Source organism: Passer montanus, unplaced genomic scaffold (assembly GCF_014805655.1).
Source record: "Passer montanus isolate IOZ18808 unplaced genomic scaffold, ASM1480565v1 scaffold29, whole genome shotgun sequence".
Classification (NCBI taxonomy): Eukaryota; Metazoa; Chordata; class Aves; order Passeriformes; family Passeridae; genus Passer; species Passer montanus.
Genome location: NW_024367596.1, coordinates 4,641,256 through 4,713,344, shown reverse-complemented (window position 1 = coordinate 4,713,344; position 72,089 = coordinate 4,641,256). Strand labels below are relative to the sequence as shown.

Genomic DNA, 72,089 nt, shown 5'->3' with positions numbered 1-72,089 from the left:
GAAGATCAGTTTGTTCTTAAGACATCTCACTGGTGTCCAGATTATCTCAGTGCAGCTTCTGACCAGTTTGTGGATTTCCCATGTCCCATTGCATCATGACTGAAGCAACTTGTTAAAATTAAATTAATAACATCCTGTCAGGACAGAATGGGCCCCTTCCCCTGTGTGCCATTTCAGGGATTCAGATCAGTCTGCCTTTGGAACACACTCTTTGTAAGACATAACTCTCAGCTGCAGAAAATCAGCATCATTCTGCTCTCAGGTACGGTAGTAAAAATATGGAGTAATTGAAAACTGGATTGAGAAGGCAAATAAAATAACATAACAGAGTTTCTATCATATTGATACTGATTTGGGAGCTTTTCACTGCTGCTGTTACTGCTGATATTTCCATTTCAGAAACAATTCTATGTGCACAAAACGAAGGAATTGAACCGTTTTCTTGCATCCTTTCTTCTTTAATAATATCTACTTCCACATATTTTCTCCCTACTTCTATTTTTCTGGTACTAAATCATTAATGATGGAATAAATACTGCTTGAATCATAATGCTAAGAGAAGATATTAGTTTAAATGTCACAACTATTAAAGCAGATGGATTAATTGTCTCTGATTTGAGGAGAGATGGATTTATTTAACACTAGCTGAATGAAATAGGAAACTCATACCTTGCTGTAGTTGCTAGCTGTTGAAATCCCAATATTAAACAAATTATCAACCCAATTAGGGTTGTAACTGTTAACAGGGACCTATAAATCATGTCTTAAGGATTCTCAACAGGAACAACCTGGTCAGCAAAACTCTAGACCATTTAAAAAACCCACAGGGCAGCTCAAAAGTAATGTTCATATTTCAAAAGCAGAATTTCCCATTAATTCTGGTTTTTACTGGTTGCAAAGCAGAGCTTTAAGATTTACAAAGGAAAGCTGAAAAACCAGTGTAAAACCCCACCCATTTTGTGCTGTTCTCAGGCCCTCATTGTTCCCTTGAATTGCAAAGGTCCTTAAGAAGTTGCACATCCATTATCCTCTTCCCTTTCTTTGTATACCTGCCCCTTTCTTTGGGAAATGAAGCTGCAGGCAGGAACGTGTGCTGCTCCTGGGATCATTACTGGCGATGTGGCTCTGCCTGCACACCTGCTCTTGAAGAACTGCAGAGCACACCATGCAAAAATAGACAGAGTCACTTTTCAGAAACATCTCTATATACAGTCAGCTCGGCTTCTACTAAATTAACAGCCATTCAGGCACATGAAGTAGTTTGCTATTGCAACGACTCAGGCATGATTTTCCACTGACCCTCTGAGCAGTGCTGTCCATTTGACAGGCTAACCACATCAGTCACCATCTCAGGCTGTCTGATTCATCTCTTCACATTTAAGTTCCCAAAAGACATTGAGCTCCATGCTGGGAAGCATTGACATCTCCTTCAGTTAGTTTCTGTATTCTAGCTTCCTTTTCTTCTTTTCTCCCTTTTTTTCTCCTCCTCAGGCTAAAAGCCCTGAAAACCCCTTACAGCAAATATCCCATCTTTCTCCCAGGAGTATTATCTTGCCAGGCTCACTCCCTGTCTCTCAAGCACTTGCCTGAACCTCCTGATGGATGCAGCATCCAGATGTTGGCCAGGGGATGCTGACTACATCTCCCTAAATCACTCAGTGCTGCTCAACCTTTGGCTCTGCCTGTCTGAGTTCAGATATCTGAGCCCAGGCTGCCAAAGCTGCTCAGCTGAGCACAGTTTATAATTGATTTTTTTTTTCCACAAAAACAACATGCTGTTTAAGCTGTGACCTCCCTAGCAGGAGCCCTGCAGAGCTGTCCCAACACCTGCTGAGGACTTGGGATGGCAAAAGGCTTCTTCCAGCACTGGAGGGGAGCCCAGAGCAGCCACAGGGATTGCCTCACTGGAATTGGGATATTCCTCACTACAAAAATATCTTTTAAAAGGGGACATCGTTAACAAAAGTGGTTAAAAGCTCTGATTTTGGACACTGGCTTCATGTGGAAGATAATTGCCCTGTTCACAGACACCACAGGCAAGGAGTCTCCAGAGCAGCCTCCAGCCTTCCCATATGCTGAGCATTCCAGGATTTTTCTTTAATGACTCATGATCTCTTTGAAAGGATATAAAACATGGATTTTCTTTCTTCCCAAACATAAAGAGATCCTTTATTAGAGTATCAAGCAGGCCTTGAAGCCTTAGGTAACCCATCTGCAGCACCTCTGCCTTTGGGAAGACACGGATCTGCTCCACAAATCCCCTTTCAAAACACACTGCATCCAAACTAACTCACAGAGACTTAAATACCTTAATAACTTAAAACCCCAAATAAGCTGATATTTGATGTGACCTACATTAATGGGGAGGCATTACAAGGCAGATAAGCAGAAGGGTCTCATCTATTGTGCAATACATGATTTATTCATACCATAAACATATTGAGAAAGGGATGTGCTCTGGCATTCTGTCTGCTTATTTTTTCCCCACAGAAAAAAAAACATAAAATAAAAGTTCTGTAAGAGGATCATGCTGGTGAGAAGATATTCATATCACAACAGCCACAGACTTAGTGGCAAGACTGCCAGAGACTTTTTTATGGTTGGAAAGATATAGAGAAAAGCACATAGGTTGCACTGCAGTGCACCCATAATTCTAACTACCAGCCTAGGAGTAGAAGCAGTTCATAGAAGAGGCTAATGGCTTTACCCTGTCTGATACCATTGCATTAATAAAAATCATCAATAAAAGCATCAGTTCCTGCTGTACTGTAAATGAGACAGGGACTGAGTGTGCACTGCAGCTGCAAGATAAGGCACTAGAAAGATATCTAAATTTTTGGCTAATTCTAGATGTCAAGATAATTGGATTTTCCAAATTAAACCTTTCTGTAGTTAAAGAGGATTAAGGTTAGAAACTGTGGCAGGGAAAGCTACTCTCACTGTTATGAAGATTTTTCACTACAGTGCCATTTTTCTTCTATGTCTGCTCTAATGCAAAATGGCAAGAGCTTCATAAAAATATTGAAGCAGTTACATCATTTGCCATCAGAAGCTGGCATAGGGAAGGTTCCTTTCTTGTGCATCTACCTATTCATTTTATGAGTTCCTAACTGAATTTTAGTGAGTGTTGAATCACAGAATTATAGACTGGTTTGGGTTGGAAAAGACCTTAAATCCAATCTCATTCCATCCCCTTCCACTATCCCAGGTGGCTCCAAGCCCTGTCCAACCTGGCCTGGGACAATTGCAGAGATGGGGCACCCTGTGCCAGGACCTCACCACCGTCACAGGGAAGAAAACCTTGGATATTGCATAGCCAAGAGGCTCAGAGAAGAGTATGAGACAGTTCTGGGTCAAATATGGGTTTAAAAACTCGATCAAAACAAAGTTTGTTGTTTAAGAATGTCTTCTGGCTTTTTATTTTTCACTATAGCAAAGTACATGCCTCAAACCTGTAACTGAGGCATCCCTCAAGCTTGTGCTTCGTGAAGGAATTAATTGGTATTTTAATAGAAGTGCTGACAATATAAATACCCCTTGAGACACTTTGTCTCCATATGGTTTCTCTGCAGAATTTCTCTGATTCCCCACACTTCCAAAACAGGGATATAAACCTCCTGACACAGCAGAGCATGAGTCAGTCCCATAACTACAAAAAGAAATCTTCCACATCACCAGGTTACTCTGCAGACTCTTTTAAAGCAAGTTTTTGCATCTTTGCTGGAGAAATAGATTCTGTCCAGTGCTGAAGTAAACCATATTCAGTGGCCTCTTGTCAGTCACAGCCCTTACATTCACTATTGTACCTTGCTAGAGGAGCTCTTTCTTATATTTTAAGATCACCTCAAGGACTTCATATTTTCTAACTTTTCTGGAATTAAGGGCTGGAGTGTAGCTCCATGTGATGAGACTTGCTGCAGAGCTCAGTTGCAAGATATGCAAAAAAAAAAATCATCTTTCTTTATCATTTTGTCAGCTTAGCAGCTGCCCCCACACTCACGAGAGCCTCACACTCCTTCCACTGTGAGGCCAGAAAAGCAACATCCTCCTTCTTGCACCTGACAGGACAGTGTAGAAAGGCCTGTTCTGATGCAAGCACATCAAAACACGTGCAAATGGGGAAAAACCAGCTGCCCAACCCTCTCTGCAAGGAATTCCTGAAGTCCACTGAGCCCTTCCAATCCTCTCCTCGGTGTGTCTGTATCTTGAGTGACATGTGCACAGCACAACAAATGTTCTGGAGGCATCTCTGCTTCCTGGACACGCTGCCAGATATTCATCCACAGTGACAGATTTCAGTACATAAAGGCGTGAGCAGAAAAATCCTCTGGGATTTCCTCATATAAAGTTTTCTCCTCCAAAGTTTTTATGGGCTGAAGTTTTATATCTTTAAAGACTTTACCCTATAAAAGTCCAAGAAGATAATAAAACAAATAGTGGCTATGTCCAGAGTCAGTAGCCTGGGGACAAAATGCTCTTGGGTAATAATAAGAATACCTTCAGTAACAGTATTGACCAGAAATGATTAATCTGTTCTTTTCCTCATTGGCTGACATTTCACCATAATTGCCCTCAGAGCTACTCACTGTTTGCTGTGCAGAGTAGCCACAGGTACCAGGCAGAGATCCCAAAAGTGTGACTTTGAAGTGTTCTTGAGGATGCTAAACCCAAAAGTGAACTTTGCAGGCTGCAGAGCTTGCCTGGTCCAGCCACTTGCTTTTTCACCTCGCTCCCTCGCTCCACCTATTTTAAACCTGAAATGTGTGGATACACCCAAACCCACACTCACATGCTCACATCAATCCGGATTAGGAAAGGGCTGACAACCTACAGAGAATAAGCAGAATACCCAACATCTCACACAAAATCAGGCTGACCTAATTCCATGTCTATATTTACACGTGAAATTCAGAAAAACTTGAAAAAGTTTTTGTTATAATGTATCTTAGAAAGTTAGATTGGTAGCATTGCTACACGATCCTCTAAAGGCCCTGAACAACAAGATAATTAAAGCCACAGAAATAAGAAAACCTAAAATCATTTTCCTGTAAATCAGTGCAGACTGGTAAATTCACCACAGGAAGGAATGGGCACAGATCCCCTCGTGTGTCCCCCAAGCTCTTGGCAAGAGGACACACTTGTTATTTTCTGGTCTGATACCTCCAGATCTGCGGCATTAACCATGGATAACATGGTTCTGCCCATGGAAAGCTGGATCTTCTCCTCACCTGGGTGGAATGTTATTATTGCCACGGGTGGCCATGATACTATTACACATTTGAGGCTTGTTAATGCTCCAGGGCTAAACTGGCCACTCCAGACTGCTTCCATTCCAATATATGCAGGATAATGTGCTGGCTAAATATAGAAATCCAAAATATAAACAAATCCCCAGTGATACCCTCGAGATCCAGGCAGAGCAATCAGTGTAAGAGCACTCAGGGTGCACGTGTGGCAGCCTGTCCTAAAATCTACTCAAACCAACTGTAACAGTACTTCTGCACGCCCCATATCAATCAACAGGATGGAAATAAACTGGCATAAAACCTTATCAGAGTCCTGTTGTCTAAAGCCATTAGAGAGAAGGACATGGACACTTGACTAATTGGCACCCTCAGCCTCCCATCCTGGGGTGGTGGGAGCAGCCATCAGCTGAAGGGATGACTCACGGAGCCACACTGTGCCTTGGATCACTTCACCCAGGTCAGGGATAGACTGGAGAGCAAAAATCAGGGCTTGACAATAACACACAGAGCTGGTCCCACAGTGACACCCCCTGTGAATCACCTCAGGGGACCTGGGAGATTCACACCCCCTGCTGAAATGCAGATACCCTTTCCTCCCATGCCTTTCTGACTATCCCTGTTAACTCTGTGATAGTGCTGAGATGTGGGAATAGGAACAACAGTCCTTTACCAGGAAAATTAAAAATATAAATGCAATAGTACTGGAGGGAGGATTGGCTGTGGGAGAGATAAAGAAAAAACTGCCCCGTGAACAGCAGGACTGCCCCAGCTCTGACAGATGGAACAGAATTCACACCCCCATTTCCATGCTAAGACAGCAGGAGATGCAGCCAAGGCAGAGCTGAATGTGGTCTGACCCAGACCCCAGCCCAGGAGGAGCTGCAGCTCAGCCTCCCTTGCTCTGGTGGATAAAAATGCCAAGTAAGGCAGTTCCCAGGCTGGCAGCTCCTCCTGGCAGCTCCAGCACCACTGGGGTCCACCAAGTGTGAAATCCACCTCTCTGCACCAGGCCAGCACAATGCATCATTTGAGTCATTTCTAAGGGATGAAAAGGTTCATAAGCTCCGTGTTGCCCTCTGCACAGGAGTGAATTTTGCTCTTAATGCAAACGGTGCTTAAATGCAATATTTTACGACTAATATTCCGTATAGGCACAGTGTCTGATTCGTGCCAACCCAAGGGGTAATATGAATGCTTAGTGTTTTTTAACCAGCTCCCAAGGACTGAATAAAACCATCAGATGAAAGCTGTGACCTTCAAAGAGCACGGAATCACTCTTTCTTTTCATCTAGGAGATAATTTAGCTAATACTTTTCTCCTCATTGAAGACAGAGGCTCGCTGCACTGAAAACTGTTTACAAATGTTCTTTCCCCATTAAATTGATTTTCTGAGTATAGATAGGCAGTGTTTTCTGGAACTAATTTAAATTCCTCTCTAATTAATATTCAGGACAAAAATATGTTATCTTTGCATGACTGTGCAATTATTGAAGGGAAAATATCATCAGAAAATGTAGGGGGGTTTTTGGTGGTATTTTTTTTTAACTAGCCATTACCCAAATGTATCATTTCTTTGCCTTTTTAGGCTGCAGCTCAAGAAGCCTTCAAGAGAGAAGTATCTTTTTCAGTTATGTACACACCATTTGTGAAAGGAGACAAGGCTGACAAAATAAAGGAGGCAAATAAAAACTTTGCTAAAGAGCACCCTGATTACATGCAGCACATATTCACAGGTAACAGCAAATGTCTTGAGCACTGTGTACTCTTTGTTTGTGATTGTGTCTTAAAAGGAGGCTGAGAGAGTCTGAAGCCTGAGCTTCAGACATTTCTACGATTCTGGGGGGAAAACTGTCATCTGAGATTTGCTCTGTGATTGTCCATGATTTAGGTAATCAAATGAATTCTGAGGCAAAGTACAGACTTCACACTGCAAGTCCCCATAAATACATTTTTTACCCATGAAGTGCCACATTTCTGTGATTGAATTTCATTATTGCAACCAGTCTTTTGTTCAAAGGCAGCTTTGCAGTGTGCTGTGGTGGCAGGGAGACCCAGTCTCACTCCCAGCTCCATGGATTTCCGTGACCACTGATGGTCACCCCTGCAGCAGGGCCTTCACCTTTCCCTTCCCTTCACCTTTCCCTTCCCTTCACCTTTCCCTTCCCTTCACCTTTCCCTTCCTTTCACCTTTCCCTTCTGAGAGCACTGCTGGCCTGACCACCACCTTTGAGAGCACCTCAGCTGCAGGGATGGGAGCAGAGAGCCAGGCTTCCTTTAGCCTGTTGAAGACAAGCAGGATCCAGAGTGAGCAAGGGCTTTATCTTGTTGTCACCTCCTGGCACAGTGAGCTCCAACGTTCTGCCCAAATTCTGGTGACCGTGGCCTTGCTTCAAGAGGAATGGGCATGACCTTTTGGCAGGGGGATAAAAGACATTTCTTCTTGTCGTTAACATGCTGACCTGGGACATAGCTGTCCCTGATAACATTTGGCTCTGAGTTGGTGATTGAGAAACATGAAGGGAAAAGTACATTTTCCACGTCAGATTGTGGAAAGCCTCTACCTTTGCCAGACAAACTGAGTGTAGCTGACCTCTCACTGCCACCTCCAACACAATCATCCAAAAGGCTGAGGGGCTGCAAACCCCAGGTCAGATGGCCCTAACCCTGCCCAGCTTCCAAAAGGAGACAGCCTGATTCTTTGGAGAAAACAATAAAATAAAATCTCCTTCTTAAACACAAATATTAATTAGGAAGCCTAGTGTTCACCATAAAACTGTGCAAACTTTTTTGTTCATTCTTGTTTAGCTTTTGAAAACCAGTACAAATCTAGATCATGTTTTGCAAGTTGCAGGCCACCCATGTGCTGGATTTCTGACAGGACCTTTGGGCTTGTTCAAAGAGAGAAAATGAGGATTTATCTATCATGAAAGTTGTAAAATCCCTGTCTTCCATTTACTTGCTGATGGGACTGTGGAGAATTTCCTGGGACAAAAGTACTGGCATTAAAAGGAGCATAAAATAAAACTCCCTCAATTTACAGCAAGGGTGAGACTTTCAGGAGCACATAAGCAGCAAAAGTGTGCAAGTGTTGCACTGAAACTCAGTTTGTGTTCATAAATCACTGAATGATTCTGAAAGTGTCACCAGTCACTTTCTTACTCCTCCTTTTGCAATAACAAAAAGGAAGAAGGTAAAAAAAAAGGGGAGATAAAAGATCCCAGTCCTATAGAGGTTTAGTCAATTCTAAAGCAGACAGACTAGAGCCAGTTCTGCTTTCAAATATTTATTTTTTTTTTACAAAAATCTATCAGTTAAAAGAATTGCTTCAATTTTATTTTTTTCTGAGTGCAGGTTCTGAAATTTCTGGGATTTAAATGGTACCAAAGGCAAAGAAAAAAACATATGTAAACATATCAGGCCTGTCCTGAGAACCCTGTCAGGCAGAGCAGATACAGCTCCTTTTCCTTCACTTGATGCTGAGATAACTCAGAACAGTTTTAGGTGAAGTCAGCCAAGTCTGTAGTGTTTACCCAACTTATCTATTCAGATCTAATAAAAATCTAAAATCTAAAATCATAGTGCCCACCAAAAAAAATAACATCACAAGCCACAAGTTTAATTCTTTGTCAGTGTGGTACTACTGAGCATTCAAACTGCAGGTCTGAATCTCTCATAGGTGAAATTAAAAATAGGAGTTAAATCCTATTCTATCAGTGGGTGTGAAATACCAAGCATCTCACGAACATGTTATTTTAAATACCCTTCCCATTCTGCAACAAATATCTGTCCAATTTTAGTCCAAGTTCTGCTGGAGTGTAAGGTCTGAATTGGTTTCAAAGTTTTCCTATTGCCAAGGAAAAGGAGCAGATTCACATCGAAATCCAAGTGTACAATGCAGTTTGTCACGAAATTGGGAATCCATCAGCAGCAGAATATGCTGCAAGGGAAATATCAGGTCCACTTGCTTTGATTTATGTCAGGGTAAGTCTGGAGAGCGCTGAGTGGGGTTCTCCATTTGTCACTGTGACCACACAGCCTGGCATCTTAAAAGCAGAGCTCCCTGCAAACAGAGCACTCCTTTGTGAGAAGTGACACTGACATTCAATCTAGGTTTATTTTCTGCAGGGGAAGGGAAGGGAGGGTAGAGCTGGTCCAGCTCCCTACACAAAGGTGCTTTGTGCAAGTGCTCTGAGCATCTGTCCTTGCTGGGGCCAGACCCATCAGTGACACACAGGGGTGACAGCAGCACTCACACGCTCTGGACACAGCTGACACGTGCCAGCTAGGCAGATCCCACAGGACATGCAGGAAACGTGGGATTGTGGTGGTGGTGCTGATGGCAAAAGCACAAATCTGTAGGAAATTAAACCTCACAAATTCAGGGAACAACAAAACAGCTCCTTTTTCAGCTGAAAGATCCGGATGATGTGTTCTGGAGGGTTGAGTTCTTAATGCTTTGGATGATCAGCACTGAAAAGTGCATTGATGGGAAGAACATGTTTTATCTTATGCATCAGCAAAACTTAAGCTGTTGATGCAAAAGGTTGCAAAGTCTGGATTTTCAAAACTCTGTTAGAGCTGGGTGGGTTGGTTTGGTCTCTTTAGTTCTGGCAAGATTTCTCGAACCCTTTCCAGTCCCTTCTTTTTTTCCCCCCAAAACCAAGTAGCTTCTCTTACAGCTGAAATGTGACACTGGAAATTATCTTCATTTTGCTATTCCAGATCCTCATGGAATTCACACATGGCCAGACATGGTTGAATCTCTGCCTGCCTGCCCAGCAGTGCTCACTGACTGCGGGTTTCAGAAACAAAAAAACTTGGAAAGGTCTGTAACTAGAAAACTGCCAATATTTTCAGGTGCACCAACTTGCTTAAAGGCTGGAATAGCTCAAGGATGATCAATCTCCACAATCCTTGCTGGATGAGGAGGGCTGGGGAGTTTCTCAGGGCTCTTTTCTCTTTGGCCAGAGTCTCCCCATCCTCCTGACTCCTCCAGTTCATCCTCACCCTGACCTTCCTCTACAGAAAATGAATATGAAAAAAAACCACAGTCTATGGTATTTTTATTTCATTTTCTAAATCAGAAGGCATCTTTCAGTCCTACCATGGAAGAAGAAACAAAGCAATTTGGGGAAAGAACTGGGGAAAAATATTGTCATGGATTTTATAAGAAGCACCACTATAAAAACTTCTTTTTGGTGTGTGATGTGTGGTGGCAGAATCCTCTGTGTAGGAATGATGTTGTGCTTTTAGGCAGCTACTTCATGCTGCACATATGCTCCTCCCATGTCCAGAAACACCCCGTGAACTGCACCAGGAGCTGAGATCAAATCGGCTTTAGATACTTTTTTTAAGTAGTCCTAATTATTTAACAGTACCCAGTTTATTTTAAATCATTTAACATGCAATTTTCTCAAATTTTTATGGCCTAATGTATCATATCCCTTGTCCATATAGCCGCAAAACTACCCACTATATTTAATATTGATAATATACTACACATTCCACCAAGATGGAATGTGTAGTATATTATCTTGATCTCCATCAAGAGTTAATAATTGATCCTTGAAGCATTCCTGATGATTTAGATCCTGATCCCTGTGTGGGGAAGTATGTGAAATAACCTTCAAATCTGCTACAGCCACATTCAATGTATATTAGTTAATTCCACTCCATACTTGCTGCAATAATGTACACAGCTTTTTAGCAGCATGGCTGTTGATTAGCACAAAAGGTCAAAAATCAAATTTGCATGTAGACTAGACTGTTTTAATGCAATTCTTAAATTATTCTCCTGAAAATATGAGGAAGAAGCCTCTCCTCCTCCCCAGATTGTGAATGCTAATGTTAATGCTTTTTCCCCAGCAATAACCGGGTTGGAGTTTTCTGAGCTCAGGGAATCGGAGCCATTTTCTCGTCAGGAGTGTCTTAGCAAATCACAGGATTTATATTCTTAGATAGGAGGTTGACAAAAACTGCTACTTAGCAACCCCTAGCTAGGAAGAAACATTAGCTGGATATTTGAGGAAGCTCTGTCTCCTTCAGCTCCAGAGAGCAGCTGCTGGAACAGCGCGAAGTGCCTGAACTCGCAGGGCTGGTGGGAGGTGAAGGTGCTCAGTGCTTTTCCAAAATGGGAACTCACAAAGTGCCTGCATGGCTGGAAGGCAGGAGAAGGGTCAGACATCCCCAAGGAAACACAGCTGCTTCTCTCCAGTTCTCTCCTGGAGCCTTGTGCTGTTGGCTTTGGGTGACCAAAAGCCCGGGTTATTGATGTGTGGGCTGGTGGAAGTGGCATCTTTGGGAAAGTGAAATATCTGTTACTGCTGTGGGCACTGCACTTCAGTGCACTTCAGGAAGCTACAAGTGCAAACACACAGTGGGTTGGGTGCTGGCTACAGAATAAACCCCTGGCCTTTCTAAAAGCCCCAGTAAAACTGCAATTTGAAAAGAATAATTGAGTCCACAATTCTCTCTGTGGGTATGACACAGAGCTTTTAGAGGTAAGGTTCTGTCACAGTTGTACATCTTTATAAATATCAGGAAGAGAAAAACTTTGAAATAGGGTATCTTTTGTATTTTGCAAAATTATCCTACTCTGTAAATGAATTTGGAGGAACAGGACTCCATGGTTCAAGCAGAGCCAAAGAGCAGAAGACAAAGGGAATTACACAGACACAGAGCCAGAGCTGCTCTGCTGCTGAGGATACCATCTCTGTGGTGCTGACAGACTGGGCCAATTTTGCTTCTTTAAAACTATTTTAAAATTTTCTTTAAGCTAGAAATATGACTCCATCTTACTTCTGTCACTCACAAACTAAATTAAAAACTTCTGCAAGACGAACTTCAGCTACAGACTTGGGCTTTACAACTTACTTTAAGAAGATAAAAGAATATCTTTGGGTTTTTTAATAGAACCAACATTCCTTTCTGTCGTCTTTTTCATCTGAAGATGCAAATGTGCAATCCAAATTCTTGTCCTGATCAGATATTATTTTGACAAAAACATTTCAGGGCTAAAGAAGATCTTACTAAGCCATGGCAGCACTTAATATTCAAGGCAATTCTGCCACCTCAGTTGTGCAGCCACCCAACTTAGAGTTAATTATGTGCTTTATACACAAGCCCCAGTGTTGGTATGATGTGAAGTTAGAGGTTTAAAAAGCAGAGAATTTTCTCTTCCCCCACCTTTCTCATAAAGAACAGTCAGTTCCATGTAAATCAAGGGGAGATTTAGGTATTGTGAAGCAATTTGAGAAAGAATGTCACAGTCTGCCCCTCATCTGCAGCTGGTGGGCAAATGCCATAAACCTCATCTACCCAGAAATACCCTGGCACAAGGGTTATTTTATTTGCCTTAAAAGATGTCTGCTGGTCAGACCTGCAGCCACTCACACCCCACCAAGACTGCCAGCACTGACAAGCAGTTATTCTATTAAGTGATTTCACTGGGGTAATTTCTGCTGCTTTATACACACCAAGTTTGCCTTTCTCTTGCTGCAGTCCCATGCTGATGCCACATGATGCTACTTAAGAGGAGAAAGAGTGGCCAGAGGGGTTTGTTAGACTCCCCATACCATAAAGGTGAGCAAAACCTACCACACGGTTCGCAGCATGATGCCTGCATTTACAGATCTCACTCTTTTGTTGTCTATTTTTTAAGTGGAGGGAAAGTATTTGCTACAGACAGCTTTCAGCACACACACTTCCTGAAGGGTACCAGGGGCATTAAAGAAACATTGTGATGGTTTTTTCCTGCTTGTTATTGCAATGCACTACAGAGCTGCTTGCGAGGCATAACTTCATTCAGATTTTTGAGCTCAAAAATAGTTGAAAGGTCTTCACAATAGACAAGAACTACTGGGGGGCATTGCAGACTTTTGCAAAGTGGTGCTCTTTAAGCTGAAAATCAAACATGCCCTGAGTGTTGGGTATGACACGTCCCGCTTTAAATCCAGGCTGACCAAACTTTGCTTTCCTTTTAATTTTTTTTTTTAGCACTCAGCAATTTAACTTTATTTATAAATAGAAGTGGCAGAAGGGATGACTCCTTTCCTGCATGCAGAGAAAAGGAAAAGGTGGGGGTATCACGCCGAAGTTCTCAATAGATGAAAGGACACATGATTCACTCCTCTCACATGCTCTGCAGCTCCTTTCTGCAAGGAAAGCTTTGTTCTGGCTCTTAGCGCTGGGTGTTTAGCAGGAGCCAAGGTAAGCTCCATCCAGCAGAGGCTGATCTGCTTTGTGTGGGTGCTTTTTTCATCCCAAGGTCAGAGGAAGGAGGATGTCACAGGGATGATCCTCGGGCAGCAGGATCTCATTCTCTCCTTTCTTCCCAGAGAGGAAGGCCTTCAAAGATGCCTCCAGGAATAAACACCTTTTTTGGTTTTAGTTTAAAGGGAATTTGTGCAGCAAAAAGTTTTCTAGGGAATGCTCCCTCTTGTGAGGCTGCCCATTATGAATTAAGTCCTCAACAGAAAATCCATCAATTGCTTGTTTTTTCTTTATTTTAAATTCTCCTTGAAATACTAGTCAGTAGGGGTGAGATACATCCAAAAAGTAACAGCATCATCATTTACCTGTTTCTTATCTGAATATGTTACTGAATTCTGTTACTGAAGTCTGTACTGCAACCAGAATACAACTCTTGCTCTAGGTACTGCATTTTGGGCTCCTTTGCTACCCAATTCCTCTTTTCCACTGAGTCTCCATTTAAGTTTGCTGCTTGCTTGACCTTCACTGTGGCTATCTGGGCTGGTTTCACTTTCATCTGATTGCCAGGTCACTTTATTATGTTTTTTACTGCAGCTTAGTCGCCCCTTGAATTCTGCTACAGTTCATGTAATTCTCATCATGCGGATCAGCTCCCTGTGGAAATTTTCTTCCTGCCAGCACAGTTATTTACTTTCTCTTTCTGCATTTCTCATTGTCACCGAAACACCACCTCTGACAATGTTCAACCTCTTCTAATCCCTTAAAAAAAAAAAAAACAAAAAAAAACAGAAAAAAACCCCACTTGTCAGTAATTTATTTATTTATTTCCAACCTACTCTAAATTTAAAACAGCATTGCTGTGTCCACAGAGTGAGTGCTGGCTCAGATGCCAAATTTGTTTCCTGGAGCTACGTGGCCTGCCCTTATATTTTTCTGAAGAGTCAAGCAGAGAAAAAATTGTTTTCTTTTAGCCTTTACTTTCTTAATCACCGGAGAAGCCCCCAACAGACACAGCATGATGAGAGAGGATTGTTACCTGCTTTCTGAGCTGATGACTCAACACTCTCATTTCTTAGTGCTTGCACAAAAAGGGTTTGGGCGGATTTCAAGAATAGCAGGGAAAAACCATTTGCTGCATCTCAAATGTCGTGAGACTATTTGGTGTTGATAAGAGCTCTCTTTCTTCCTCATTAACTGATTGCTTCTCCTGTTTTTAATGCACGCAGCTCTGCCTGGGGCTTTCAGAGACCAAGGATTGGGTGGAGGCTGAGCTCCATTTTCTCCCTTGCTTCAGCACCACGTTAACTAGATAGGCTCAGAGTTATAATTTCACATATTAGAGAGCACAGAAAACTTTTTCCCTGCTGGTATCTCCTAGTAATACTAGGTCAGGTCCTCAGAAAAGGACTCTTCAAGTGATAAATGTAGTTTGTAAGGAGGTTGTGCCAGTCTTCTCTCTTAGAGTTGGGTTAACAGTTCATAAGATGGGTGTGGAAGGACTCTCCAGGATCCTCAAGTCACCTATTTTGGCTCTTGTACACCTTTGTTTCACCAAATATCTCACTGACACATTCAGTAAAATCCACCTTAGTCTTTTCTGCTCTGAGTGAAACACACCACAGACCTTCCACCTGAATTATCACAAGCTTAACTATCTTATTTGTACTATTTTTACATAATGGTCCTTTTGCTATCATTGTCTTTTATCTCTCCTTTCATTTTCAGTTGTTTGCTCTCTTTGGAATTCAGCCCTGCATTATGTTTATTGAGAAGAATAATAAGCTCTTGGCATTTTCATTAATAGACTAATCAAAGCACACTTCTCTCAAAAGAGGTATCTCCTACCGTGCTGGCTTCTCTGCTCTGTGATGCTTGGGTTTCAATTAACCTCTCCAAACACAGCTGATGGAGCTATCTGCAGTCCTCCAGAGAACTGCTGACCAGAGCTCCTTTTCCCTGTGCACTGCCTGATTCTCTCCTTCAGCTAATGGAAATACCAGTCCACTGCCTCAGCTCTTTCTTTTCCAGTTGCTCTCACATCTGGAGCTCCCAGATTACAGCTCCATCACCCTGCTGGTCTCCAGCACATAGTCTTTTATTTCACACTGTTTCACAATTATCTTAGGTATTAGATTAAAAGGTGCAAAATGTACCAGGATTATTTGTGTTTTTTTTAAGTTAAAGAAAATTGAGGTTTTTTTCCATTATTGTTCCTGTAAGAGGTATAGAAAGCAAGATCAGAATTGTTATTAAATTCTTAGCCTTGATAAAAGAACAGTGTTCACACTTGATGGTTGCCCAGTGCAAATTTCTGCAAAACCAAGATCAAGACTAAATCAAATGATGAAGATTCTTTGTGAAGAGAGGTTCAATTTAAAAACAGGACAGAGTTTGTTGAAAAAAATAAATGTCATTCCAAACTTTCCTTTCACTGTGTTCAATTCATGATTGGACCTAGAATCACCTACCTGAAGTGCATGGAAATGGCAGCATCAGGGTGCCACCATATGGAGCTGCCAGAACAAAGGTCTGCTAAAAATACTGGAAGTGGTTTTGAAAATTGATGCCAATTCTTGGAATTTCAGGCACTTAAGTGCATTCAAAACCCTGATTAGATGAATGGAAATTTCACTCTGAAGGGCTGAGCATTCAGATATGCAATGGCTCCATCTCGTCGGGAATCTAGGCCAAATTGCTTTTGAAAATCTCAGTAGGGTGCTTATTTGCATTTTTGGCATCAGAATACTTCTGAAAATATGGTGGCAAGGCTGCCATCCATCAAACACTTCAGCAGGTGCTGAGATTTTATGCAAGCACTTGGCTGAGTTTCTGTATTCACACACTTAAAATTTACCATGTGCCTGGCTGCCTGGAGGATCAGAGACCACCTCTGCAGGTTTTAGGCCCTCAAGGTTATATATTTGAAAACTCTGGATTTGCCTAGTCTGCAAACAAACCGTAAGCTGACACACTGCACGCTTTCCTCAACCTCTTCACTGAAACTTTAAAGCAATCCATATAAGTTAGGTAATATTTAATAGAGGGGATTATGGAAAAGCCATTTCCAAATGAGAAAATTGCATTCAAGTTTGTTATCTGCTGTCCCCCCTTCACATATGTTATGACTGCATTTTTATTTTTCTACTACTACTACTACTACTAGAGAGAGTGTGGCAAGAAAATCTATCCTTTTTTCCCCTCTTCAGAGATTGTCAGCAGCATTGCCTTTAAGGTGCTGGATATCATATTGCTAATAGCATATTGCTTATAACATTACCAGCACAAATACAGGGGCTGATGAGCCTCCAGGTGCAGGGCTTAAAGGACAAGATTTTTTTTCCTGTGACTGTCCTCTAACCTCCCTTCTTTTGCTGGGAAAACAGGGCAGGCACAGCTCGTGTCCAGTGTGATGGAGAGGTTCCATTTCACCAACCTCCCTGGCCTCTGGCAGAGGGAGGAGGAACAGCCCCAAGTGATGAATCAAGTGATGGCTGAGCTGGTGACCATCCCTGCCTGCAGGAAGCCACTTGGGAGGGTGCAGAACTCATCAGGTTTTATTTCCAACACCTATTTTGGCCTTTAGAAGAAGGGAGCCAGGGAAGGAAGGGCTGGGCCAGAGCTCTGCACTGCAATGTGCTCCGTAACTCATTTTTGCAGCCCTGAAGTAGTTTTTAAATCGTCCTTCAGTGCTTTATCAGAGGAGGTGCTGATCACCTGCAAGGATGACTTTTATAGAACCAGCATGACTCATCTGTGGGCATATTTTTAAAACCTCTTCTTTTCCCCCAAACCTCCCCAAATCAGTCTGGGAAAATGATTGCAATTATTCAGATTGTGCTACTTTAAGTTATCTAACCCCAGAAGCCACCTGCTGCAGAACAGGCCCAATCCAGCTACAGCTGGGCAGAGGAGGGAAGGAAAGGTTTCCTTCCTGCTTCCATGCATGGCTCCTTGTCTCTGAATAATCCTGTGTGCCTGCCATGCTTTGTTTTCCCTTTGTGAGAGGAGGGCAGTGATGCCAGCAGGGCTGGGACTGGAGTCATTAAAGGCCTGCTAGCACATCAATAAGCTGCAATCAGAAAGTACCATATGATTATTCTTCCTCGAGGCTGTCAGGTTTTATGAAGGGGGAAACAGGGAGCTCAGGTACATGCAAATTTTAAGCATTTCATTCTAGGGGAAAAAAAGAAGAAAAAGTCCCTCCACAGCTCTTGCATTTAAATACAGTCCAATTTTGATGATCCAACTAAAAACTCTTGGTTTTCCCAAAGCCAGTCCCTTGCCATTTGTTTGCAGTCCCGCAAAGCTCCTAAGCTCTGCAGAATTAAAGCTTCACAGCAGCTTGCTTTAGGGAAGAGAAGCAGCAGCCTGCAACTGCAGGAGGTGGTTGCCAGACTTTGAAGTCTGGGCTCGAGATAAGGGGAAACGACACTGCAAAGAAACTGTGTTATTAAAAGACATTCTCCTTTTGATTCAAGTTCTCTGGTATTAAACTTCAGCAGGCCCACATTTCAAGGCAGACTAAAGGGTCTTGAGTTATTGGTACATATTTCAGTGATAGGTTTTTCTCCAGGGCACAATATTTTCAGTACACTGCACGTTGGGCACAGGCTCTCACTCTCTTGTCTGTATCTTGTCATGTAGTAATCATAAACCTGACCTCCCTGGAAAGCTTTTTGGAGAGGCTTTAGGCCACCCAAGACAGGTTTTCAGTCTCTTAAGGGTAGGACTGGGCAGAACAAAGGTCCATGCTGGGGCATTTAAGTGACAAGCTTTAAATCTTTCAATGAAACACGTATTTTTTGTTTACTGAGCACAAGGTAAAAATGCTTTTTTACAAGCATAAAGACAGAAAATTTCTACCAGCTACACTCACTGCACTAATTCAGAATTCATTTATTTTTCTTTGTTCTGCCACCCAGCTGTAAAATATATCTGTATTCTGTCTGTGCAAATGGAGGCTCGTTTGCCTTATAACTGGAATATTTCAGTAAAGTTAAGGCACCACAGTGTGAAGGCACAAGACTGCAGGCAAGAACTTGCAGAATAACTTCACCAGGGAGTGATTAATGGGCTTTATCTTCCCTGGTGACGCCAGCCCACATGGCACAGGCTTCTCCTGTGCCAGCAGGGACTGGTTCCCCAGCACATCCCAGCTGCACCGGGCTCAGAGCATCGCTGCCCATGGCTGGGTCTGCACTCCTGAGTCATCCAGGGAAGGGGCAGAGAGAAATCCTCGCCTGCCCATCCTCCTGTCCCCTGCTCACCTCCCTGGGGTCCACACAGGATGAACCATCTGCAGGACTGGTGTGATTCACACTGCCCTGGTGTGATTCAGCATCTCCCAGTGGCCACTCCAGGGGCACCCCCGTGTCCCTGGGGGCAGAGCCACAGCACCCACGCTGGCCCCATGTGATTTTCACTCTTCACTAACATTTCTGAGAGAAATCTCATTTCCTTTCCTTGAAGGAAACTGAGCTGGCCAAGTTCTAATCGAGCACTGGACTAATAAAAATTTAAAATAATTCCTCTGAGGTCATTCTGACTTTACACTGGAAAAACTGAGATAAGACTTTATGACCAAGGAAGGCAGTTAAATTGTGTGAGTTAGAAAGGGCTAAAGATGCCAAATGTTTATTATCACATACTGAATAACTTGTATAAAGTTTAAAAGACACTGAATTTATAATAGTACAACTCACAAGGATCCCAAAGGCATTTCAGTTATAAACTCTTCTGTGTAAATGTCTTCCTGTAACTAAATAAATAAAGTCTTAAGATATGGCACAGGAAACCTCAACTGAGGCCTTTTTAAGTCAGTATTTTTTCACAGACCCTGGGAAAACAAAGATGCTGTGATATCAGTTAGCCTGAACAATTAATATAAGTGGAGAAAAAACCCTGAAGAAAATCTTCCCAAGGTTTATGATTTCGATGTCACCATATTTGTACATCATAAATCAAGATGAAAGGCTGTTAAAAAAATAAAAAAATCTATTTTAATTTAAAATCAAATTAAGACTTTTTTTTTTAAAGACGCGTTTCTCTTTGGGGGGATTTTCCAAAAAAGATCAGCTTTGGGAGAATTACTGTGGTTTGCCAACTGCCCATTTTGTAGCTGCACATTTTATCTGCCAGTAGAGCTGGTGAAACACTTTGGGTGATAAAAATTAAAACCACAGCACACAATGGACACTTTTCACTGGCATGTACCAATATCAGTGAAACTAATTGGAAAGACTTCTTGTTTTCCCTTGTTTTCCAAAGCAGTGAAATTTGCAGCCTGGTTGGGCTGTCAGAGCAGCCCCTTGGGGTGACAGGCCAGTGTCCTGTCAAATACCTGAATGTGTAGGGTAACTTGAGGAAATGCAGATGTGCTTCTTGAATCTCAGGGCAGCATTTTTTTTCTCTTGTAAAGAGGAACCTAAATGCTGATGTTTTGGGTTTTACCACCTATGTTCTCATATTAGACTGCTGCCTGTCTAGGTACAGATGGAAGAGGCAATTTCTTGAGGGAAAATACAACTTCTCCATAAATTCTAATGCTTATATTGTCCAACTCCTTGTAATGAGTAATGGATTTGGGAAGAGATTCCAATGGTTTGCATTCTCTTCAAGCACTCAACTCTTTGGAATAGACCTACTAGTGCACAGCAATGTGACAGGAATCAAATACCAGTTTCTCCCAGTTTGTCCCTAAATACTGATGGCTGCTCACAGGAGTCTGCTCAAGGATCTGAGCCTTGTGTCTCTTATTGAGCTAAGAGCTGCTGAAACATTTCCAGGTGTTTAGGAAAGGTGCAGGGTGAGGCAATGCTGTGACTCACCTGGAAGGGTACACAGTGAGGCAGTGCTGCAGCTACCTGGAATTTTAGCCTCCCTTCTAGCACTAAGGACAGATTACCAAGTATTTTCCCTCAGCTTCTTTTTATGGTTTACACTAGAAATTGTCAGCCTTGGTTTTATGCTCTGTTATGCTGAATGATGGGGAGAAGGAAGGGTTTGCCAAAGGAAAAGGATAGTAAAAGCAGGGAAAATGAGCTAGATACTTCCAGCTACAGTAAAAGCATCTCAGCTTTATTGTTGTCCTCTTGTAAGGTTTTACATGCTGCTTTAAATGATGATACATTAGCCTTGGGAGAAAATACTAAAAAGCATTCATGTATGACACAGAATATCTCAGACAGCTAAAGAATAAAATATGGAGCCTTTATTCTTTACAGCCTAAGCCTTCCTTTACTAAATATAAACATTTACTGCATTAAAATGTATAGGCTTAAGTACAAATTTTCCAGAGGATTTTTTCTCATTGTGAAGTATTTTATATCCCCAATAATACAGTGTAATGGCTGAAGCAAAGTTGAGGTGGCAGTGCTCATTGTGTGAAAGATGAGTAATAAAATCATCAGCGTACAAATGATTTTTTAATTAGGTTTTAATCTGTGTATTTAGAGAAGTTATTTCTGTGTGAATTCCACACTGATAATTTTTATCTCGGTACCACAGCTGCAGTTACTAATGGCTGATGCCATGGACATCCTTGAAGGAAGAAGTGAAGAACATGTGTGGACTAAAATTGAGAAGGTAAAAAGCAGCAGCAAAGGGCAGGAGAGTATATTGCTCCTTGGGGAGTAAAATTCCACCTGAGTCCTATCTATTTGAAAGGTTAAAATAAATGTAAGTGCTATTTGAAACCTGACTGCACCCCTTGAACTCTGTAAGTGCTCAGGCACTGGCCACAAATACATGTTTATTGCTTGATTTAGCCCCTATGGCTGAACTTTGTCCATGCTAATAGTCTCATGGGGTTGTCTAACTCATGAAAACAAAAAGACAAAAAACCCAACCTGAATAGCTTCTTTCTGGCTGATAATTAGAATTCTCTTCTATCTTTGTCACAAGTGGTACTGTGCTAATTGGATGTGGGGGGGGAAGTTGTTAGGGAATGAAATTCAGTCCAACAAATTAGGTCTCTTAGTGGAGCTCAAATGAGGCTTTGGTGATGTGAGAGGTAAAAGACATGTAAATGCTTCTCTGGAGTCTGTGCACAGCAACTGGTCAATTTAATTCTGAAAGGATTTGTGAAATGCAGAGAGCCTTGTGCTGCTTCTCAGTACAGATGAGTCTGACCTGGCAGAATGAGCAATAGGTGGGGCTGGGGTGTAAGAGGAGTGTCTCACATTTTCACAAAGTCTCTCAAACCAGAGCAAATCAGAGCTCTGGGCATTCAGCACCACAGACATTCAGCCCCTCGTGAGGAAAAGGACAGCAACACATCACCAGAGAGGCAAAATGTGATTAATGGTTCTTGCAGCTCCCTCAGGTCCCAGAGGGATGCACTCTCACTCTGCACTGTGGATGCAGTGACAGGCTGGGGAACAGAGGGTTTGGATTTCTGCACTGGCAGGACTTGGAATTGCCCTTCCCTGGGGCTTGGGGTTTACAGACAGATCTCAGGTGAGACACTGAAAACCCCAGACCCTGCCTGCACAGTCTGTACCCAGGACAAGCCAACGGGACAGAGATGTCTGAAAGACACCACAGGGGTGGAGGGTCAAGGTGTTTTCAACGTGGTTATATTCATTATATTCCTCAGTTATTTCAATTACAATTTGAGAAGGCATCTATCTCTCCCTAGAGAAAGTCTGAGTAGGTGTGTATTGCCTCAGTTAGCTGTCAGATCAGTGGCTTTTAATAAAGTTTTCCAAGAACAGAGTGTTTTCAGAAACTAATCAAATCTTAAATGCCCTGAATTATAGACAGACTGGGTTCCATCTCTTTCAAAAGCTTGTGAGGTAAAACAAAGGACAAATATTCCTATTTTTTTGACATTGCACCAGGATAGTCTCTAAATTTCTCACACCTGCCTACAGATCATGAGAACCTTTTGCAACACGAATGCTGCACATGATATAAATGATATATGCTTATACAATTACATATATTTTCCTGCCTTATATAATAAACATTGTTCTCTGGATGAGTGTAAATGACACAGCTACAAATAGCCTATTCCCTGTACTTCTCTAATACTCAACCTTCCCATTTTACACAGTAGACTTAAATATCAAAGACAGATTTCCAAAGTTTTTCCAAAAGTCAGCATTTTAACCCACAGTCAGGTGTTTGAATAACCAGCCTGATTTTCACAACTCTGAAAGACCACAGGTCAGAGGCTGCTGGGAGTGAATTGAACAGAGATAACTAAATATTTGGAAGGATAATTAAGGAATTAAAGGTTCCTTAATTGTTTATTCCTATATTTTTTAAAACAGAGTGACTAATATCTCACTGCAAATTCAGTAAAACAAAGTATTTTCTTTGGTGTATTGTCTGTACATATGTACATCCTTTATATATCTCTGGATACTTTTCTGTATAATTTTAGCAAAAATCAAGGTAACATCTACAAATGGACTGGTATCCCATATTATGCCACACAAGTCTGTGCATAACTCAATATTTGGGATTGAAATTTACTGAATGCATTAAAACCTGCTCCCTGCCATTACAAAATTTGGTGCTTCAAAATTCGTTTGCATTCTGAGCATATGTTTGCATTTAATTTCTGACAACTCACATAACTATTTGATTTGAGGCATCTTGTTCCAGGCAGAACTCACTGTTTGTTTCATAATACTAAAATATTTTTCTGCATTATGTCAGAACAAAGAAATGAAAAGCATCATCAACTTTACTTTTTTCCAAAAAAAATGCATTTCAGCATATTCAGCATGTTCTTAGGAAAAAAAATCTGTTTAAATAGAAGAGACAGGAGAACACTCAGGGAGTCGGGGGAGAGGGGTTTGTTGGATTTTTTGCTGGTTTGTGGTTGTTGTTTTTTAAATCGGCTCTAATTAAGAATTTTACATTAGGTTAAAGGTCTCTAACACATTACCAAGGAGGAGGATTAAATCTGGTGATTAAAATTTTCTGTGGTGTGGATTACCACATCACTTGAGCTAGAACCATTTCCAAGAGTTCAGGATTCCTCAGCTCCCTCATCACATGACACCGATTGCAGGAGCCTACAAAGAACCTTCACACACGTCTAGTTTCAAGGTAGTTATTTGTATTTTTGCTATTGAATGAATTTACATATATTGGAAAGCAAAAAACAGAACATAAAGGAGTTTATACAATCAGCTATAAATGCAAAGCTCTGGAAAGCTGACAGCTATGCTGCCACCAGTGAAGTTTGGCTTTTGCAATAGAAACAGCTGTTGCACCTAATGAAAGCACTCAACAGTTTTCTCTAATGCAGCAGGGTTATAGCAGTGCCTATTTTCCAAATGGTTAAAGGGTCTGTCAGAATTGCCATTACAAACCATTGTTTTCAGGGTTTTATAGTCCAGAGTCAGCCATAAAAAATTCATTCAGGCTGAAATCTGACATCAAAGGGCACAAAGCCTGACACCCAAACACTTTTTCTCTTGTCATAGTGGAGGGTTTATGAAATTAGCTCAGAATTAATCTGAACAATTTTGAATTTACAGGACTGACAAAGTAGCAATAGATCTGTAGCTTCAAGTGGTTTGGGTGCTACACTGCTCATCCAATTCACTGACAGATTTACGTTTTTAAGCCAACTAATTTATCAAATGGGCTAATTATTTTGTGAGCTTAAACACCAGGAAATGAAAAATTACTTCATAATTAGCTGGAAAAAAGAGAACATCAGAGCATGGAAGGTTCTTCTCTCAGTACTATCAGGCTGTGCCTGCAGCCACGAGGAGAACTGACCAGGAAAGCCCAAATTGCCTTGGGAGAGTGAGAAACATCCTCCCACAGAGCCTTTACCCATGTCCTAGGTGTCCTGAGCAGTGCCTCAGAGTCAGGGAAAATGGGTCTGGTCAGTCTCCCAATGTTCCTATTCTGCAGAATTTTACTCACACTTCTGCTCACAGTCCCCTGGATAAGATTTGGCAGCAATTGAGGGAAACAGGCACCCTCAAAGCTTTCCAGCAATTAATGGAGGGACTGAGTCCCAGCCTACTTCAGGAATATGGACACTCCTAAGACAAATTTGCCCACTTCCTTCTTTTTATAGCTGCCAGAAATTCCCAAACTCAACTTGCTTGTGGCGAGACCACTGGGCTCACAGAGGATTTGAGGCAACATACTAAGGCTTAGGATTACTTTTTTGGTTACTGGCTCTGTCCAAAATGTGTTATAAATTGAGCCTTGAAGGAATTTAAATATCACAACTTCAGCATTGCATGAGAATGAACCTCTCTGAAGATCCCTCTTATGCATGGGAATCCCACCTAAAATTGTCAATAGGAAACATGAAGGAAAAGAGAATCAAACTTCTTTCTAAAAGGGGCTTAAGTCTTCACAGTAGACAGGTAGAAATGTATTTTTGCTTACTGGATTTCAAAGTGTAAATTCTCTTTTTAATTCAAATTATAGTTGAATTTATTATTTTAGCAATAATTATTTAGCCCAGTGGTTTAAGCAATGATCTCTGCTGCACAAGGCTCAGCAGTAATGAACAGGAAACTCCAAGAGATTTTGAGAGAAATTAGGATGGTAACTCAGCTCTGTCTCACAAAACTCCAGACACTGAGATTTAGACAGAGAAGGACACTCCCCAAACAGCCAGATCTGGCTGTTATTGATGAGCTTCTTTGGTGACATCTGCCATGCACATCAGTGCTGGGACTGGCAGTAAAGCTGAATAACTCAAGGAATCAGGACCCTGCATGGTCAGTGAAGGGCTTTACAGCAGTCACAGGGAGGCAGAGGGGGTTAGAGTATCGCAGATAAATAAAAGAGCACCTCTTTCCTCTACAGAGCCTTTGCCCCTCTTCAGTGTTGTAAGAGAAAAAAAAAAAGAAAAAAGAGATTACTTTCCTATCTCATAACCATAAATTCATTAATAAAGCCTCACAATATTGTTACAGTGAGAGGCATTTCATTAAATAAATAGATACTTCAGAGCCTGCCAACCAGAAACTTTTGACATCCAAGGAGGGAAGAGCTGTGTAAGTGGAAGTGCCAGGATGGCTCTGCTTTCTCTACCAAGATAATAATGCAGCTCTACTTCTCCCCTCCATTTAGCCCCCAGGCTTTTGTAGCAGTTTCACAGGATCCTCTTAACATCATTTGAACAGCCAAAGGAGAGACAGGAGTTGGCAAATAAACACTTTCCTCCACTTCCACATGTGAGACACTTCATAAAACCTTCACAACTGAGTTTACCTCAAGGGCATCACATACTTTGCAATTTAGATAAGTTATTATGCCCATCATTTGCTGAGCTCAGTGGAATGCCTGTTTCATAAATCTGAAAGCAGAGCAAACATGGATGAGTGAATAAAAGAACAGATGTAACTTACATAAGGATAAGAATATAACAAAAGCTGCACTAATATATGTGAATATAAAATGAAGTAAAATTAGCCAACATATTATACAATATTTTAGCCAGGCGTGTAGATTTTGAGCAGTTGACCTCTGCTCACCACATCTCTGCCTTCTGCAACAACAATGTCTGATGAACTGTGCTCTTCCACTGACATTATCTCTTAATTGAAAATCAAGCCATGGAAAAGGGCCACAGACTTGCTGGGCTCTCAGTCAGCCAAAGGAGCAAGGAGGGAGATTCATGGCATGTTGATGGGAAGTGGACATGCTGCTGAATAGCATTTGCTGGCTCCTCCAGCAGCTTTTGATGGATATGACTTTGTTACACCTGATAAAGTCGTCCAAGCCCACGCCACAGCCACTGGGAGCTGCACACAGGCTTCAAAAGCCACTGAGTTCTAGTGCACTTTCTTGGCTCAAACTTGGCCATTCCCAAATTTAGAGAAGGAAACCAGTTCCTGGTTTATTCCCTTTTAGGGAATATGTGTCTTTTATGAATGTGTGGACTCGCTGTGAAAAGGGAAAGCAAAGGGTGGGAAAGGGTAGGAAAAGAATATTTTTTAAAAAGGAGTAGAAGTCTAATGGGCAATGAAGTCAGAAAAGTGCAAATGCAAAAGAAAAACAATGTTAGTGGCACCCTTTCAGGCAGACTAGGAGTGGAGGAAACCAAGAGCAGAGCAACCAGGTAAAAAATGCAAGAATTTTCCTTGGAGTTGACTGAAGAGCGGCTTCATATCAAGAGTACAGAAAACATTGAGACATTCTGGAAAGGATTAACTCTGAATCAGCAACAGCCTCGAGAGAGAAAAAAAAACACTGTGGCAGAGGTTCTAACCTCACGCTTTGTGAAGTTTTTAGATCAAGCAGAGGGAGTGGGGATAGTACATGAACAGAAAATTATATTTGCCCCACAGAAGCTCAGTGATATTAAAGAGTTGCAGGCTATCCAAGAGTCCCATTAATAAATTCAGTCCCAGCACAGGGAAAATTAAAGCACAACAGCATTCACAGAACTTTTGGAGTAAGAGAGAGGTGACAGTGGGATTTCAGCTGCTATCCATACTCTTGTTCCCCAAAGTCAATTTCTGCCCCAGTGAGTCTCTGGTTTTTTATGCTTTGCATGCAAGAGAAGAAAAGAGGCCCCAGCAAGATGCCTACATGGCTCTTGGCTACTCTGGAAGAAGGAATTGCATCCCGCCCATTTCCCACCCTCCAGACACCAGTGTCCCATAAAGCTGAGCTGTTGGGTGGTCAGACACAGACCATCACTGCCATGTATAAACAGCAGCTGTGGCTACTAACAGGAACAAGGTTTTATTCAGGTCTGAAGGAGACATGGCAAGTTTTAAGTTTTCTGCTCCACACCAGAAGGAAATGAAATTTTTGTACATAAAAGCACTGTTTTTTCCCAGCTAAATCAATCAGTCTATAACAGATATCATCCATATCCATGACAGCTCCAACAGAACACTGCTAATGCTGTCAGGAAGGAGTTTTGTGCTGGGAAGGCCTTTGGTCCATTCCACCAAGCTATAAAGTGTGATAAGTCACCGGAATAATTTTAAATAGCAGCAAATCTGGCAACTAAGCAGTAAGTGTCCTAAAATAGGAATAATGTAGGTGCTTGTAGCTGCCTGGCAGTTAAATCACAGGCAGTTCTGGGCATTGCCAGTCCTAACTGAGGATTTAGGTAAACATTTCCCCAGCCCTTGCTAATGGTGCTGTCAGTTATGAACGGGCAGCGTGCTCACCTGCTGCCCTCGACCACAGAAGGTCTCCAGCCCTATAAACACTTGTTACCAGGAATTGCTACTGCTCTGAGAAATGGTGTGAATCAACCAGGCTGCTGATAGCAAACACTCAGCTGGACAGGGGTTTCAGGAGAGCTTGTGAAGTACTAAAGGATTGTCCGAGTTCTAAGGTAGTTATTAAGCATTATTCATTAGCAGCATCACTGTTACTTTTTTTCCTTTCCTCATCAACAGAGACTCTTCCCACCATCTGCTTTTAGCGCTGGGGCTTTGCTGCTGTGCTGAGGACCTCCAGGCAAACACTGGTTTCCATGTTTCACTGAGCTCATCCCTGCACACGGGAGCTGCCTGTCAGAATTCCCTCTTTAGGGCAAGGCTGTGCATGCAAACCAGGCGTGGGGAAGCACAGGAATGGAGCATGAGGGACAGCAGATCTTTGGGATCTGCATCTCAGCTATGAGCACTTCCAGCAGCAGGTCCAAGTGACACCTGGGTGCTCAAACAAGCACAGGGTAGAGGCTTTGCCCTGCCCAGGGCAGCTCAGATCCTGGGCAGAACTCCTCCCTTGCCTTCACTTAGCACACAAACAGTAAAACCAGGAGTTTATTTCCCCCCCAGTACCTAGCAACCTCTGTTCTAATTGACTTTAATGGGAGGTATAGATTGGGATTTAATCTTTATTAAAAGATCAGTAGCTTTTCTCAAGCTGTTCCTCCACACCCTGTACAGCCATCCCTACTTACTCACAGACCTTCCAAGTACTGCTCCTTTGGTTATACTCCAAGGAGTGGTTTAGCAAGCACCTATGGGAGACAAAGGAAAACACTGAGGGGTGTTTCATGTTTGGAGGCAGCTCATTTGCCTTCTATTAGTTAAAGCTCCCAAGCAATAAAAATAGAGTCGGTATGCCAGAAGATCCTTTTCACCATTACCTGTTTTTTATAGCTCCTACAGACATCTCCAAAAACACCTGTCTCTTCCTTGAGCATGGCTCCTCAGAGTTGTATTGGGATTTGGGAAGTCTGGATGTTTAGGCACCACGCCACAGAGGATGCACACACACGCAGCCATGCGAGACACACTTTAATGATATAACAATTTACAGGGTCTGCTTGCTGCTTATCCAAGTAAATTTTGTTCTAAACGAAGTTATTTCCCTAGAGGAGTTTTTCCTTATTGGATTCTGCCTCTTTCTCATTTTATTCCAAACTCTTTAGCAGACTCCATAACTGATATTATGCATTTGTACTCAAATAAATTCACGTTGGTCTGTTAAAAGTTGTATGTGCTTTCAAGCCAGCTTGTGATGAGAACAGCTCTCCCATTTTTGGATGAAATCTTCCTTTGGACAGTCAGTAACACAGACATCTGCTCCTTGGAAGGGCCCCTCACAGCAAAGGTTGACAAGTTCTGTGACATCTGTGGCCCATCAGGACTTGGACAAAAGCAGTGGGATGATGGATGGTCTCCCAGCATTCCCCTGTTGCAGTCAGTGCCTGTTAGGAGCCATCTGTGGGATGTCTTATCCCAAGGAATGCCCAGGAAGAGCAAGGATATACTGGCATTGGGGTGTTTCAGGGCACACCACAAGCACTCAGGAAATTTCAGACAGGGGCATCACCAGAAATTCAGTAAGCTTTTGGGGTTTTTTTTCAGAAATGGAGAATGAAGTCCCCCACAAAGCCCTTCTTTGAAGAGGAGGCTGCTCCAGGTGACCTCCAGAGTCCCTCACAGTGAAATCTTGCCATGATTGTAATTCAGCTGCAGCCAGCAAGTGCAGCTTCCACCTCCCTGCACGGCACAAGCAAATCAATCAGGATGGCATCCAGAGAGCAGGGCTCAGCACTCACAGCAGCCAGGCACTCCCCTTTATCCATCACTGGCCAGCAGGTACAAAAGGGCAGGATCAGAAATATTTTTATATGCTCCAAACAAGGCCTGTGTGATCCTTATCTGTGTGTGAATCTACAGGATGTCATTTTCAAGAACTCCTGCAGGTTCAAATCAAACCCTAAGGCAAAGGGACACCACGTTTTGTCTCAGCTGATAAGGCCCTCTGCAGTTCATCCCTCCAGCTAATCCTGTTGCAGTATTACCCAAAGAGCCCCTGTTTTCACTGCAGACAGAAACTGCCTTAGACATCTACCAAAACCAGCAGTATTTACAGATTGTGCCCAGCCTTAGAGACCAATGGAAAACCATTTCAGTAAAGAATGAACTGATCAGCTGGGTATTCACACAGAACACTGATCATTTTCTTCTCCCAGCAACTCAGAACTGAGATTCAGAGCAGACTAATTGACTTACAGTCCATCCAGCTACTTGTGGTGCACTAATTATGCTTTTCACCTTCTCACTCCATGTCGGAATAGAAACGCCTTGATGTGTGGCACTGAGGAGAGGCAGACACAACCCTGCTCATTCAGCTGATTTTCCCCAGGAATAAAAGAGCAGAAACACCTCTGAGACATGACTTGTCAGTGCTGCAGGTCTGTGCTGATGGCTGTGCCACTGCTGCAGCAGCTTCTGGCTCCAAGGGCACACGCAGAGCCCTTGTCCTTCCCCACTTTCCTCTGGCATAAAAAAGTAGTGTAATTTCCTTCAGGTGGGCCAGACAAGTTGGCTCTTCTTGTCCTGTTTCACGTTTTCACTCAGCCACCAGCCTGGAGATCTGTCTCTCCTAATTCCCCAAAGCCTTAGGCCCCCAAATAACTCATGGGTGTAAACTGAAGGCAGAAAGTTGAAAACACCAACACCACCTCTTGCAGAGGCCCAGGTGCTTTAATTTTTAATTCCTTTGCTTTTTGTTCTGCCTCTCCCCACATCAACAATTTCCAATGTTGGTATTTTCCATGACATATGACTGGTGCAAGAATTTGAAATACAAATAATTTGGGGGCAAAGTAAAATAAATTACAATATTAACATGAAGAGTACAAAATGAACCCTGGTTCATTTTCAGATTTCTGTCCCTAAAACCCAACATTTCTCTTCTTGCCTTGATCCCAAAGCACCTATAGGATGTGCTGTGGACCCAGCATGTAATTAGCTTAAAAGGCATCTTTTCTTTTTATTTCTTCCCTCTTTCCATTTGATCTTCATTCTGTTCATTTCCTTTTCCTGCTCCCTCTAGCTGATCACAGAGGCCAGACTAAAGACAGAGAGAAAAATCCAGTGAGAGGAATAGGGTCAGGAGCAGCCTGAAATCAGGAGGTAATGAGGAAGAAATGTGAAGAACCTGAGTAGATGGAGCAGTTGTGCACTGAGGAGCCTCCAGATGGACCACAGCTGCAGACACTGATCCAAAGCAGAAACGCTGTGAGTAACTGGGGTGGGGGGAATACTCAGAATATCTTGAAAGCAAGATGTTAATCCTCTGTAGCAGCAGAGGATTAAAAATGGGTGAAGCCCAGTTTGTCTTCAGAAGTTCTCAGGTCACCAGGCACTTGAGGAAAAGACCACAAAGAAGAAGAGCAGATGGAAAAAGTGTGATTTTGTACATTCAGGACAGGATTGAAGGGACTTCACTGTAAGGATGTCAGGGAGCAAGTTCAGCTACAGGGAGCTGAGCACAGCCCTGCAGATGAGCTGTGGAGCCTCTGCCCCCTGCCCAGCCCAGCCTGTGGCACACGTGGGTACTCCTGGGATCAGGGCACGCCAGGTGAGCACCATAATCCAAATCCAAAGTGTGCAAAGGACTGACCTGGTGTTATTGATCTCTGTGTGGGCTGGGATCATGCCCAAAATGAGCCTCATGTGAATCACTGCTAACACCAGCAGTGAGTGCTCTGCTGTGAGCCAAGCCCAGCAGAGTCTTCACCTGGGTTCAGTGCTTCTTTGGCCTGAAGGCAGCTGCAGGATTCAGCCATATATCCCTGGGATTCTGTCTCAGTCTGGAGCCAGTTATTGCTCTACTTAGGAATAAATCTTTTCCAAAATCCATTTTCCTTCAGCTGTTGTTCTAACACTCATCATGTTTGGGCTGGCTACAAACGGTGTCCTACCTACTCCCACCCACATGCATTCTTATTTAAACTTCTACTGGAAGGGGGGAAGAAAAAATAAAAGGAAAAGAAAAGAAGAAAGTGAAGCTACTGATTCAAGAAATTTGCATTTCCCAGGGAGAGCCCCAAAGGTGCCTCACCACAGCCAGGCAGCAGAGGAGCGGGCACGGGCAGGTTTTAAATCAAGGCAAAAAGGCAGAACATAATGCTTCCAATTTACTTTCTTAAAATGAAATGTGCAAGGTAAAAAGCCATGAATTAGCACTAGCGAACACCGCAGCCACCAAAAAGAGATTTTTAAGCCATTCTCCACCGCTCCCCCCCCCTTAATCTTGTCAAGAGACTGTATTTTCATTGTGCTCCCCTGGTAATTTAAATCCTGCTCGGGCTCAGCGCGCACCGTGTAATTGTGAGTCGGCAAGGGTTTGAATGTCATCACTGCTGTGCAAATAACATCATCAGCTCATCAGCTGTGTCAGTAACATTGCAATTATGTAAGCCACTATTATTTCCACCCCTGATATGCCATATTAGAACTTATTTTGGGGGCTGGAGCTGACAGGTATTCTGTCAATATGAAAAGAACACAACAGCAGCTGAGCTACAGCTCCAGGTAGGAGCATCATTCCCCTGGGAATTTCTGGTGACATCACCAGCAGTGCCCGAGCTCATGGATGGTCCTAAAGGAGCTGCTGTGAAGCCTGTTGCTGTTCTGGTGCCACCATTGCCCACATCCTATCCATCAGTAAGAACTGTTTTTGTTTCCTCTCACTCTTTGTGCTCACCCAAACACAGAAACTACCCTCAAAATAGAAGCAGTGACTTTTAACTGCAGAAGAAAGTTAGGTAGATATTTTCATTTGGTCTGTTGGAGAGGAGCCTTGGGAGCTTAGTGGTTGTTTATAATATGGCTAAGCCCCTGGACTGCAGCTCAGCACTAAGTGGTTAGTCTTTCTGAGGTTGCCCATGTGCTTTTGGCCAGATCAGCGATTTCCTAAGCTTTTATTTCCAGCTTCTTAAAAATGAGTCTGGCATAATGATTCCTTCCTCTAATCCTCCACACGATTATACAGTGAGCACGCCCAGCAGAGCCAGCCCCTGAGGCTCCTCAGAGAGCCCCAACCTCTCTGTGCTCCTGTTCCAATGGACCTGTTGGCAACAATGGAGCAGAAGCCCAGGCACAAGTGCCCAGCAAGGTTCACCTGCACAACAGAAGCTCTTCTCTTTAGCATCATGCTCGGTGCTGAGCACAGTGGACCCCTGGAAATGCTCCATGGAGCAGGCAGAGCTCCTCTCCCAGAGCCATTCCCTGTGCCCTCAGCAGCCCAGGGGCAGGTCCATGAACATTCCTGCTCACCTTGACCCCTCTCTCACACACTCACAGCCCTCACCAGCACCAAGCACGGCCAGAGCACAGGCACAGCTCCGAGCTCAGGCTGAGGAGCCCTTTGGTAACAGCTCAACACATGAATAACCACAATGGGAAACCGTGCTCAGATTAATTCCCACTCAGCTGCTCTGGGTTGTGCCTAAGGAAACAACGCTCCACTGGACGTCTGTCAGGATGATCCATTCAGACTTTTTCTTTTTCCCCTCCAAGATTATTTCAGCTTAAAATGCAATTGGAAGATTGATTATTTAGATCCTCACATTATATAGGGTCTGGGTCTAGAGTATAACTCAGTGTGAAGGGAGATGATTCTCATCTTCTCCTTCCAGAAATACTGCGTGTTGCCAAAGCTGGAAAATGGAATGAATAAAGGTAAGGGAGGGGGAGAGAGACAGAGAGAGACAGAAAATTATGAACGCTTGGTATTTACAGAATATCTGTACACAGCACTATTATTCCTCTCTTTTTTTTTTTCTTCCTGCAAGGAAGATGAATACCTGAATATGCTCTTTATTAGGTTAATTACTGTTTTATTTGGGGGGAATACTGAGGTCATTATTCTTTTACTGTATTCTCTAGTGTATTAGATTCATGGGAAAACATATTTATTCAGAACTTCATTTTGATTTAATAGAAAAATGGTTCTTGCCACAGCAATGTGGAATACTCATTTTTCTCCATGTGTTGATTTTTGGCATATAAATGCCAGAAGCCTCTGTTCTCTTTCCTTATCAAGAAAAACTTGCCTGAGATTAATTTCCTCATCATCCCTTCCTTTTAAAGTGGCTGTTTTTCAATGCCATTTAAAGACAGAGTTGTGATAAATTCCTGGTTTCAATGAACAGATTTCAATGAAAGAATCTATTCCACAGCAGTAAAGTCATTGAATCCAAATAGAAAGAGAGAAAAAAATAAAATTATGAAGTTGCATACTGCTACAGCAGCCAAGTGTATGAGAGGCACCCTTATGTGTTTTACTTTCTAATGACAATTAGTTTTGAAATAAAGTGATCACAAAAGTTTTTAAGATTTTTTATAGAGAGAAAGGGGCATTCTTCTGACACAACTTCTTTGTAATTACATATTGGACTAATCGAAAACTACTTAAACACAGCAGAAGATAATTTCTTAAGGAACAAAAGGATGAGAACAGCTGAGATGGAAAACATGAATTTGACTGCAAACCTGTCCACTTCTGACCCTAACATTTAGCTACAGAGCCAAAGAGAAGATCTACAGATTTTATAGGTATTGGGTTGATAGGCCAACAAAAGTCATCTTTCTACTTAATGATCCTTCTCTTTTCTATAGATTATCTTTAGCAAGACTTTATCCTGTAGTTCATTAGTCTGAGCTGTCTGTGAAAGTCTTATTTTAAACTAAATTAACTTTAAAATTTAAATTGCATTAATTTTTATTAAACTTAAATTGCATTCAATTGTATTGCATTTTAAATTGTAAGTAACACCCAGGCAAAAATTTCCTGCTGTTGGAATATTCTGCATCCAAACTATAAACCCCTGCTTGCTTCTCAGCCAAGCAGCATGGAAAACAGGGATCCTCAGCCAGCAACACAGCAGAGATCACCTGAGCAGGTGATGCTTGCCCAGCTGAAGTTCACAGGCTCTGCTAAGGCTGGCAGTGCACTCTGTTTACTCTACAAGAAAATAGCCTCACCTTTATAAAACCAGCATTCAGTTCACTGCTTTTTCTTATTTAAGGGTGATTTTAAAGCCAAAGCACAGAAAGAAAGAAAACATCCAGCCCTAAAATTTAATTAAAAGTCCACGACCTCAAAAGGTATTTAGCCATTTAATTCCCATTATCTTTATCAGAGACAGCAGTCTAAGGTCTACAAGTTTTTAGCTGCTAGAGATCACCTTCCCAAGGCTCTCAAAAAAGACTTCTGAAAAATAAGAAACACGGGCAAAAGCTTTGATGGTCCTTTGTTCATTGTTAACAGAATAAAGAAATCTTTTTGAGAAAAATCAGAGCTCCTTAAATATGTAGGACAGAGAAACAAAGAGTTATTGCCCTTTGGAGACAGCATTATTTTGCCATGGAGTTGGTTTTGTCAGATGAAGTTTTATGACACATAGTGGCAATCATCCATCTTTGATGAGCAGACATGCACTAAATCAGAGAGACTGCTCTCCACAGATCACCGAGTCACAGCACACACTTTGGTAACTCACGAGGCTCTTAAATAAATACTCTTAATGTGTTTCAAGCTGGCTTAGAATTCTGGAACATTTAATGAAAATCGGGTATTTTTACCTGGAATGTTGAAAAAAAAAATAACAAAACCAAAGTGCACTGAAAGCAGGTGATCCTTGGGAAGAAAAAAGCAGCATTGCCAAGGAAAAACAGTTGTGTGTGCAACGTGACCCAGTGGAGATGAGCACACTGAGGGAAACGTTCCAGTCTCATGGCAGAGCTTTGTGAGGGACCCAGATCCGAGGCAAGATGTGACATTTCACTTCTCGGATATCAAGTAGGGCGGAAAGCCTGTCTTACACAGCAGATCAATACATCACTTAGAGAGGGAGAGAGAGGCCACAGCCCAAATCAATCTGCCAGGTGTCAGAAACATCGAGGCCGACACCTGGCTACCCTGCCCTTCAGCCCCCAGAGAGCCTCAGACGAGAGCAGTTGTCAGGAGATGAGGTCAGCCAGGAAACAGCACAAAGCAAACATGAAAGAAGCCTCTTGTCATGGAGAAGGGCAGTGCTGTTTTCCAAAAATACCCATCTGTAATGCACAGATCCCCAGGCCCTAAGGTGCACAGCATTTCGCTCAGGACTATTCAAGTTGTGAAGAAAAAAAGGCAATTATTTATTCCATGGATATAGTACATTTTGGCTGGACAGTGAGGAAGCTGAAGGAGGGGGAAGTAGATGAACTTCCTTTTTAATAAACTGCAGACTGGGTTATAACAATTCTCTGGCCACTTAGCTGGCAATTTCTATGGCAATTTCCTCATTTTTTTGCTAAGGGCACATTAAAAGCCTGGTCCATGGTTTCTCTGTCTATTTTAGTCCCATGCACAAGGACACATCTGAGACCACTCCCCACGAGCTCCACTTTCAGGTCACTTCTCTTTCAAAGACCTATTCCCACATGAATGATGGGGGCTTGTTTCCCTCCATCACAGAAATTTTTTTGTCACAGAAATGATTTATCTGTTGACAGCCAGGTTCACTGCCCCCAGGCAACTGATAGCAGTTGAAACCACTCAATGAAAAGCAAAGAACACTATTAGCAGTTTTAAGAAAGGGAAGGAAAAGAAAAGGTATAAGCAGTCCTTTCCTCTAAGACTACCTTGTAACTCTTCCCTGCAAGAGACACAAGCAAAGTCAACTCCTCCAGGTGCTAGGTATGGTCTATTCTTGGGTTACAACACTAATTATGACTTGGAGAAGGTAGACCAGGCAGTGGTTGCTCTTTAAAAAGATATTCCACTATTTGGGAAGTCTCTCCTGTCAAAGGGGTGTGGTAAAAACACTTGCAAAATAGAAGATTATGGTCCAAGTGGGTATACACCTAAAGTATTGATGAAACACATCACCAGAGGAACAAGATGAGGTGAACTCATGACATCCAATTGTAGGGACTAAACAAGGACAAGCAGTAATGAGATCCACTGGCAGGGATTAAAGCAGTGATCTGCTTGTGGCTGAGCTCTGTGGGGTCACTGAGAGGGACTGCACTCAATTTGAATCACCTCAGACACAGTGCAAGTATCTCCTTCTATTTCACATTGAAGATGAAGGAAAATATAATGGTTACATCAAGTTTTCCTTCAAATTTGACTCTACAGATGGCAAATTCAAGAGAATAAGGACTGGCTAATGGTCCACTCCTCAGGGCCTCCTGGGAGTTAACACACTAATACTTCAAAACAAAATAACACATAACAGAAAAAGAGTCTGATATTAAGATATCTATTAGCTAGTCATGAGTTATAGACACAGAAGATACAAGAGGAATATCAGGCATCACACAGTACTTCCAAAACAAAGTCCATGGCTGAAATGAGAAGAATCAGGACACATGGCATTAAACTTACAGCCCAGCTGAGAGGCCATACCAATGTAACCTGCTGCTCACACCGTGTCTAGATGTGATCACAACCCCTCAATCTCAAAAACCAGAACAGCAGCAGGCCCCAGTTTTACATTTCTCCATTTGAACTCCAATTATTGTCACAAGAGCCAATTTCACGTGGGGCCGTTTCTTGTTCTCGTTGTAATTCATCATGAGAAGACGAGAGATCTGAGATACCTCGGCAAGGCATAGTCCATGAATAATACAGCACATGGCTTTGACCTTTTCAGTTTGCTTTGTGGTGTGATTGGCCAACTGTTCCTGTCCTCCCCTGTTAACCACCCCATTAACCTGGGATGAAAAGGTGAAAAGGACAATTAGCCAGCAGAATGCTAAAAAGGTTAATGCTGGAGCTCACAGCCTTGGCTTTCTTGAGCTTCAATGGGTATTAGGATTCTGCAATCTCTTTCCTCTTTCAAAGTCTCTGCAGGGAAGAAACAAGAATTCACTCAAGATGGACTTTGTTCTCCTTTCAGATCATAATCATGTAGCTCCTCTCAGACATCACACTCGGATGATTCCAGCGTATGCGGGAATAAACCGAGAAGAATGTTTATTTTTACTCCTCTCAATATGGAGGATATTCAATTAAAGTGGTGAACCTTTTCTCTGAAGCTGGCCATTCTTGAGTAAAGGAAAACTGGGGAGAGTAGTGGCAGAGCAGCTCCATATGACAGCCTTCTTCCAAAGGTCACCCTATTGCTACGCTAACTACTCGAGCTGAGTCATTCCAGTGATTTCCTACTCAAAGAGAGCAAATGCTGGAATTTTTACGTCCTGTGGGCTGTCAGCTGCAGAAAACTTCATCTCAGTACTCACCAAGACTACGAGGAATGCAGAGCTCACATGTTCAGGCACATGGAGAACATGAGGCACAGTAGGTCTCGGTGAAAATCCCTGTTGAAAGCACCTGCCCCATTTCTCTGGATATCTACACATTTTAAAATCTCCCAATATCTTGTTTTGAAAGATAAAACCATTATGAACAACACAGAGTTATAGATAAGTTTCAAACACTGTCTTCTGAAGCCTTGCAGTCAAAAGTCCTAATTTCACAATTTCACATGGGCTCCTTTTGCTTGTAAAGGTTTTCTAACCAACACACCAGTGGTTTGTTTATGATGACCTGGGATAGTTTGTTTTTCAGACACAGTTCGTTTTTTCTTTTTTTGTTTTTTGCCATATTCTTGTCTTTGTAGAAATGTGTTACTCTGAGTTACTATTGCTAGCAATGCTATGAAATACTTTAGATGGAAACAAAGAGAAAAGGACTTTTTTGACACCCTTTGCAGCACCAAATTTTACATTTATTATGGGTAGTGACCGCAATAACACAGAGTCCTTTTTATTACCTTCCACTAATAATATATTCTCTATTTTGCTTAAGGTGAACAATGATATTCAGACAGGAAGAATTACTAACAAGGAAAAGATAAAGCTTTAAATTATAAAAATGACTTGATAGTTTCTCTCTGTAATACATTTTAAGTCCAGAAGGGACCATTAAGATCACCTATATGCCAAGGATTTTTACACTGTGCTTTTTGATATATGGGATCTCAAGTATCATACCATTTCTTTTGACCCTTGCTCTTGAGCACTATCTCTGATGGATTTTTATAAACTGCATATTGAAATATTCACATGCTTAGGGGCCTGCTCACAAACTGAAAGATATAATAAGAGAAGCATAATTTCTTTTCAGAAGAGCAGACTTTTTTTTTAGGATAAAAGTTTTGCTGTGTTTCTGTAAAAGGTGAAAGAAAAGTTTATCAGGCTGCCATGACTTTGATTTGAAAAGATTGGTGGCAATTTTGAAAAGACTGGTGGCAATTTTAATGAGTTCTAATTCTATGTCTGGGATAAAACTGAATATTTCTGGGCATTCAGAAAGAGTTATAGCAGTTATGCCATTCACAGGCTCTCCATTACTCTACCCACTGCCATTCAGCAGCAGACAGACACCACCATGAGAAGAACTGCCAACCTCAACAGCTGATCTCTACAGATCACTATCACAAATTAAAACATATCACAAACTAGGAGAGTACTGATCTTGTCAGGAATCAGATTAAATTCTGGGTATGTTAAATAGAAAAGGCAAATAAAGAAAAAGGAAGTCAATCCATTTGGTTCAACTGTCTGGGTGAGCTGGGGAGTCCCTGTGGCAGGGAATGAATTGTCCCCCCCGCAGATGAAGGATTAAAATTCTCTGTTCTGTGGGCTCATTTAGGGAGGGCTGAGCTGATCCATAAGGGAACGGGAGTGGCAGGAATCACGGAGTCCTTGTGCTGCAGTCGTGGTTGAACTCAGCCCCACGCAGCCGCTCGCTCTCCCAGGTGGGAGGGAGAGAGAATCAGAAGAGCAAAAGTGAGAAAACTTGTGGGCTGAGATGAAGACAGTTTAGTAAGGGAAGGAAAAGCCATGCACACAAGCAAAGCCAAACAAGGAATTCAATCCCCATTTCCCATGGGCAGGCAGGTGCTCAGCCATCCCCAGGAAAGCCGTAACGGTGACTTCCCATCACACACAACCATGACTTGGGAAGACAAAAGCCATCACTCTGAACATTCCCACTTTCCTCTTCCTCAGTTTTATGCTGAGCACGACATCAGACAGTCTGGAATATCCCTTGGGTCACTGGGGTCAGCTGGCCTGGCTCTGTCCCCTCCCAAATCCTTGTGCATCCCCCTCGCTGGTGGGGTTGAGGTGAGGAGCAGGAAAGGCCGTGGCTCTGTAAGCCCTGCTCAGCCATAACCAAAACATCCCTGAGTTATCCACAGTGCTCCCAGCACAAATCCAAAGCACAGCCACACATCAGCTACTGCGAAAAGAATTAACCCCAGCCAAAACCAGCACAGCTGCCTTGAAACACTTCCTCCCCAAAGCCTCATTTATAGCAGCGTAGCAACAACTTTACTTTTGAAATGTATTTATCAACTGCTATTGTTAAATGTGCCCAAAGAACTTTTCTTTTCCAAAGGGAGGATAACATCAGCTTTTACACATCAACAAACAAGCAGAGAAAAAGCTTTTTTTGTTAAGATGTGGAATGTCACTTTTTGTGGGGGTAATAGCTGGAGGTGCATTAAACCAAATTCTGCCATTTAATTAGTAATCAGCAGTGATCTGTTAGTCAGAGTTACTGTAATTCATGAACTGTTAAGTCAAAGCAAAAATGGCAAGTAATTAGACTGTATCCATTAGAGCTTCCCTAGCACACACTCATACAGCCAGGGTTTCAATTGGAGGCAGAAGTGGAAGTGTGAAATTCCTTAATATATTCCACTTTTTAATTAGCAATCAGTGCTGATTTGTCAGCCATACCAACTCTAATGCATGAGCCATTGAAACACAGAAAAAAAGGCACACTTTCAAAACCATTTATGCTTATATTTACATTCCCTCCAGGCTGAAACATTGGAGAAACCACTGAAATGCCATCAGAGAGCAGCACAAAGTGTGTAGGAGTTCACAATCCAACACAACCACTGCACCACTGATGGTTTGGGTGCAGACACAAGCTGAGTATTTACAAGAGGCAGTTGGCATATCCAGACACTGACAAATAAACATTAATAAGCATTACCTTTGTTAACTGTACACAACTCAAAATCTCCAAGAGCTCAGGCAGTACTGTCTATATTCCACTCAACTCCATTTTAAAGAATCCATTAATAAATTGATAGTGGACTTACCAGGTTGTTGCATTTTGGATGGAGAAGGAGGTGAGAGAAGTGTAAAAATCCTCTTTTACCTGATCTTCAGAGCTGCCAGAGAGACCTGAGCAGGAGCAGCTCAGAACACAACCTGCTCCTGGGCTTTGGCAGGTGCAAGATATTACTTCCCCTAAGCCAGGATGGGCTCTACAGCACTCCTGAGACTGAGCAGCAAAATTGGGCTCTCCAGCATTAGGCCAAGAGCCTCTTCTTCTTCAGCCCTTAAAGAAATTGAGGAGCTGGTGGAAGAGGCGGAATGAGGTGTAGAGGTTCTCCTCTTTTTACCCATCTTAGTATAAATATCAGAACTTTAATTCCTTCATTTCATTTATATAAACTACATGCACTAGGCCTGCCTACAGGGGGTAAAAATAAAAGGCTGCTTCATATATCTGTGTAAGAACCTTTTGTTTATCTAAATACATAAACATATATGTATTTATAGATAACAACTTACTTCAAAACCAGAGGGTAGCTCCCACAATAGTCGGGCTCTGATCTTGCAGTCAGTGTCAGTGTATGGATCAGCTGATAAAGGCATCAACACAGCTTAAACTAATTACAGTTTGCAGGTAGGGTGGTAATTGCACTTCTAACTGCCTAAATTAAGTATACAAAGGCCTGGTTGCACTTGTATAGAGGCTGACAGGATACTCTGTGCCAGCTGAAAATTCTGCCCTCAGTAGTGGCAATGTTCTTAACAAAAAATTGCTGTTGTTTGCCTAACATCTGACAGAGTGACATCTATTTCACTACATGTTTAATTAGTTTGTTTTCATGGTGTTCCTGTTTCCATTTCAGCTATCCTCACTGCTGGGAGTGGGCAGGTTTCTGGCTCTGCACTTAAAACCAGACCCAAGGCACAGAACCTGGCACCAGTTTGCCTTCACCCTCAGCCAGCACCTTCAGCTTTCAAAAGCTTTTGTGTTTTTAAAATACATTCTAGCTGTCCCTCTTTGTCTCTGAGGGCTGGCTTTCAGGGGCTCTAAACACCCACCTCGCACAGGAGTTTGCAGCTCCTGTGTTGAAACAGCAACTACTCTGCAAAGTACAGGTCAAGCTGTCCTGTTGAATCTACACAAATTTGCAAACAGGTGCTCTCAGCAGCTGTGAGATCTCCACCTTTTCCCTTTGAACAAGAACCTATGAAAGATTTACCATAGGCCATTAATGCTTTAATAGTTTGTGAGTGTACATTTATTAATTCTAGGGTCCAACCTCTATTCCAGATTTCCTCCAGTCTCTTCTTGGGGCTCTTCTAATTTTTTTAAGCAAGAAAACAAGCTCTTGCTTCCTTAAACATCACACCACCACTCACCCAAAAGACCTTTTTCTTTGGCAGCTGTCCTTCAATTACCAATTTAGAGCAATGGTTAAGAGGATTCTTGTAACATTGAGAGCAGCTCATTAAAATGTTTTTGTAAAGCCCACAAGAAAAGGCTGTGCTTTAAACAAATACCATCTTTTGACCTTCTCTTCAGAATTCCAGTTTTTCTGAACGACAGAATTCTGTACATTGAACATGTGGTGGCTGACGCTGCAGCACAGAGATGTTATAAAGGAATGTCCTTTTATCCCAGTTTTTTCCCCTTAAGAGTTGCAGAACAGCTCTTAAATCACAAAAAAAAAAAAAAGACTTGGGAAATTACACTGAATTCTACTAAACTGTCCAAATTTGAGGTTTAAAAAATTATTCAGAGATGTGAATTGTCTGTATCATGACTGAAGCTAGGTGTTTTAACAGAATTGCTACTCAGTAAGTCACATCCCATGGGGTGAGACAGTGACAGTAGTATTGTTTAAAATTCTGGTTTGGGGAAGCAGTCTCACTTCAAATTTCAAAGAACACCAGCCAAAATACCCTCCAAAATCATGTAATTATTCAAATGCTACAAGTACATCTAACATTGGAAATGGAAAAGGCGGGGCAAACTTCTCATTTCTAAAAACTCCTTTTGGAATTTTTGGAATTCCTGTTTTGGTTTGTTTCTGTTACTCTGGGTCAGCTTTTTAACTCAGCAAGTTCATTTCCACCTCCGAGCCTGTTCTGTCATCTTACTCAAGATTTTGCTGCTGTGGTTCAGCTGTAAAACACTCTCCCAGCAAGAGAAATACTGAGCAGACCCTAACATCTGTTAACAGTACACTTATTTTTTGATAAAAGTAGAAGCAGCTCCTGCTGAAACTTGACATAACAGGTTAAGATAATGCATCCACAATGCAGGAGTGGATAAAGTCACACCAAAAACTTGTATAGCCTTCCTCCTTCTCCAGGAGTTAGCAAGTCTGGGCAGAACTGGTTCTTCCATTACAATGTGCAACAGCTGAAGAGCAGAAGGACTCAGCACTGTGAGTGACAGGCTGACAGTGCTGTGAGTTTGCACAGAAGCTACCAGGCTGAAGATGGCCTTCCAAAAATAACAAAAGAAACAGAAACTGAGAACTGTTGTTAGATTTTTAGCATAGAATTTATTGAATAGTTTATTTTCTAGAGCCACTTTATGATAGAAGAGTCAGTGCACATTTAGCTCAGATACTTAGTCTGAATGGACAAGGACCAGAAAAAAAAATAAAAAATAAATCCAAACCATGGACTGGACACACAGATCCAGGGGAGATTCATGAATATATTAAGAAAAAAAAATATTCAGGCCTATCAAGTGGTATACTTTATTAGGAATAACTGCATAGATAATCAGAGTACAGTTGTAGGCTGGAGCCCAACAATGCTTTTTTCCCCCCCATATAAAAGTAAACTTTCATAAAAGCTTGTTTAGTAAAGCCAGAAGCAGTGTTATTTTAAACAGTTTATTTACATTGCTCAGATTGACAAAAGGAGATATAAAAAACAGTGCAGTCTGACACATTCAAAAGCATCACTAGTTACAGATAGATACAAGACAAAACACAGGTGGTTAAAAAGAAACCAGAAGTTGTGAACTCCTGCTAATACCAACAGTTGAACTGTTAATGAAATGCAGAAATTTACATATTCAGATAGTTTGTGAGAGTGCATTGCAAGGTACAAACTGTTCAGAGATGACAGAAGTGAACATAGTTTTAAAGGAAGACATAAATACATGAGAAAGCCTAAAAGCCTTAGGAGCTGTACACTGAAATTTGACACGCCAAAATTGGACCCTGAAATTCCAATGTCACACCAATAATCCCATGGATTAAATAATGATTTGTTAACCAAGTATGGGGAATGTGTGGGGGTTTGGTTTTTTAACAACCCTACTAAACAGGAGTGTAATTAATTTCCTCAGACTTCCACTTCAAAGCAAGACAAAGAACTCAACTGATCATTCTTGGTGGTCAAAGCTCCTCATACCACATCTGTTTACAGTGAGGCTGCAGGAGATCATAATCACAAAACTCAATTCTATTTAATTATAAACAACTACATTTATAAAATATCTGGAATAAGCAGCTGTACAACAGGTTAACTGTCATACTTGAAAGGTCAGGTACTTCATAATGTATTCCATTTAAGAAATCCACAATTCAAACATTAGAGTGCTCTGCCAGTAGATGAAGTTAGGCAAGCATAAGTGTCATCCAAACTAGCAGTAAATTATGTGATCATCATCTTCATTTCAAGATCTGACAAACTAGTTTATCGCCTGGAGGGGACAATTTCCATAGAAGAAAACGTTTCAGTTATGCTGGTAAGGAAATAAATCTGTACAAGGGAATACTGTGCTTAAATGAAGGCCAAGTTACTTATTCCACTGATTGGCTGGTCTGCTTCAACACAACTAAACCCCCCTTGTGATTAACTTAGTGTCATCTAAGATTTTGCTAATCATTGCTAAGTGCTAATGACTAAGGTACCATTAATGTCAGTGCAGGTCACTGCCCAGCCACCTGCCTGTCAGTCACCCCCACAGAGCAGAGTCTGCCCCACCTGCCTCAAATCAGGTGGGTTGTGGATCGGCTCAATGTGTGACTCCTCCTTTCAAAGATCGAGGGAAGGCTGACCAAGGAAGGAGAAGGAACAGCCTGTTGGGCAAAAAAAAAAAAAGTTATTGATCATTTGAGTCAATCTCAGTAGTGCAGCAGACATTTCTCAACCTTTACATATCATACAAGGAATGTGTGAGTGCAGAAGATCTCAAAGATTGGCAGCTTTTGAAATTAATGACTCAGCATTTCTAGAGTTTGAACAGGAAACTTAACATATTGTAAAAACTGAAGAAGAAAGATTTTTTTCTTTCCCTTGTTACCAGCCTTGAGAGATTTGGAATGCAAGAACATGTTTTTGAAGAGTAGATGTTAACAAGTATTAGTATACATCTTGCATCACTTTTTGCAGTAATAATCTCCTTCCAAAATGAAGGCAAGATACACTATGATAATCTCTTAGAGAAACAGAGCTCCCCCTGCAATCCTACAAGTTTCTGTATTATCATCAGCTCTGAGCCCCAAATGAGATGCTGAACACATGTCTCGTTGACTGCAGGAGGCAACAGCCATCCCAATGATTTGTCAGAGCTTGCTTTAGCTGTGCCTGGATGGGCACACACTAGGCAAGAAGCTGACTTTTCTGATGCTTGGAGAATAAGCTGCTTCTGAGACTTAATTACTGTGAAACCAACACATCAATATGTAGCACTAAAAGTAAACCTCTTTGGATTAGCTGAGATTTTATATTCTTTTCACATTAGACCTCAAGATACTTTCACAAGCAATCCTCTGTTGCTCTTAAACAGCCAGCCAAGCTTCTCAGCACATCAACAGGCCACGGTAGTTGGGCAGCTTGTGCACCTGCATGCTTCAAGAATCTTTTAAACAGGGATATTTTGGGCAAGTAAGGGAAATACACATTTCACTATGAACAAGTCCTATGCCTGTTTATGGCATGTCCTCCATTTGCAGTCATTGGCAATATCTGAAAATTTAACCCTAAACTCCTCTTTATAGAGCAGCTCTTATTAGGCTTGAGTATTTTATACCAGATATTTTCTTTTAATTTACAGATGGAGAATAAAAAACTAAAACCACAGGTAAAATGAGCTGCTCAAGACTTCCTTGCAACCAAGTTATTAAAGTTCTCAGAACTCTGGCCAGTGATCTACATGGCCATTTGGACAACTGAACTGAAACAGGGAGGAATTCAACTGTGTATCAATCTAAAAAAAAAAAAATCCAAAAAATTTCATTTAAAAATTTGTAAAAAAATAAGTTTGCACCCAAAACCAGAACCACATGTGAGTGCTGACTTGAACCCTGTGCATTAGAGGACATTAAAGAAGAACCCAACACCACTTGAAGCCCTTTGTGCATTAGAGTGGTACCATGCTCTCTTAGTTTACAGCACTCAGGATTTCTTGCTCACTTCACTCAGGATCTGATGCACAGAATTTCCCAGCACCACACTGGTTATCACCTCCAGCATCAGCACAAGTGGCAGTGACAACAGGGAAAGCACGTGGTCTGTCCAAAGCATGACCATTTAAACTTTCCAAGTTGGAAGAGGCTTTTGCTTTTACAGCATTTGGAAGATGAGGATTTGGAGAGCCAGGACACAGCACAGGTCGAGGCTTGGAACTTCGAGAGCTCCAGTCAACAGAACTGGAGCGATGGACATTAACAGCACATTTGGCAGATCCACTTAGGCTGCACTTGGAAGAGGAACGAGCAATCTACAATTAGGAGGGATTTAAGAGTTAGTTCAAACAAGGAAAAAAACCAAGCATCTAAGCTTGATAAGATATTTTTACTCTGTTTTTTTCCTGCACCAAAAAATTCCTACATAAGCATAGGCCAAGATTTAATTTAAATAAAACAGTATGTCTGAATAACAGCTTTGACTCTTAATGGACTCAGGTTTCCTATAAACAACTGCACTGGTATTCCAAATTGAGAGGCTGGAATCCAAACCTCTTTTCCCCTCAACCTTATAATTGAACCAAAAAGGCTTTATGCAAGTTCAGTGGTGTGTGGCATTGGTTAAAAAAAATCACAACACATCATCTGCTGCCAAGCTGCAGCTTATTAACACAGGTGCAAGAGGTCTGGAAAGAATCTGAAACAGGAACATGGTTTTGCAAGTTTCTAAGATTTTGTGGAAAAGAAGTATTTTTGTCTGGGGTAGATATGCACAAAAAGAGAAGTACATGACTTGCAAGTTCAAGAGAAATGAGATACAGTGCTGTCTCAAAATGAAGACAATTAGAATGCAAAAACAATTGTTGCCATAATCGCAATAGAAGGAATAAAGACTACAGAGAACTAGGCTATAGTCCCATTGGTAGATGATGTTTATTTTCTCTAAAGCAAGGGAGTCTGCTGTGATACTTCCTCCCTTACTGCTTCATATTTTCTCATGTGGGAGAGCAGGGCTATATCTTTATGTTGTACAATTTAATGGCCACTCCAACATACTGAATTACCTCAATATTGAAGTAGTGACACATCAGTCAGTAATAGAAAGATGAAAAGGATTCCCTTTTCTTGGCCTTCTATCCCACATACTACAGATTAGAAAGTAGGTGTTTACTCAAATTTACACAAACACTATAATAAAAAGCAAAAATGATTCCTCCAAATCTAGTCTGCTTTACTAGACTGTATTAGAAAATTGAGTTTGACTTAATGTAGCAGGAGAAAGCTGTAACAGGCAGCCAGGCACAGCAGAAGAGTTGCAATATGTAGAACAATATTTTATTTTACCAAGTTTTCTTAAACATTTACAAGGAGATAATTCCCTTGCTGTTTACAAACTTGCAGGCTGCAGCATCTATGCTTCTCTACCCTTCCTTCCCAGTTTGTTTCACAGGATGTCTGTCATCTCACTACTTTGACTGAATACTATTCAGGGTTGTACACCACATTTCTACTTAGTGTTCAAAATCAAAAGCATGAACAAATATAAGACTTGTGTTGAAACTTTCTCACTCTCCCAGAAGAGGAAATATATTCCATCCCGAGCAAAAAAGACTGGTGGGGTTTTGCAACTTAAATGTGTAAGGCAACCCCCAGTTTCTAGTGCATCAAGATTTTCCTGCATTTTCAGGAAGCAAGGCTTCTCATGAAACAGCTCATGAAAATAACATCCCTATGAATGCAATTAAAATATTTTCTCCCCGCTGTGGATGTTGGAATTGCTAAAGTGGGAGCAGCAGCAGCCACAACAGGAGTGTGCAGGTGAGGAGGTGCCTCCTCGGCTGCCCGGCTCACTCACCGCCAGGGAGGAGGTGCTGCTCAGGCGGCTGCCGAGGAAACTCTCGCTGGAGCTGGGGCTCCGCCCTTCCGTGGCGCTCTGAGACATCAGAGCCCGGCGCAGAGCTCGCTTGGGGGTTTTGGAGAAAGAAAAGGCTCTTGTGACCTGAGGAGGTTGACAAGTGGTTAAACACTGGCTAAAAACAGATTGTAATAACTACTATTATACAAGCTACCATTCTGAAAATCTCTAGGATGTGTATCAAGTGTTGGTGGTTGGATCACAAGCAGCCAAACGCCCACATCTAAAGTGATCTGACTTTTGCAGGCTTCTCATCATCCTTGCTCTTCTCATTCTGTCCAAATATGAGGACAACACAGGAGGGAGACAGGAGGGCAGAGATTCAGGGAGAATTCAAAGCAAGGTTGGTCACCAAGGCTTCCTCCATCCCTCAGGCCTGCAGTCAGGCCCCCCTCCTTTAAGTTGCTGCTCATTTTTGCATTATATTTAAAAGACTCAAAGTATTAAACAGCATAAGTTCCATAACAGACTGAAAAATGACTACATAATACTTATGACTGTAATAATTAAATCCATATATACAGATATTCCAAAACCTTAAACAGCCCTCTCCTTCTTTCTTTAAGGAGATTATATTTAAGAGTTTTAGTTCAGATTAAGTTTTTCCTGTCACTACTGTAAATACTACAAACCACCTGAAAGAGGAATCCCAGCACAATTCTCTGGATAATAAAAGCACTATCTTACCTTTTTTGATGTTTTCTTTATTGCCCTGGATGCTCTGCTTAAAGTACTGTCCATATCTTTAGTATTTACTTCAACTGAATCAGGATCAGCAACATAAATGAGATTCTCCTGTAGACAAAAAGAGTCTTAATAATGGTCAAATATGAGCACTTGCCAAAATATAGTTTTGTAGTCCATAGGTCAGATTTAGAGGGTTTAATAGCCATATTCTACATTTAACTCTTTATACAGTCCAGCAGCTATTTGTTTTCAGGGCATTTCATTAGATCAACAGCTGGTGCAATCAGTCTGTGAAACCACTTCATCAGTAGTTTCACATTCAGTTTGTCTGATTCAGTTTCAAGTCCAGGGCTGACCAAATTAAAGGCAGTAGTTCTGAGGCATCCCCAGGGAGGTCCAAGGCAAACATTGCTTTATTCCATTGACACATCTAGCACATTTCTGAAGTGAAATCTTGAGAGCTCCAGCTCTCAAACATTAAGACTAAAGACTTTCAGCTGAAGTGCAATACATGTTGCAGAACAGCCACGAGTTTTGGGGTTTTTTCGTGCCTCTTTCTTAAACTCCAGCATGTGCAAAACAATCTCTGGCTACCTACTTACAAAATCTGGGTGTCAGAGGGGGCACACATGGGAATGGGAAGTTGCTGGGATTATTTTTTTTGCTGTTTGTTTTCTGCATTTTGAGAAAAGACATTCTACACACTTAAAAAAAAATATCAGAAGACCCCAGCCAGTAGCTTTATGTCCCTTTCTAGGGCCTAAGGAAGAGTAGCCAAAGCCTTTGCTGCCACCAGGTGGCAAAGTCAATGTTATCTCCATTCACATGATGCTCTAGAAGTCTAAAACCAGGCAAAAGTGCTTAAATTGAAGCTCAATTTGACATTTAAATAAGCAAGAAAGAAGTATTATATAGTTGGTAGAGAAATTATAACTAATGGATTCAGCAAAGTAGGTTACAATTTGTCAGCATATGATTGAGTGTCTGGGGCAAGAGGGAACTGTGCATTTATTACACAAAGGTTTAATTGCTATTAAAAATCCAAGCTATATGTTACACTAAATACTGAAGATAGGCAACACACAGACTAAAGAAAATTAACACTTCCACATCAGCACTTTTCATACTCAGTACCTAGAAGGGAAGGGAAACCACAAAGTCCAAGTCTCTTATTCCTAAGTCCCTAGACCACAAGACACACAAAATAAAACTAAGATGCTGTTTTCTTTACTTAATTACCTCTCCTGTAACAAGCATGCCTTTAAAAATCACAACCAAATATTGTTCTGTAACAATACACTGCAGAACATAAAGCATGTCTGGTTTACACCAAGTAGCTTCAGCTGTATGTATTGCACGTATTTTCAGCAAATTGAGATGACTGATATGCATAGACTTTTACATAATTAAAACATCAGCTGAAAGCCTCTTGCTGTAATTGGAGAGGATCTACTCCTCAAAGCAGTTTTCTAACTGTAGAAAGCCCACATGCTGAATTTCTAGAAATGTGACAAGGCCAGTGCCTCCTTTATTTCACTGTTTTTCTTATTTCCTTGTTTTAATGTAGATTTCTGTCTGTGGGAAGAGGAAGATGCTTCATGTCTCTGGCCTCATAGGTGTAGAACAAAGAACTTTAACACAGAGTTAATCCAACAAATGATCAACAACACTGGGATCATAAATTCAAAGATAGCTGCTGTAATTGGAGAGGATCTACTCCTCAAAGCAGTTTTCTAACTGTAGAAAGCCCACATGCTGAATTTCTAGAAATGTGACAATGCCAGTGCCTCCTTTATTTCCCTGTTTTTCTTATTTCCTTCTTTTAATGTTGTAGATTTCTGTCTATGGGAGGAAGATGCTTCATGTCTCTGGCCTCATAGGTGTAGAACAAAGAACTTTAACACAGAGTTAATCCAACATAAATGATCAGCAACACTGGGATTGTAAATTCAAAGATAGATGTGAAAGAAGCAAGCTGAATACAATTCTTGCAGGAACTATAGTGCAGAGTTGAATAACACCCTTTCACCATCACAAATTAATTATACATAATTTTTGATTTTTAAGCACTACTTAGCTTCTGCACAAACTAACTTCCAGGCTGTTTCCTTTTCTACCTTTTAACACTCACTTGCAGGCATGTCAGTACAAGTGTTTTCTGCTCTACTTTACCTCAGGCATGTCCACTATTAACTTCTTTCACTTCAGGTGCTTAAAGCCAAAAAGAGGGAAATGTCTCAATCAGCAGCATGGTTCCAGAGTACTTACTGCATCTGCTTTACAAATAGTGTTGGCCACATGCCTACACAGCATCTTCAGCCAGTCCTCCTTGCAAGGGTCTTCAGTTGTCATCTGGAAACTGAGCAGCTTGTTGTTGAGTTCTGTTGGTGGCCTCACAACTAACGCAAAAGCTTTTTGGCAATCTACATTTTGTTAAAAAAAAAAAAAAGAGCAAGGAGTTCATAAAAAGAATAATTTTTTTCATATAATTCAGGGAGAAAACTTCAACTAACGCAAAAGCTTTTTGGCAATCTACATTTTGTTAAAAAAAAAAAGAGAGCAAGGAGTTCATAAAAAGAATATTTTTTTCCATATAATTCAGGGAGAAAACTCCAGAAGGGTCAACCCTCTGTCTGCCAGGAGCTGGAGCTACAGACAACATGATTTAGGTGTGATTTTATCTTTATTTACACACTAGCTCTTGTATCACTTGCAAGAGCAGAGTTCTGTCCACAGCCATCATCAAGAGGCTACAATCAGCTGTTCAGGCAATAGCTGAACAACCAAATAATCTGCTGAGCAGTCAGCCTCACCTACCCTCTTTGCCATTTCTCTTCTTAATTGGGTTCCTATGTTCAGGTGCTTCAGAGTGTATAAAGCAGAACACATGATGTGCATATCACCACTTAAAGTGAAACACCAAATCCTGCCAGTATAGAAATCTAGAAACTGGTGTGACTAGATTCTTTATAGGTCACTAGCAAGGCTGGAGCAGTATGACAAAGCAGACAGGGAAATTAAGTCATCTTTTAAGATGCCAAGCTCTCCTGAGCATTATCATCACCAGTGAGAAGAAAATTTGGTTTCACACCAACAGCACTTTTCTCTGGCCAGTCTAATGCTCTGGGCTGAAGTTTGAGGTTTGGTTTTTATTTTGTAAATCCAGAACTGTCAAGTGTTTAACTCTGTTTATTTCACACTGCCAGCTGGTTGGCTTATGCTAATGCCATCAAATGCCATCAGTTCTGCCAAATCCAGCATCCTGCAGCAATTCTCAAAAAGCCAAAAGGGCATCAGTACAAGGAATTCTCAAGCTCATACACAGATTCAAACAGAAGCTTTTACTAAAATCACATACCTAACATACCATACAATAAATACACCTTAGCATTCCATCCCACAACAGCAGAGCTTTCTCCTTCACACCCTGAAACACAGTTTAATTAGCTACCAAAGCACTTTCATAACACATAGACCTTCTGTCTCCCTGATGTCCAAGACTTTCTTGATCTGGGAGAGAGGCATGAGAACAACATGCTTGAGAGATGCTGGGGGCCTCGTGTGGCCATGGGGACTTTTGAAAGCTCCAATAACTTTATGCCGTTTCCTCGCAATCTGCAGTTAAATAGAATAGAAAGGGTCAGTTGGAAGAGCTCTTGCCATTGTTTCCTTTCCTTTCTGTATTTTTTTTTACTTTTTACTGTCCAGGAAGGCACAGAAAATCTTGCTACTCTACCACATAACTGAATACCTTTAAGATTTACCTCACTATTCACTGCCTACAGCCCAAGTGGCCCAGCAAGCAATATTTGTTACTTGGCATCAAAACACTCAGCTGAAAAACACAATTTTTTTAAAAATACCTAAAGAAGAAGTATTTTGCATTACAGACCTCAATTCTACCCTGCATAACAAACAAGGGTCCTTTGAAAACTACCACAAGGTAGTCTAGATTTAAACAGAAAAGACAACATCTATATGCATGAACCAGCATAAGGTGTGGTGTGTTATGTCCTAGAAATATCACTTGCTGTTGCTTATGCATGCAGCCATTGAGCAGGCTTTGCATAAAAACATGTAAGGCACTTGTGTGTTAAAGTAATGCATCTTGTTGTTTGTCTCTTGTCCAAGAGACAAGCCAAGAAGCTTTATTAAAAGTGGTTTTATTTTCCTTTCCTTCCTTTATGAGGAGTGATGAAACTGAGTCAACTCAGCAGGGAGAGTTCATCACTAGTCACAAAAACAGGATTTTGTCTCTAAGTGCTGCTTAGGACAGCACTAATTTTGAATTATTTTAGAGGTGGTCTTCTATGCAGACAGTGTTCTTCACTGCTGCAGACAGCAACAAGTACTTTATGAAAGTGTCCTTTATCATTTCAGTTTTTCCACTCCAAAACCCAGTTAGATTATTCTTCCCCTCTAGTTCTTCCTAACATAATTTGAGTTTAAGGCATTTATTATGATTTTGGTTTTTTGGTAGCCTAAGAACAGACAGATGTACCAAGGCCCACTATTCACTCCCATCACATACAACTAAACTTTAAAAGGACAAACAACCTGATGAACCAAAGACTTCAGTGCTTTTTCATCCATTGATGCTACTCAAAGTGCTATTCAGATAAACATTTTTTAACATATTAAGCTGCTTTTATGTTTTTACTCTGGCTGCAAGTCATAAAAGGCTACATTAACACCTCTCAGCCATGAGAGGCTTATACAATAGTTAATGGAAAAGAAACATCAGCATGTGTTGACCTATCAGCAATCTGTGACTTCGAATTCTGCCTCAAAAGGTCTTAAATTCTACTTATTTATATTCATGTGTAGTGTCAAGCCTTTTACAATTCAGTTCATGAGATGTGCTGGTATAGTCACCTTACCTCTAGGCAATCATTGAACAGAAAGAGTGTGACCTGCTCTCCCCTGTCACAGAGGTCATCCCCAAGTGCTACAGTTTCCAGACGCTGCACCAAGCTGCGGTGGGAGGACAGGAGATTGGCCTAAATGACAAAAGCAAAAAGCTCATTAAGCATTTAGTTCAAGGGCTGGATTACTGCTTGCTTACAGCTTAACACTGGCAATCTGTTTAAACCAGCACCGTTGCATTGCAGCCTCACACGTTTTTGCAAAGGGAACAAAGTACTGCAGTCATTTAAGAGATCTGCAGCTTTGCAGAAATTACTTACTGGACATCCATCCACTTCATAGACGACGTCAAAGAACTGCCTTTGTGCCTCTGTTTTTCTTTTGTCTTCATTAATGTGTCTAAGAAAAGCGTATTATATTAACCTTCAATACCAAGCAGCAGTACATGGATGCATTGCATTTAAGACATACAAAAATAATAAAGCTAAACATTCAGGCATAGAATTTACACAGCAGCACTTGCCACATTTGCCTGAAGAAATAACCAAATACCACATGAAATCACATAGGAAATTTCAGCTCTAGAACACTATTCTTGTCATATTACCAGCACTTGACACACCAGTTAAAACAGAATTCCCCTCCCCTGCCCTGTAACATTTTGAACCAGAGACAACTCAGTTCTTTACAGCCTGCATTTTGTCTCACCCAAATCAGGACTGCAGCTCACCAAACAGCAGATCCAAGAATAATTACAATTTAAAAATTGTTGTTAAAACTGGACAAACATTTGCCCAATTAATGCAGGAGTTCTTGTTGCTGGAGACATACGCTACACTTCAAAAGAGGTGAGACTTACAATCTAAACAACTTCAGCTTTCAGCTAATTAACTCATGGAAGAGTGCCAAGAAGAGCTAATACAGGACCAGAAGAAAAACTAGTCTTCCACTAAAAGTCTGTCCTTTCAGTAGATATAATGCATAGAAGTAAGATTTAAAGACAAAAACCCAGCTCTTCCATTCCAGAGGGAAAAGATAGAAAAAAGAGCTGGAACAGAACAGAGGACTGGGGACAACCCCTGCTGAGGCAGGGTGTCAGCAGAGGTTCAGGTACAAGCACTGGGGAACATCACAGACTCCTTTAGAGCTCTGGCACAGAACACCAAAGTGACAATAGCAGCCAAAAGGAGGCTGAAGAACACCTACAGTTATGTTTACTTACTGTTCCTTGTGGCAAAATAACATTGATAATTCAGGAGGAACAGAGGGAGCTAACTGCAGTATGGTTAACAGTATGTTCCATAGAATCAACATGACTTACGTCATCACCTCCTTTAATGATTCAATAGCTCTCTCTAGAGTTATTTTATCTGGGTTCTCTTCTGCTGTATGCTTCTTAATATCTACAATTAAAAAAATAAATAAAAACTCCATACATATTACAAGTGCCTGAAAAGAAACATAAACTCAAGTTTAGACTGAGTTAAGATAAGCTGACTGAAGACATCAGATCTACCCTGGAGTCCAAGTAGCACTGATTAAATGGGGAACTAGGCTGAACAGAAGCTGTCCAGACATCTCATTAAGGAAAAAAACCCACATACAATACAGAAACCAAACCCTCAAACTATTAAAAAAAATTAAATTGAAGTGCAGAGACAAGCACAGAAGTCTTTTTCCACCTGAAGCAAAGGGTGATGTGGGTTTTTTATTATCTTTATTAACAAAAGCATTTTTATAGCAAGTGGTTGATACCAGGTGGAACACATGAAACTGTGAGCCTTGTCAATATGAATTGCTCTCTAGTTTATGTTAGTTTCATGTGAATCTTAATTATATTCTTGTTTGAAGAGACAGAATTGTCAGTGCAAACTGTTCCTTTATCTGTATCCTGCATACAAATGTATGAACAAGTGGAATTTACTGAAGAAAGCCTAAATTCTGTCTAGTGGGCCTTACTGACTGCCAGGAATCATGGTTAACTCACATAATAAGGCTTATTTTAGATAAGAAAAGCTATTTCTAATAATGACAAAAGGCAGACATCATCTTGTGGTTTTAACACCTTCACAGAAAAACTAACAAAATTACATATTACTAGGTTACCATTTAGTAGCAGGGCAACACTGGGCAGCCTTTGAACAGGACGGATAAGGAGCTCAGCGAGGCTTTGGCGGCCACATTCAGGTTTAGCTTGATTTATCTGAGGAAAAAAAAAGTAAACATTATTTCCAACACACATACACAAGAAAAGCACAAGATCAGAGAAAAACACCATGCCTTGAAATTAGCATTGCTATACAAGTGTGAGAATTGTTTACCACAGTCATTAACAGAGCATGTTAAAAACCACATTCTATTCAAAAGTACACAGTGATTTATAATCTCAGAATGTCTAGTTTTAAAGGGTCCATATCAACCCACCAGCTCTTGTTCCAGCTGCTAATGTGGAGTGGGACTGGGGATGGCCTGTTCTCTTATTTGTTCCCCATCTTTTAGATACAATACTTGGATGTAATTCCCAGTCCCTCAGAAAACAGGAGCAGAAACTGTCAGTGTTTGACACTTGACTATTTAGATATATGAGTTAAAGCTACACTGCGCTATTAACAGTACACACATATCTGAAGAGATCAAGAGTTCTAAGGCTCATCTTCAGATAACTTTCTTTGAAGATCACCTTCCTGTTAGATCTCCACTGTTAGGCTCCTATTCATTAGTCACAAGAATGCTGAGAAATTCTACCTCCCTGGAGCTTCACAGCTGCCCAAGGAAAGTTAAAAGCTGTTTCAGAAATACAAGTCTCACAGGGAGGGGACCAGTCAAAGCAGCAGCTCCAGTTATCTTTATAGAAAAGAGAAGACATGTATTTGGGAGGACTTTTTTCCAGCAACAAATGCATATAATCAAACCACCTTGAAAGCTGTTTAACAGAGAAGGAACTCGGACTTTTTCTGAAAGGGTCTTATGAGGAGCTTGAGGGATTGAAGTTCAAATACTTCCTATTTCTCTCACCAAGAGGTGTTTGCATTTCTTCAAGCTTTCAAAGTTTCACATTCCTCCATCTATTGCATTCAGCAGAATATGGTAACAGTCCCCATGTTCTACTCAGAGTTAGTTCTGCAGACACTCACCTTTAGGAAGGCATGAAACCTTGGTTTCTGCTTTTCACATCTTGTAATCGTCTCCTTGCTCATTTCAAAGAAATTCACAAATGGAGGGTATGTTTTCAACAAGTCTTTTGACTGAAAGAAACAACTGTTAGGGCTCTGCTTTACATATTATGTATCCTTGTACATATGTTCATATGCCCTGAGCCATACAAAGCTGCTCAAAGGCACATTGCAATAAAGAATAATGAAAAATGTGTTGTAAACCCATACGTGTTCTCAGAACAAGTTAAGACATTTTTGCATGCCAGATGCCCCAGATTGATGCTGCTGATTAAACGCAGGCTGCTCTCACCAGCATCAAGCAAACATGACAATGTCAGAAGCTGCTGAGCAGCTCGAGTGGGAGGCAAGTTGTCACCTAGCTTTTGGTGAGAATTTTGGAAATTTCAGACAGGTACTTTCACCAGTTACTGTGATCACCTTTTAAACCACCAGAAGCAATGAAAACTTTTGAATGACAGGCACTATTTGTCTCAAAAATCATCAGACCAGCAAAATAATCACAAGATACCTAGCAGCCTATTTATGTTAAAATACTTTGCAGTCCCAGACGTAGCCTCCCTGTTCTACACAGGACTCCTTCACTTACAGGTTTCAAGACTTGAAGAAAGATCATAAGTTATTTTCTTAGTTCTTTACTATTGATCAGAGACAGCAGATGGCTAAGGGCCTGGGAAGTGCTTTTTAATGTGTGAGTAAAAAGCGTGTCTGTAGCATTGCAAATTACAGTTCTCAAACTGTAGGTATTTGTAGATATAATCCTTCATACCTGTGAACAGACATCCACACTAAAACTTGACATGGATTTTATCACCTAACCCAACTGAAAAGTCTAAATAAAAAAGACAATGATACAAGTTGGAGCTCTTTCTCAGCAGTGCTTTGCTTCTGTTTGCCAGCTCCTAGAAGTGGATTGTTCATAAGTCAAGATAATAGTTGTAAGCATAAAGAAAGAAACAGGAACTTACATATTTGAGAATGACATCACCAATACTTTTGTTTTCAGTCCAATTTATCATAAGATCTTCCAGGTCTTCCTAGAATACATGCAGGGATGGGGGGAGAAAACAAGCTGAGCATAAAGTGCATAAAGCCATTAAATGGGATCACTGTTTTGCCAAACACATCATTAGGTGTGTTTTTGTGCTGACAAAACAGGCAATCCTAAAAGCTGTACAAATTCACATTCAGCCCCTCCAGTCTACTGAAGGCTGAAAACAAGAGATCTCTGGCTTACTGAATATGTATATATAGCTGTAAATCAGTGCAAGTACAGCTTGGCAGCATGTCAGGACTAGCCAGCTCTGCAGCAAGATGACACTGCTGCATCCAGCACAATACACAACACATCCCAAAGGAATACTGAGAAAGGATACACAGAAGACAGTTGAACCAATTCTAATTAAGACTGAACAACTTATCTAGGACTTAAGTCTATAAGACAGGATTGAAATAGAACTAGGATAGATTCCACTTACTTGCTACACCAGAGTGTCAAGGAAAGTGAGACCAAACCTGTTAAGCCTATATGAGCTTGATAAGGATCAAGCTCAATCACCATCAGATAATAAGAGGGACAGGAGGGCACAGCTGAAGGTTCAGGATTCACCTTCAGTGAAAAGGATTTATCACTAATATTGGTTTGTTGCTGCCACTGCTCATATCTTTCTAACACCAAAGATGAAGGAAAACACAACAACTACATCAAAACAACTCTCTGCTGCAGGTGACTCCAATTTGAACCACGGACACACAGCTCTACTTTCATCTCTGTCTCAGTGGGCACACATCAATAGCTGGTGTGATTAACCAGACTAGACCCCACTGGTTGGAAAAACACCAACAAACAAATCACCAAGTTGCAGGTAGCCTGCAAGTCTCTATTTAAAAGCCTGCAGATTAATGCTGCCACAAATAGGCAAATGTCACTATTTAAAAGAGTATGTATCAGCACCAGAAGAGTTTATACCTATACAGGAGACACAACTGAAAACATGCAAAAAAGATTCAAAGTCTCTATGAAAGCTTCCCCTGCAGGGGAGAAAGTGCAGCTTGCCTTGATTTTAGTGTGCACATCAAGAATATCTGGAATGCTGCCAAATATGGTCTTGATCTCTTCCTGTGCAAGGATTGGTCCCCCAAGTTGTCCTTCCTTCTCCAATGGAACTTGAAACAACTGATGAATTAAGAGGAAAAAAAAGTTAATGCCCTCCCAGCTGCCAACATTGTGTTAGAAATAGCTATGAAAGCAAGAGTGTTTTCCTTCTACATCATCACTTCCTGCAGTCACAATCTTGAGATGTCTCCATTCAGCAAGAGTGGGTTTTGGAGAGTGGTTTGAAGATACAAACACTTAGTTTGATGCATCTCTACAGCATAACCCCCTCTCATCTCTTTCTACTCACACATCTTGGCTCATTCTTTAAGTAGATAATCAGCTGCAATAGAAATACTTTCAAGAAATTAAGTTCTTCCTGTAAGTTGTTTGCTATTCTGCTCTTCTTGGAATTTTTTTTTTAAATATTTTTCCCCTCTGCCATCTCTCTTTATTCACTAATATCTAAAACATTAGCCAAGAAGTTCTTATTTTCCTGACACTTCCAATTTCCATATATATTGCAACAGCACTGCAGATCCCAGATTAGAAATTGTATTTTCCAGCCTGAAACTGAGTATTTTTATATGTCAGTAAAATTACATGAGCCTATTTATATTGTCATCTTCCTATGCAGCTTGGATGCACCCAAGCCCTCAAAAGATTGCAGATCAGATTGAAAATATTACTTAATGTAAACATTGGATATCTTATTACATTTGACCTGGACTGGCTTTAAAACCATCTTACCTGAATAATTGTTGTCAGAATATCAACATAGTTACTTTCTGTCTGATACAATTCCTTTGCAACTTGCCATCTTGCAGACTGCTTGAGAGGAAGAGGAGTGGAGTTTTTGGAAGGTCTTGCACAGGATTTTGGTGTTTCTGATGAAGAGATATTACCAAAAGAAAATTGAGTTTTATTATAATAGAGTCTCTAAAAAAAGCTCACCCTCAAAGACAAAAAAAGCTTCAGAATTTTTAAGTGAAGATAAGTTTGGGGGTTTTTTTAAAGGCTATATTCTAGAGTTATCAGGGCTCTTTCAAGAAAATAGCTCTCTTTATTACAGCCTACTTATAGAACAACAGTAATACATTATTCCTCAAAATTAGACCTAAACTAATAAGCCATTTATGGGCAGGTCAATGACTTGACCCCATTATTAGTTCCTTATTTAGCAGGAAGCAAGGATTAGGTGCTGAACATTACTTATTTACACTAGTACAAAAGTGCTTTTCTACTTCCACTTTGCCATGTAAACAATTATCTCTCAGCTGCCTGCCGTGCTTGCATTAAGTGTGTAGCTCAAAACCATTTACTAAAATCAGCCCTTGCACAAAACCCTTACATTTCATCCTACAGGGGGAAGGGGAAAGGCTCAAGAGAGTCATTTCTCTTAAAGCTAAAGCCAAGGTGGACCTGGAACAGTTCATGAGTTTTAAATATTTGCTCATGTATTGGATCTCAGAGACCTATACTGTCTTTTTTGATATCAAAGCTCATTTTTGCCATAGTTATCAATGAAATAAGTACCTGTTTCCAAAATAGCAAGTTTTGAGACTGACTGCTGCTGTTGGATTAGAATAAAATTCCCTACCAGGGGTAACAAGAGCATTAGCATCACCTAAGCAGGCTGATCTTCCCTGAATTCCTTCTGAATTATCACTTACATGATAATTGTTGTGCCTCATTGGGAGCTCTTATGTGATCTGAGTTTGCCTTTTTAAAGCAGTAGCAGGCTCCAGATACCTCCTTTATGGTGGAACCAGACATTTTAAAAAACACTTGGGGTATCAGCTTTTAACTAGCCCAAAATTTTGCAGTTCCTCTCTTCACAAGAACCATATGCAGAGATATTTAAAACTCTGTCCATTCACTCAAAACAAATTGTTGATTTAGATTCTTGTGAAGTTTTAGACATAACCCTGTTTGGCTGGCAACAGGGTTGCCTCAATAGAACATTTCAAAGACCTAGGAGTGGGCCCTGCAGGAATTCTGCCTTTAACTCCTCTAGAAAAAGAATCTTTGTCCTCTTTCCTCCAAGTATCCTATGGAGAGCATTTTAGATGATTTACTGTTGACTATGCTGCTAATTTGCTACAGACTTCCAGCAGAGTATTTGAAGCATTTTGGAGTAATACTCAACTGTACTCCCTATTTATCACCTCTATATCTATTCCTTCAGATATGAACACGCTTACATGATGACAAGAGACAGCTTGGCCTGTGTCTGAACTCTTCACTCCAACTTTTTCCTCCACACTTTGAAAAGGGAAAAGCCTGGAATTACACTGCAAATCTGTAGCAGAACCTGTAAGACTTCCCTACCACCACCACTTCCACGAGCTGTTAAACACTGAGTATGGCTGAATGGAAGGCTTTAGCTCTACCTCCATTGGCAGTGCTTGACTCTGGAGTGTTGGAAATATCCAGCAAGGAGCCAATGGAGAGGGAATGTTCAGCTGAGGGCCGTTTCCGAGGAGGGAAGGGGGACATGTCTGTCTCCCTGGTCAGCTGGGCCAGCGTCTCTTTCAAGCGGCGCCGTTTGCGGTTGCTGTTGGGTGTGCTCAGCGAAAGCAGCGACACCGACTTCTTGAAGTCAGGACTCTCCGACTGCAGGGAGAGAAAACTTCATTCAGGGCTTTATCCTCTGTGTCCAGTTCAACTCAGTGCAGAGATTGGTTAATCACAGATCAACACAAAGGAAAATTTCTTAGGGAAGCCAAAGCAAAATTGGTGAAGCTTTTTTTTTTTTTCCTTTTCTAAAATAAAAACCTTTGGGAAGCAGAAAGAAGTTTCTATTCCATATTAGTACTCTATCTATAAAATTTATAATGGATTACCTGGAATTTAAATGCTGCTTTAAAACATCTGATCTGGTCCCACACACACTATGTTGCATGCTAATTCTACCACCAAAATATGCTGTGCATTGTGTGAGTGTTCAACATACCTTCTCAAATAAATACATGGACTCTCCAGCTCTGGCATCCATTTGAATGCTTCCCCAAAACCACTAAAGGAAAAAAGAAAAACTTTATAAACACATTAAAGATTCACCCAAAGTTAAAAATAGTCAAAACCATCTATAATAGTTACACAGTTAGCATGGAAGATTTTTTTTCAGAATAAGACACAGTTCTACATAGCAGCATTCCCTAAAGAATTTTCAGCACTAACCTCTTGCTTTACAACATAAAGTTTTTTTAAAGGTTCAAATGGAAGATCTTTTACTGTACTTTCTTCAACAACCAAGTGTGTACACCTTTCATCACCAACTGGTAAATAATGTCCTCCTAGATAAAAAAAAAAAGAGGCAAATAATCAGGAAAGAATATCCTTGTAGGAAATTAGTATCTCACTTAACAGTTCTGGGGCACCTATCATTATGAACTGCACCCCATTCTTCCCACAGGTTTTCATAAACAATCACCTTGCATTTCTGTCATTTCTTCCATGTTAGCTTTCTCATCATCAGAGAATCCCAGGAAACTTAACATGCAATCCTGAAAGGGAGGAACCTTGAACTGGTTTCTAAAGTCATCATCAGCTGCACAGAAATCACTGAAAGAAAGAAGATGCACAAAAAAAGTCACTTAAGTGACTTATGTCAATATGTAAGCAGAAGTTCACATTTCAGGTGAACAGGATGCAAAGTGAAGGCTGAAGGAAAATAAACACCTACATTTCATTCCTTTTCTCCCACGCCTTATAAATCCACTCAGCTTTCACGATAGGGACACCAAGACTTACAGCAATCTACAAAATAGGAAAAGCATAAGTTGTACCAAATATTTCCATTTAAATCTTTCCCATATCAAGAAAAAAATGTAACCTTCCTTTTGCAGTATCTGTCTTGAAAAGTAAAAAGTGCACATATTCCTTCAAAAGTCATATCCAACTGCAGCTACCCAGAGTTAGAATGTATGAATTCAGGGACTAGGAAATCAGATCAATAGCTGTTTTGACATTTCCTCAAAAGTGCACCATTTTGTTAGTCTGATATCCTTCATCACTCACAAAAACACAAAATCAAATCTCCGTTCCAGTGTAATATGGGATCTTTTTTCTGCTTTTGATACTTTGTATGAAGAGAAATACCCTATCCTGCTTTTATCAAAGAGAAAGTGACTATTTGAAAGGTAACTGCCATGACTGCTTGAGAGATTGTACAGTTTTCCTACATTTTCTCCTTTGAGTTGGCAAAAAGGAGTGTTTGAACAGAAAGTAGGACTTCTCTTCCAACTGCAAAATTATAAAGACAAACAAGGGAAAAAAAAATTTTATTTTTTTTTTAAATATCCTACCAAAAATTCAAACCAGGGAAAGAGGCATAGACATTGCTACATCATATTAAACTGTACAAAAACCTATCATATGTTATTTACTTCTAAACTGAACGCAAATGTCCCAAATTATCCCCTTTTAGAATCAGAAAAGCAAAAGCACACTCATGTCTATTTATGCATAAAGGAATATTTGAATCCTCACTTGCTATGGCAAGTTAAAAATAATTTTTAGAAGACATACACCAATTAAGTTCTTTAAAAGTTACCTCAAAATTTATTGTTTGGACAGACAAAAGCAGGCATTTGTTCATCACAGTCTTTACTACTGGTAGCATCAATACTTAACCATTTTGAATCTTGTTATTCACTATACTTGTCTGTTTCAAATTTATCTTATTTAGATCTCCCAGAGAGACAAAAACATGCCAAAGCTGAATACCAGACAGATGAATTCACCATTACAAGTTATTGCTGTTAGTACAGGAAAAAACAGCTTCTGAATTGGAGTATAATGAACAGTCTACAAAAGCCAAATTCCAAAGGTTTCTATGAAACACCAACTCAAGCTTACATACTCTGAATTTGTCTCCATGTGTTGAGTTTGCCACCAGATGAGTAACTTTTGAGCTAAAGTCCCTTCTAATAATTCCACCCATGTGATGAACCAAGGTCACAAGCTTAACCTGAAAAATGAAGATGAAAAGTTTTCAGTATCTTTTGAAGAGCAAGTTCAGTACAAAAGTGGTTTACAAAGCAAGTTACAGAAGGTTACATTATATGCCTAGAAATAGAAATACTCTGATCTGTTCTTAAAACAACTTGTTCACCTCGACAGAAGATATAGCTTATAGATCAAAAGAGCTATTAGATTTATTTTTATTTCAACATTTAATACAGCCTTGCTGTGTAGCCTGAAGACTGCATGCTTGTATCCAAGCCACCAGTACTCTCAGGATCATCATACATAACACCTTCACCTTTTCACACGTGTCAGATTTGACCTTTTCCTGGCTGATTTAGTCAATTCTAGATCAAACCTAACTAACCCAAACACCATGCAAAGGCTTTTGGTTTGGGTTTGGTTTTTTTCAGATGAAGATGTGGAGCCATTTGTTGATTCCCAGGTGTCCAGTAGGGAAATTAGATGGTAACTGCCTACTGAAATGGAAAAGCAAAGTGCTAGGGTATCAAACAAAAAGTAAAGTCCTGATAGCACAATATCATGAGAAGGTAACGTGTCTGCAAATGCTCTGAACAGAGCTACAGAGATTTACATGCTTATTCTACTACCTGTACAAAAAGGACACTTCTGGGTAAACATCATCTTATCTGAAGCCTCAACTTACAAACCCTTAAGGCCTATTGAATTACAGCAGTTTAATGTCACTCGACAAAAATGTGACCCAAAATGACACAGAAAAAATGACTTGAACAAAGTTTTGTTCCCATCCTCAAATATCTCTGCCTCTGGACTTGCAAAAAAACAAAAGAACAATTTATTCTCCCCGTACAAGCATGAGCTGTGGTTAAACCCTGTGGGTGATGGAACAGAAGAGTATCTTGAAAATATACTTAACATGGTTTTACCAAGCCAAAGAAGAATACATTACTTACTAATTCATCTTTCTTTCTGAATCCTGTAAAGCACAGTACCAAGTTCAACATACTTGCACAGTACAGTGGACGGCAGGAGAAAGGTAAAGGCTGAAAACAAGAGGAAAGCTCATGAGTCAACAGCATACTGCAGCCATTAAAGTTTTCACGTTACCTTTAATACATTACTGTTATTTCTACTATCAAACATGCATCAGACACTAGTCCAGTCTGTATTCAGTTATGCCTTAGCTCCAGGCCTGCTGATACTAGAGCATCCCCAAGTTCTACAGGTAGCACTCCATCCTTTTTATTTCCTCCCCAATCCATTTTCTCTACAGTACAACTTTGGAAATATAAAGTGATTACTGGAGAATCATTTGTATGCTGCCTTTCCCAATGGCACAGTCCCAGCTGGTGATCCAACAACTCCCACAACTACAGCAGTTGTAGCCTTACCCTGTCTGCCTGCACTCTCTCACTGTGTGTGAGATTCTAATCAGAAACTTGCCCGTCTTAGGAATGTTTATAACTGATTGGAAGAGCAAATATCTCTGCCTCTGGACTTGCAAAAAAACAAAAGAACAATTTATTCTCCCCGTACAAGCATGAGCTGTGGTTAAACCCTGTGGGTGATGGAACAGAAGAGTATCTTGAAAATATACTTAACATGGTTTTACCAATCCAAAGAAGAATACATTACTTACTAATTCATCTTTCTTTCTGAATCCTGTAAAGCACAGTACCAAGTTCAACATACTTGCACAGTACAGTGGACGGCAGGAGAAAGGTAAAGGCTGAAAACAAGAGGAAAGCTCATGAGTCAACAGCATACTGCAGCCATTAAAGTTTTCACGTTACCTTTAATACATTACTGTTATTTCTACTATCAAACATGCATCAGACACTAGTCCAGTCTGTATTCAGTTATGCCTTAGCTCCAGGCCTGCTGATACTAGAGCATCCCCAAGTTCTACAGGTAGCACTCCATCCTTTTTATTTCCTCCCCAATCCATTTTCTCTACAGTACAACTTTGGAAATATAAAGTGATTACTGGAGAATCATTTGTATGCTGCCTTTCCCAATGGCACAGTCCCAACTGGTGATCAACAACTCTCACAACTACAGCAGCAGTTGTAGCCTTACCCCGTCTGGCTGCACTCTCTCCCTATGTTTGAGATTCTAACACAGCACCAGAAACTTGCATGTCTCAAAATTCTCTTGCTACGAATGTTTATAACTGATTGGAAGAGTGAGAGAGATTTTACTGTGAACTCTTAGAAGTCAGTGCAGAGGGGAGCTACTCATCTGATTCCAGCAGGAGCACACACCTCTCCTTTCTGCGCGCAGTGCAGCACCACCGGCGGCCCGATGACTCTGCAGTCTGCCCTGCAGAGGTTGCCAAAGATGGGAGCTTGGAAGTCTGACACAACGAAGATTGTCTCGAATTCTGGGGAGTCAGAATCTCCAAGTTCTTCTATTGTGTCTGTCTTTATGTAGGGCATTTTAATTTCCTTGATGCACAGGGGTGAAAGGGAAAGCATTACTCAGGTAACATACTTGCACAAGTTTAAATTCAACTGATGTTTATTTTGGACCATTAGAAAAATGTGTGATTCATGTTTCAGAGACAGAGTTAGGATTTGTGAAAGCTGAATGCAATGCACTGTTCTCTAGCACAAGAATGCTATGAGCTGCATGCTTGAAGACTGAATGTCAAAGTAATTCCTGCTTTTGAAGAATCAGAATTCTGGTTGCTTAAGCAGTTTATGTATCAGTTCACACTGATAATGTAGCACTGGAAGGAGCTAGATAGAAAAAACACCCTAAGCTCAATAGATAAATGAAATTTCAGATGGTCAGAACAGCTAGGGTACTTTGGGATGCTACTAAAAAGTAGTATCCAGTTTGCGACAGCAAGCTCCACACTGCAGAGCATCTACAAAATGGAAATAGATTTTGTTCATTGCTTGATATTTTTAAGGGGTTAAAAATTTTGGTCCATTCCAATTTCAAACATTAGTTCCAAACTTTATCTCTTATGCCTTTCACATCAAGAAATGGAAAAGCATTTCTTGCACTTCAGCTTGAATGCAGCTTTCAACTGAAAGAAGTCCATTAACAATTACAAAGCCAGTTCATAGCACAGACTTGTGTGACTGAACACAAGCATGCAGTTGGTTGTCCCCATGGATATTTTGATGCTCCTGTTAGCAAACACCACTAGATAAGAGCTACAAGTATTACTCCATATTTTAAAAAAGTGCTGATTTTGATGAGCTGTGACACCATCAGAACCATTAGCATATATTATGACCATTATGCCCAATTAATCCAAATTAAAGCGTGTGCACATTTCAGTCCCAGTGAAGTGTAACATGCTGCATGCAATTACATGTGCTGAATTGCATGACATACCATATGAATAATACTTTTTATTAGTTTTTCTTCTGATTTATCAGGACTACTTTCCTTTATCTTTATAACAGGTACTTCCATTATCTTAATGGTCTGTGGAAGAGGAGAACTTTAGTACAGAAGCAAATTGGTTACTACAAGTCTGAAGGCATAACATGCCCTTCCAGAGACTGTTTTATCTCAGGCCCACATACCTCCAAGGCTTTCAGAAGCTCCTCACGTTTCCCTGCTTCCTGAACCAAAACCACTCTTGTTTCTATTTGAGGCATTTCTTCTGCTCAGAGAGAAGCAAGGATAATATTTGTATTTTAGCAGAAAAATCTGTGTGATGTCTAAATCAAGCAATAATGTATAGAAGAATACAGGCAGACAGTAGCCTTTCAAGATTCCTTATCAGGAGCAATCCTGAAAATAAATGTTACTTTAAGAAGAGTGTCCTTTAATTAAGGCATACCAAATTGACTTAGAGCCCAAACTTTCTAGTAAGAGGTGAAGCAAGAATCTGCAATTCATGACCAGTCAAAGCAAAAACGTAAATCAAGGGATAGGTAGGAAGAAAGACAACAAGCAAATGAAAACCCCAAAAAAATTACAGGCTTAATGCTTCCAGCAGAATTAGATATCAAGATCTACTGGAAAATAGACAGCTGGTATCTTTTATAGTTTCTGTGTTCCTGGCTGACAAGGTTCATTACTTTCTTGGTAATTGAGCAGTTACCAGCAATATCAAAACTGAAACTAGATGCCTTGTTCTTTTTTCCCATGTATTAATAAACCTTCAAAATATTAGGAGGAAGAACAAGCATTGCCTCCACATCATTTACATCAACAGACCACCAGCAGTTTTTGGCTACTGCCTTGGAGGAAAAAATTGGTGGTTGTTTTTTAATTTCAGGATTTGTTCTTGAATTCATTTTGGGCTCAAGACTATTAATCTCTCCACCTCTCATACCTTACACCTATTAATTTGTCCACAACAGAGCAGCTGTAGTTTCCAAACACTGGTGTCAAAATGTCACCTGGAGTGATTTATTCCATAGAAGAGGCAACTTCTGTGGAACTGACAGCTTTCTGTTCAAGAGCCAGAAAATGCATTCAATTTGGGCTGTAACACCAAATTTTCTTAAAGAAAGGATTCCAGATCAACACCCTTTTCCCTACTCTATGTACATTCAGAAGCTCAAAGTATTTTTGTTTTTTCAAAACTACTAAATAGCAACAAAGTAATCAGTCAGTGCAAAAACCAAGCAGTATCAAAATAAACTTCCCCATTACCTTCAGCATCCAGAACAGCTGCCCGGAATACATTCTCTTTGGAGGTTTCTATAATTTTTGAATCAAGAACAGAAGAATCAGCCAAGAGGCTCCTCCCAGTTTCAGACACCAGAGTACTGCTGTCAGCCATGATTATGCTTTGATTCTTTCTTCAACAGCTGGAAGAAGGTGGAGGGGCCAAGCTCAGTTACAGGTGCAAAAAGCTCATTCATAAGAGTCCTGTGACCAAGGCTGTCAGAAGGGACTTCAGCAAACAAAACATTTACACTTACTGAACTCCCACTCACACTGATAGAGCATCAAGAGTAGCACAACTGACAGAAAAGATTGACAACAAAGCTGTTACAGAAATGGTTCTGCAATTCATCTGCACAGAGGGAACTTCACTCTGAGCACAGGCAAGCACAAACTCAAGTGCTCATTTAAAAAAGCTTAACCACAAAGCAGCAAACTAAAAGCACTTGTTTCTTTCAGTGACAAACTATAATAAGCTACAGCTGAGACTAAAATTAGCATTGTTGATTTGAAACATTAGCAGAAGAATTAGGGTAAGCATAACAACTTGCCAAAATCTGACTTTTCAGGTGAACTGGCTAGAAATATTGTGGTTAGAAATGAGCACCCAGAGAGAAGAGAAGAGAAAATAAATAGAAGACTATTTATTTTTAGAAAAATTTTAAAAGCTTGAGAGTCTCTGCAAAGGTGATATTCTAGCTCTATGGTCTGGTCTACTGTCATGCATTAACTATAATGGAGTAGAAGTAGCCTTTCATCATCAGATGAAGAGGCCTGCTCTCCTCTCAAACACAATGGAGCTGTGCTCTCCCTGCCCATCAGCCTTGTCACCTGCGGGAAAGGCAGAACCCTTAACCCTCTCCTTTCCTGGGAGCTACCTACCCCAAACCCTGCAGCACAAAGATTGCTCAGACACGTGCCCATCACAGCCCACTCTCTGTCACACACGAGGCAGGCAGGGTGCAGCTCCTGTGATTCATCACACGCCCAGGTTTCACTGTTTGCACAGTGAGGTCAGGAGTTACCCAGAGCAGCAGCTGAACTGCTGCTGGATAATAACCCTTGGTAGCACTTGAACTGAAATTGTTCTTGTGACTCTGTGTGCCCTTTGAAAGCAGCAGCTACTCAAATAATGCACTAGAGCATTGTCTGGAGAGGACTCTGGAGGCACTAAAACCCCTGGAGAACAGCACATACCACTTTTCAAATTGTGTAATGACCATCCCATTACACAGCAAAGAAAGTCAGAACACAAAAAGCAGGGGGCACTTTGGCATACCAGCAATACAGAAAAGACTTTATCTTCCAGAGATCACACCTGGGACTCCAATCTTCATAATACACAAGTTCCTAACACAGTGATGAGCAGCAATCAACACCACAAATCTATCATTATTCTAGACATATTCAGCTACCAGACTTGCCACCGTAGTTTCAATTTCCAGCTCGCACAGAGCTGTGCATGTCCATGCAGTTGAGTTTCCTAGACCTGTGACCCAGCCACCCACCTGATTTTTCCCAGAGCAAGAGGAGAGAGAGTAACCTCAGCCACAAAGAGTCTGTGGGGAATCCCTGGCCAGAATGTTACAGTGTCATCACCAGGAACTGTAACACAGTTACCAATTTTTTTTTTATTTTTTTTTTTTGCAGTGGTGGAGGGAAGTAGAATCTTGGCAGATTCAAAGCATATTGTTAATAATGATTGCCACAAGAACAATTACAATGTAAACTCAGAGGAAAACAAACCCTCCAGTCAGAGGCACAACTAAACTTAAATCCTAGAGATTATTTCCTAGAAGTCTGAGACATCAGTACTGTTATTATTATACCAAGTAAAATGAACTTGCAGAGAACTTCATTTTGAAGAAGCCCAGACTTTAGTCTGGGCATTGATTTTCTTTATGGATTTATCCAATTTATTTATTTCTGAGGTTCCATCCTGGGTGTATTTAAAAGCATTCTTTGTTTTAATAATAGCAATATTTGTCACTAAACTCACGGACTGATAGTGCCAGGATACAGAGGAAAACAAACAGCACGCAAGGACACGAACACAACAGTTTTCCCTCACAAAAAGAGCAAAACTCAGAACACCCTCACTCCAGGCTTCAGGCAGAGCTAACACCCCCACAGCATCACACTCAGAAACGACCTCCCAATAACTTGTGGAAAGCCTGAAGGACACAAACCACCCACAAACCAAAATGGGTTTGCTACAGCAAGGAAAGGACACGAACACCTCCCACGCTTCCCGGGTCCCTCCCGAGGAGGCACCCAGGAAGGCTCCCGAGCCCTGGGCAGGAGGTGGCCGGGGACAGGACAGGACAGGACAGGACGAGGGGCCGCCGCCGCCTCACGAGCCAGCAGGTGCCGCCGGGCCCGGGGCACCGCCCCGCCCAAGGAGCACGGCCTGAGGAGCCCCGCAGGAGCCCCGGAGGCACCACGGCTGCCCGCCACACCGGCCCCGCTCCGGGCCGCCCGCACCCCCCGGCCCCGGTGCCCCCTCACCGCCGGCGCCGCCCGCCGCCATCCGCCATCAGCGGCCGCCGCCAATTCAAAAAGCGAGCCGCCGCACTCACACCGCCGCCCATTGGCTGCCGGCCCCACCGCCCCTCTGTAAGCCGCCCCCTCATTCGCCACGGCCGCGATATGCCCCGCCCACTTGCCCTTCCTTTTAGGCAGCCCTGAGCCCTTATCCCTTTCCGATTGGTCGCTGCACCTGCCACTCAGGCGGAGTGCGCTCCCATTGGCTGTGAGATGTTTCCTGGGCAGACGCACAGCGCTTGTTGCGGTACGGAGCGCAGGTTGCTGAGTGGGCGGGGTGGACAAACTCTGCGCTGATTGGCTACAAGGAGAGGCACGCTCTGAGCTGATTGGCTGCCGCGGGGTTTGAACGCTCGCAACGGCCGCGCCCAGAGACCCGGATGGAGCGGGCGGGGCGGGAGGGACGCTCCCCTCATGGCCCCTCATGGCTCCTTTTCTCCCCTCATGGCTGCTGATCTCCCCTCATGCCTCCTCATCTCCCCTCATGCCTCCTCATCTCCCCCTCATGGCCCCTCACGGCTCCTGATCTCCCCTCATGGCCCCTCATCTCCCTCTCATCGCCCCCCACACCAACCCAGGGCGCCAGGAGAAAGCCGCTGTGGTCACCGCAAAAACATTAATGCTGTTAAAAAGTAAAAGAATATCGCATGTAGTGCGTTTCAGAATAATCAGTTCGTAGGAAACGAGCTGCCGGAAAAATACGACTGGTCAAGGTGAAAATCAGCCAGCTGGCTCCACTGCTGCAGCCCCGAAATAAATCAATTATGCCAAATGCTTAAACCGTCCTTTTATTTTTCATTTTCCCTAAAACTAAAGCTTACTGGTACAGAAAGGAATTCTGTCTTAGGGGTTCAGCGTCCTGGAATCTGATTTAGCACAATGTTTCACTGCAAATGTAAACACAATGAGAGATACATTTTCTATTTCTAGACTGTTCTGTTATCTGCCAAATTAAATTCTTAGATCGTCCAATTTTTTTTTTTTTATGCAACAATTTTTTTTTTCAGTTCAGGCTTTTTCATGACTGATCCAGCAGCTGTAAAAGCCCATTGACTTTTTATGATTTGGAAGAAAAACAAAATAG

The 72,089-nt window shown here is 41.3% G+C and overlaps 1 protein-coding gene across 7 annotated transcripts; it reads right to left on the bottom strand.

Moving 5' to 3' along the window:
- Nucleotides 1-43,483: 43,483 nt before the first annotated feature.
- ECT2 (epithelial cell transforming 2) lies at nucleotides 43,484-71,027 on the bottom strand. Of its 7 annotated transcripts, none has more exons than XM_039713513.1 (26): nucleotides 70,970-71,027; nucleotides 68,447-68,604; nucleotides 67,366-67,445; nucleotides 67,172-67,264; nucleotides 66,085-66,267; nucleotides 65,460-65,549; nucleotides 63,735-63,842; nucleotides 62,556-62,629; nucleotides 62,304-62,434; nucleotides 62,051-62,166; nucleotides 61,824-61,886; nucleotides 61,261-61,483; nucleotides 59,618-59,754; nucleotides 58,829-58,948; nucleotides 57,741-57,809; nucleotides 56,734-56,844; nucleotides 55,706-55,802; nucleotides 54,921-55,002; nucleotides 53,920-53,998; nucleotides 53,614-53,733; nucleotides 52,210-52,348; nucleotides 51,002-51,156; nucleotides 48,734-48,841; nucleotides 47,987-48,130; nucleotides 46,139-46,445; nucleotides 43,484-44,802 (listed from the first exon to the last, which is right to left on the bottom strand). In XM_039713513.1, exons 2-25 carry the CDS (start codon nucleotides 68,574-68,576, stop codon nucleotides 46,140-46,142), a joined length of 2,958 nt encoding a protein of 985 aa, XP_039569447.1. In that variant the 5' UTR covers nucleotides 68,577-68,604; nucleotides 70,970-71,027; the 3' UTR covers nucleotides 43,484-44,802; nucleotide 46,139. The 7 variants fall into 7 exon arrangements, with proteins under 7 accessions (XP_039569447.1, XP_039569448.1, XP_039569450.1 ...); XM_039713514.1 differs by having other exon boundaries at nucleotides 46,190-46,445; XM_039713516.1 differs by lacking the exon at nucleotides 46,139-46,445.
- Between the last annotated feature and the right edge of the window lie 1,062 nt (nucleotides 71,028-72,089).

What these genes read in the sequence shown, in the direction of transcription:
- ECT2 (XM_039713513.1), bottom strand. Translation starts at nt 68,576, where the DNA reads ATGGCTGACAGCAGTACTCTGGTGTCTGAAACTGGGAGGAGCCTCTTG. An exon ending in TTTATGTTGTAAAGCAAGAG is followed by an intron (nt 61,887 to 62,050) that starts GTTAGTGCTGAA and finishes TTTTTCCTTTAG; the next exon opens with TGGTTTTGGGGAAGCATTCA. An exon ending in TTCTGACAACAATTATTCAG is followed by an intron (nt 58,949 to 59,617) that starts GTAAGATGGTTT and finishes TTAATTCATCAG; the next exon opens with TTGTTTCAAGTTCCATTGGA.